Source organism: Maylandia zebra, linkage group LG10 (assembly GCF_041146795.1).
Source record: "Maylandia zebra isolate NMK-2024a linkage group LG10, Mzebra_GT3a, whole genome shotgun sequence".
NCBI classification, from domain to species: Eukaryota; Metazoa; Chordata; class Actinopteri; order Cichliformes; family Cichlidae; genus Maylandia; species Maylandia zebra.
In genome coordinates this window covers 12,624,359-12,695,246 of record NC_135176.1, presented here as the reverse complement: position 1 = coordinate 12,695,246, position 70,888 = coordinate 12,624,359, and the positions used below count along the sequence as shown (strand labels likewise).

Genomic DNA, 70,888 nt, shown 5'->3' with positions numbered 1-70,888 from the left:
AATGCGGAATCTGAATGCACGTACATGTATACGCATACCTTCAAGAAAAAGAGATTTTAAACGACAACACGCTCGCTAGGATGAGGTAAAACAAGTGAGATTCTTTTTAGCAAGATAGTAACATTCCCCAAAGGCCACATATGGTTTGTGTCACTAGTTAGCCATTTAACCCATATAGAATAGAATAGAATAGAATAGAATGATCCTTTAATTGTCCCACAAGGGGAAATTTGGGTGTAACAGCAGCAAGAAAGACACATATACAAACAAACAGTACACAAGACACAGAAACATACACAATTTTTACATATTTACATCAATTATACTGTCTCCTGTCTTTCTAACAAAACAGGAATGTAGCAACTTTTTGTCGCTTTTGTTGTTTACAGGAAGTTAGCCTGGTATCTTTGCATAGGCTCTGTCGCAACAATAAAACTCATGACTTAACTATGCAGTTAGGTCAAAGGTCAAAGTAGACTGACTAGCTGAAATGCGATTAGCATACAGTTAAGGTCAGTTTCTCCTTAACTCTGACCAAAGCACAAGTAACATTATCTCATGTGTTTATAGTGTGGGAAGGACATACCTCAGTATTCCGCTAATAAGTGCAGTGGGAGGTTTGTGACCTCACCTGAGATTCTCACATATAACCGTGTTTTTTTAATATATAACACTTATTTTGCTTTTATACTCCCCAATTATCTCTAAAGAGTTAATATTTCCACGACAAAACGACAAACACAGCGAGAATTAACTAAACGTTAGTTGCCGTCTGGCTAGTATTAGCTGACGTTAGATAACAGCTACGATGTCTTCGTAACAGATACTCATATATCTATTGCGCAGCCCATTCACAACGTTTTATAGAGAACTAACAAAACAAAAACCGATGATACGTCGAATAAAGACAACATACACTTCCACCAAGTTGTGTTACCTTACAGCTGCTAGGTTTGTTTGTTATTGCTTCTTCTTCGGTGTCTTCCTCGCTCGTAGTCTAGGTTCTGTTGGTGGTTGGCAGACCAGCGTTCAGCTGCTGTACCGCCACCTATTGGACTGGAGTGTGAAACAGTAGACAGGAGTTTTGCAAGCTCTATTGAGTGTTTAAAACCTTTGGTTACAGTAAAATGAAAACAAAAATCAATTTCAAGTACAAATATAAGATTTCAACATAGAACGAGTGCATGAAACTAAATTCCTGAGTGTGATAATAAATGAAAAAAGTTGCTGGAAGTCAGAATCAGCTTTATTGGCCAAATATAGTAATCGGGCTAAGTTTTTATCTTTGCTCTCAGTGTAAATAGCATAGAAAAACAGACATTACAGACAATAGCAAAATGTATAGCATATATGTGCGATGTGCAAAGTGTAAAGGTATTGGAATAAATTATTAAATAAATAATGGATTGCTAACTAGCTGGTTAAGATATCAATAGCATACACGGATCTCACAGTAATGATATTCAAAACAAACTGTGTTAAAGCATTTCAGTCTTGCCTAAAGTGAGGCATGTGAGACATCAAAAAACACTTTACATCCTTTACAATTCTTTGGTTTTAAATTGTTATGTTACTGTGTGGAGAAAATACTCATCAAAGGTCATTACAATCACCGTATGTATTGAAAAAACAACAACAAAAACAAAACAAAGATCCATGCGAATTGTTAGTAATGTAAAGTTTTATAAACAAATTGATCCAATTTTTTAACAGTAAAATTCTTTAATTCAAAACAGCATGAATGTAAGGAATAAATTGTTGCCAGAAACCATTCAGAAATTGTTCTGTGATAGAGATGAATGGCTACAACTTAAGGGGTACAACAAATTCTAAGATACAAAGAATTTGGACTACGAAAAGAACTTTTTCTATATCCACATGTGGCATAAAATCATGGAACAGTTTAATGAGGGAACAGTTTAACAGTGGAATTAATGGTCAAGCATTACTCAGTTTACAAACAAATATAAATAGATTATTTTAGAGGGAGGAATGTAGAGGGCTGATAATCACACAGTGATTATTCAATGTACAAAATGCATTTTTTTTGTCTTTGTTGGTGAAGTATATAATGTTTTATGTGTGTATTGTGTGTAGACTATGTACAGTTATGTTGTACGAGGAAATAAGGTTTTAATTTATCCTGCTTAAGGAAGTCTGCTGCATGTGGATAGTACTTCAGTGCTGCCCTCAAGTGGTAGGATCTCTGTAGTATCACATGCAGTGTTTTTGCTGTTGTCAGTCTGATGCCAGGACCTTATCTTCAAGGGAAATCAGCTGTAGTACAAATAATAACTCCAAGCAAAATAAATAAATAAAGCTTGCATATATACTAGGAAAATGGACCCACTCTCTTTTGTGTAAAAATGCAGCTTTTCACCAGTAGTGTCAGGCTAGTCATAGGAGTATCAGAGCACAGCGGTTATAAAAGAATGACAAAGAATCTACATTTGGATGAGCTTTTGGACAAAAATCAGCAGCTGTATTAAACGTGTCCATACACTGTTAAATGTTAAATTTCTTTCCCTATTTTTACCCTGTTGCTTTCTACGATAATGATGCTGATAGCAGGGATTTTCTTGCTTAAAAACATAGAATCCGTGCATGCTAATAGCTTGCTTTTTGACACTAAGGAAACAAATGACACTGGGGATATGAAATTTTGCATCATGATGGCCCCAAGACTTAAATAAAGCTAAATAAAATAAAAAATAAAAATAAATAAAGAGGAAATTATGCTTAGTTTTAGTTTTATTTGTTAGTTTGGTTTAAAAAAAAAACAAATATTACAACTTTCCTGATGAGGCTTTGATGGACGTGTTTATTGAGACTCTGAGTGAGTCAGCTGCTTTCAAAAGGTTGAGTTTTTATTTTAATATCTGGACTGTTTTTCCTGAATGGCTCTCAAATGTACGGCTCCATTAATAATAAAAATGAATAAAACTAACACTGAAACTAAAGATTTTCCCACAAGAAAAACTCAAATGAAAGAAGAAAATTCGCTGTGGAAACTAAGTGAGACTACACTAACTTAAAAACAAATAGTGAAAGGGAGATATAAAATGTTTATGAGTGAAGATGGTTGTCTGTCTCTCTGTGATGGACATCATGGTGGTGTCCATGGTGTACCTCGCCTCTCGCCCTACGACTGCTGTGAAAAACAGCCCCCATTCTTCACCACGACCAATATGCCGTGGTGAAGAATGGGAAGGATTTTTTTTTAAATTGATGAGATAAAATGAAAATCGCAGAAAGTGAACAAACGCATGAAGGTTCATACATAAGGTATCGTAATGCACTTAAAGCTTTTTGCACTCTTTATGAGAAGATTGAAGGAACTGTTTTATGAATGTGTTTCTCTCCCTTTTGTTACAGCAACCTGTCTGTGCAGCTTTGTCAGCATACAGCAAAGTCTAAAAACATGATAAAGAAAGCCACACCTCCTAAACTTCTCTGCAGTAAGCTACTTACCTTTGGAGTTATAAGCCCATCACCTGAGATGCAGTCTGCTGTAACAATCCCAGTGGCTCAGGCTCTTAAAGCTCAGTTATGTGCACAGACCCTGACTCAAAGGGGATTAGACACTGACAGTAACTATCGGGTGAAAGCGTTTCTTGAAATTTTGCCATATTGTTTATTTGTTGCAGCCAGAAAACACTAATAATTTCATTTCATTTCATTTATTTATTTATTTCACACTTGGTACAACAGATCAAACAAACCAACCACACTTTCTATCAATAAAGCACTACAACCATGTGTGAAAAGGAGCAGGAAGAAGAAAATATTCTTATTAAACCCTGCCCCCTATCTACAATCCAACTTATATTACAAGTGGGCACCAAAAATCAGGGAACAAACTAATATTAACATTTCTCTCCGGTCCTAACCCAAACCAAACAACAAATTTTGTAAATCAGAATATACCACTCCACATAGTAACAAGGAGAAAAATAAAATTAAATAAATAAAACAAAAAATTATAAAGGATCCTTTTTCAATGAACTCCAATTTCATTCACATTCTTCATATTGAGTTATCGTTTTAAGCACATAACACTTTTTAAAACAATGTAAACTTATACAATTCTTTAAATTATAATGAAGAGAGTTCCACAGTCGTATACCCCTAACCGTTGTACTCATTAATCTTTGTGTTTTATAAATAATTTATTTGTATGTTCTCTATATTTAACGTTATGAATCATTCGTATCACTTTCTTCTGTAATAAGTTTAGAGGTTTTATAGTATTCTCATATGTATTCCCCCAAACTTCAACACAGTAACTAAAATATGAGAAAAACAATGAAAAATATAAAATACACATTGTTTTATAATCGAATAAATCTCTTACATTTCCCAAAATATAAATGCTTTTAACCATCTTCTTTCTAATATACTCAATATGAGATTTCCACGTCAAATTTTCATCTACTACCCAAAAAACGAAATTCAGTAACTCTTTCAATCAATTCTCCATCAATGGACATAATGACTTCATCCTCCTTTACACGATTGCCAAATATCATGAATTTCGTGTTTGTCAGATTCAAAGATAATTTATTTACATCAAACCATTTTTTAAATCTTAACATCTCAGAAGTCATAATTTCAACCAAATCTTTCAAATTCTCTCCAGAGCAATAAAAATTTGTGTCATCTGCAAATAAAATAGAATTTAACCTTTTTGATACGTCACAGATATCATTGATATATAAATTAAAAAGTTTAGGTCCCAAAATAGAACCTTGAGGAACGCCACATACAATCTCCAATCTTTCAGAAGTATTGCCGAGATAATGTACATATTGCAACCTATTTTCTAAATAACTCCTTAACCAATTCAATGCCACTCCTCTCACACCATAGTTATACAATTTAGAAATCAAAATAGAATGTTGTAACGTATCAAAAGCTTTTTTTAAATCAACAAATACCCCCACTGTATATTTATTATTATGGGTTGCAGATGAAATATCGTCAATGAAAGTCAACAATGCTAATGCCGTTGATCTATTCTTACGAAATCCAAATTGATTTTCATTTATTAGTTGATATTTTTCAATAAAACTATCAAGTCTTTGCGTAAAGAGTTTTTCAAGCACTTTTGAAAACTGTGACAAAAGAGACACTGGCCTATAATTGTTAAAACTATGCTTATCTCCTGATTTATATAAGGGTATCACTTTTGCCACTTTCATTCGATCAGGAAATACTCCTGATTGTAGCGAAAGATTAAAAATATAGCAAAGAGGAATACTTATACAATCTAAAGTCTTTTTAATTATAACCATGTCTATACCATCACAGTCAGTAGATTTTTTATTTTTAAAATTTTCTACAATTGCTACTATTTCTTTTATGGTAATATAATATAGCAGATATCGCTGGATTTTGTGTTATAAACAATCTTCTGCCATAAAAAATATTTCAAACTGCAGGAAATCAAGTAGAAAATGAAATTTATAACCTGAGGTTTGTTACTGTGTCGTTATATATTACGGAGCAGTGTTGTGTGTACTGTAAATTGCACTTGTGGTAATAAACTGTCTGCCATGAGATGTAGCTTTGGCTATTAATGGCCTTGTGCTCCTATTTTACTGAAAGCATGCAACTTATTGAATTAGATCAGCCATATTATCACGGTTAAAAAGGTTCAGGTTGAAAAGGATTCCCATGGAGGTATCTTCAATTATTAAATGTGATATTTATGGGAAAGTAGTTCTTTTTTTTAATCCACATTCTGTGTTTTCAGGGGCCCCAAGTCCCCCTTTTGATTGGACTTAATGGATAATCAGAATCAGAATCAGAATCAGAATACTTTATTGATCCCTGGGGGAAATTATTTTTTGTTACAGTGCTCCATTTTAAACCATAAAAAGCCCATATGAGTTAAAATAAACCAAACCTGAACACGAGGCAGAGTATTAGAAGATTTCTTGTTTCAGACCAAATTTGAATCACATTCTTACTAATAATCCAAAGTTAGATTCAAAAAATACAATCAAGCTAAAATGTTTTTGTAAGAATTCTCCCTTAATTTAGCTGCAAAAAAAAAAGCCCAACAAGTTAACACAAGAAGTTAATTTAATATTACAAAGTCTGCCATGTTACATAGAGTTAGAATGCTAAATTCAACCCTCCACAACAGTGCTTTCTGTTTGCCTCATCCTCTGTCAGGCTTGGTAAGTCATCTGGTATCTCTGACTTCAGAAGTGCAGATACAGTCCAGACATGCTTTCCTCATAGAAAGTGAGACACGCAACACCTAAGAATAACATTGAAAAAGTGTGTATTAGCAACTATACATATACAGTGATGTACTCACATGCTGCACATGAACATTAACACTTACAGGAAGCCTTTCCCACAGCCCAGAGGTCCAAAGAACAACTCTGTTGGGAGGCAAACCTTTCTACATACTCCACTTAGACTGGGGCAAGACCACGGGAAGGATGCAGCCTCATTTAGAGCAACTGTAATTTAGAAAAAAAAGAAAGAAAGAAATTTACTGTAGTTTTAGGTAAAATCCTTTTGCTTTAAGCTTGAAAAACTTCAACCCCTCTTGGTCATAAACTGGGCAGAAAAAAAATCTGCAGAGATCTGCAGAAATACTTACCATTTAGCAGTAAGACAACCAAAAGTGCCAAAACAATCACACGGTAACAAAACATTCTCGCGTCTCTCAGTTTTGCACCAGAAATGACGGTTCGGTGTGGATCTGTCTGTTTCAGTCAGAACGGAGCAGAGGACACAATACGAAGCAGCACACTGGTCACTGGGTTTTATATTATGGAACTACAAGCACTGTTAGGAGTTCATGCTTTCCTCAATCACATTTAAGAAAATTAGATTACTGTGCCCACCTCGTGTCTAAAAGTCATGAGACAAGAATCTGACTTATAAATGTAATTGAAAGCATGCACAAGCCTTCACTGCTTGCTGGCATTAGCACACAGGCCGTCTCTTTCTATGTTAAATGACTGAGAATGCATTCTCCCATAACACATGTATTTCTGTATCTCATTTCAACATTTACTGAAGAGAGTAGCTTGTAAACAACAGTGATTTTTCCTTGCAAAGCACGAATGTTTTCCAGCATATTTGTTTAGGTTTTATTATTTTTGCACACAAGTTCAGTGGAAGTCGGGTGACATGAACATTTGTCAAACCAGTTTTAAAGAGAATGTTTAATCAAATGTAAATTGAATCATAGAAAGTGCAGTTGTCGCCATTAGATCACATTACAGTCTCTTGTGCTGTGTGGTTGTGAATAGATCAGTGCTATGTAAAGCTTAAGGGAGCGTGGACTCTGGTCAGGTTAGGTGACAAGCCTAAAAAAATGAGAAGAACTGTGTGGGCGGTATTCTTTAGTAAAGCAGAAGCTTTCGAATTACGGACAAAGATTTAATTTTCCATTTCTCTTGGTTAGAGAGATGAGTTTGGAAGTTTGATCGTCCAAAGTGGTCTTAAAGAAATCAGTGCCTTGCTATGCTGGGCATTTTCTGACTGCCTATTCTCTAATGTGAGCACCTTAAACACAAGGTTCTGCCAACAGACTTTGAGATAAGCAATATCCCTGAGCTAGAACCAAATAGGTTCACGTGTCTCCATTTTTTCTTTTTCTCTTTTTGTGCTGCAGCATCCAATAGCAATCGATTTCTTTGTCTCATAAGCCAGATTACTTAGATGAAGTTTAGATTTTAGTCAAATTAGTTCACAGGCTCCTTTCACCCTGAATTATCTGCACCCTGTATATTCAGCCTCAAAAGAGCTGTAGTAACCCAAACATCTTCGCTTTAGCCAGCAGTTAAAGAGGGTTCACTTTGTTGACACAAAACTTAAAACAGTCTTATCTTAGGAAAAAGTCTCTTTTGAGAAGCCCAAAGCCCACAGACATACACAGTGGCTGATTGCTATTTAATTGGCAGTATTTATCTTTAAATGTCACTAGTAAAGCTGAAGGGGCATAAACCTGCATAGAAAGCTGATCACAGTTTAATTAAAGTTAATATTTTGAACTTTTTGAGCTTTCCCACCATGCTTAGAGTGGAACTAAAGTTTTTTATATATATATATATATAAAATGAATAGCTAGAAATATAAAAGTTCTGCTGTCAGCGTCTTAAAAGTTATTGTTGTATTGCATTATCTCAAAGGTTATGACCCTTTGGACACAGTTTCATCAACGTTGCATCATTTTTTTTCCCAAAGGGATGTCATTACTACTGTTTTCCTCTCAGCCCTCGTCTCCATCCTCCAGGTGCTGTCCAAAGAGGTCTCACCTGTGGCAAAACAGTGGTATCTAATTGCTTTCTAGAGGAATAGAAATACAAAGTGGACTAATGACCTATGATGTGTTTACCTGTTAATGTGTAACTCTTCAGATTTAACTTTTTTTTAGTGGCATCATTGGCAGATGATACCTTGTGTACCCTTCAAAATACACCAAAAAATTATGTAAAAAAATGTAACTCGAATTTAAAGACATATATTTCTGTTTCAATCTTTAGTTTATGGAAACCGAGTTAATAAATCAGGTTTTAAATGAATGTTTTAAACACAAGCTGCTGATATTTAAGATTCTGCAAAGTAAGAATTTCATTGCTCTGCATAACCGTTTGTGTTTTGCTGGGTACATGACAATAAACTTCTTGAATCTTGAATTATGTTTAATAAATATATTCCAAATCGTCATTTTCAGAAACTCTTCAACAACACAGAGTCAGGCATGAATGTATGGAATTCCTTTTAAACGCTTCACGTGGCCTTAACAAGTTATGATATGGGGGCCAAGTCAGGCTGGTTATTTTTATGGAGGCCTTGCCTAAAAGCTCAGTGGAAAGTGAACACAACATGAGTCCTCCTTTAGCTTCTATAGACTTGATTTTTAAAGGCAATCAGCAAAAGATTTCAGATTTGACTTCTCTTTCACAGAACGGACAGCCTCCTTACTTAAGGTTTGGCTGTTGCAAGACCAGCTTTGACACTGAGGCCTGTTTTGCTATTAGTTTTTGTCTGGTTCTTGGGCACTGGGGACCTTTACTAAACCTTAGAGCACAGAATGCTGGAATTAAAGGCAATGCAAAATTTAAGATGATGAGTGGCTCTGAGCTTCATATGCAGGAGCCAAACTTTTTATTTCTCTGTGTGTAAGGGGGAAATTTGATCTGGATCCTGGCACGACCCGGCGCTGGTGGAAAAATAATAGTGGGGTGATATGTGTTTGAACTAGTAAGTAGTCTAGCAGCAGCATTCTGCCAATTCTACCCAAGGGCTGACTTGGTAAGTAAAGAGAAATGTGAACTCCGATATTATAAGAAGAGCTCAAGGCATGCACGAACATTTCTCAAATTCTTTTGAATCTACACTTACTTTCATTGTGATTCTTTGATAGAAAGTGGTGAAGCTGCTTAATGTGTGCACCAGAGGACATGCACTGATCGAAACTAGAACGGGGATAATAGTGCTGCATGGTCACAGGGGCACCAGTCCAAAACTCCATCTACTAAGTGTTGACTTGTTGGAGATCTTTTTCTCTCTCCCTGTCCAGTCTCTTATAGCATTAAAGCTGTCTAGGAGCCTAGAAAATGTACAGACCCTATCAGCAAACACACAAACACACTCTTACCAAATTTGAGTAACAGAAAAGCTTCAGTTTCCTGCTCTTAGCTGACAGGAGTGACACCTGGTGTGGTCTTCTGCTGCTGTAGCCCAGACATGTGGTGCATTCAGAGATGCTTTTCTGCATACCTTGCTTGTAAAGAGTGTTTATTTGAATTACTGTTGGCTTCCTATCAGCTCTAGGCAGTCTTCCCATTCTTCTCTGACCTTTGACATCAACTAGACATTTTCACCCAGCCCTTCTTTTTTCTGTCAACCCTGGAGATGGTTGTGTGGTAAAAGTAGTTCAGCAGCTTCTGAAATCCTCAGAACAGCTTGTCTACCAGCAACCACGTCACATTCAAAGTTACATAAATCACCTTTCTTCCCCATTCTGATGCTTGGTTTGAACTTTAGCAGTCTTGTCCTTGTGTACATGCATGAGCATAAGTGAGTGTATAATATCAGGCTATAGCAACCATACACACACAAACACACAAACACATGTGCGTTAGGTTGTCCACTGCTTATAGGTCAAATTTGGGAAATTAACAATACTTTTAACTGTCAAACTGCTTCATTTAATCAGGCCGACAAATGATTCATGGCGAATGATTGAGCAACGCAAGTAAGAATTAAGACTTCAGCAAGCTACGTTTATGTGTTTTCAAGAAAATGCAGCATAAATGTAAAATACAGCAGAATGGAAATAAATGTCAAGCACTAAAAGCTTTTAAATGAAATGTGCAGTCTCCACTGGATGTGTTGTTAATGTATCGATTAGTCATTTAATATCTATATCTATTTGCAAGACCTTTATGGTATTTATATTATGTGCATAGGAGGAAAGGACAGTTGAAAGGGGTTTGTGAAGCAGAGGGACGTTTTTTTTTTTCACCATGGTAACAGGAGAGATCAGCACACCACTAACCCACCCTGAGCTGCGATAAAAGGCTGCCCACTTAAGCAGCGCACTCTGCAGTAAGGAGAGGAGGAGAAACAGGTACAGTAGGCTCAAAATAGCTTCTAAATGCTCTGTATATTCCTGCTCACTGAACCTGTAACTGTACAGCTTTATAACTATGAACTTCAGTGGCAAATCTAGGTTAAACTCAGCACCATAAAATCAATAAATCAACAAATCATGATTGAACACTTTAGAAATAACCGATCATGCTGATATCTTTTACTGTGTCCAGTGTGTATTTTATGTGTCATTAATATGTCATATATTTATTTTGAAGTTCATGTTTTTTTTCTTTTCAGAACTGAACTGAAACATGGACAACACAACTGCAGCAACATTCAAAATGACTGCGTATGCTGTCATGGAAAACTACAAACATGGGCTGTTTAGTGTATTTTTCCTGCTCTACCTCATTACCCTTGTTTTGAATGTACTGCTCATTTCTGTTATACACCAAAACAAACAGCTGCATCAGCCTATGAACGTGTTCACCTGCATGCTGTCCCTTAATGAAATCTACGGCAGCAGCGCTTTGTTACCTGCAGTCATGGCTGTGCTCGTATCAAAAACGCACGACGTGACCGTGAAGTGGTGCATGGCTCAGGCTTATTTCCTGCACACATATGCAAGTGGGGAGTTCTGCATTTTAGCTCTTATGGGATATAACAGATATATTGCGATATGTTCCCCACTCCATTACTACAGCATCATGTCTTATTCAAAAACATGCAAGCTCATTGCATTTACAGGTCTATACCCATTTATTGTTTTTACATCTTTTTACTCCCTTACCTTACAGCTTCGCTTCTGTGGAAAAGTCATGCCAAAATTGTACTGTGTGAACATGGAACTGGTCAAAAATTCATGCAGAAATGCACAGTACATAAGCACTGTAGGACTTGCAATTCTTGTGCTTTTTATAGTCCCCCAATTAGTGATGATAGTTTTCTCTTACACACACATTTTAAGAGTATGTAGGACATTTCCAAAAGAATCTCAAGCCAATGCTTTTAGAACGTGTGTCCCACACTTGTTGTCTTTGTTGAACTACACTATTGCTTCCCTTTTTGAAGTAATCCAGACCAGATTTAACATGAGTCATGTGGCTGTCGAAGCACAGATCTTCCTGTCTTTGTACTTTATCATCATTCCACCCATTGCCAACCCAGTGCTATATGGACTCGGCACTCAGACAGTGAGAGGTTGCATAATGAAACTGTTTATTAAAAACAAAGTCATGACAACAGTGCTAGCAAAGACACTGACTGTGGGTTAGGATCTGACATGCATTGCTTTGGCAATAATTGTTAGAGATTAAAAAACTATAATGACAATGTTTCTCTTTTATCTCTCATCTGGCCAAATGGATATTTATCCGTCTGTGACCTTTAGTCCGATGAAAGCTGATTTGTAAATCTTTTCATATTTGCTTGACTTCACATTTCATAACCATGTGTTAGGGGGGGTTAATAATGTAATTGGTAAATGATACAACAATTTCTCGTATGTGTTCATTTTTCTGTTAAATAAACTCTGAAATCACAATGTAATTTTTATCATTTTAACTGAGATGGAAAGTTTAAAAGCTTCACCTTCAAAACTTGAAGTCAAATCAAATCAAATCAAAGGTAGTTTCTTGTTTGCCTATCTCTATGGGTCTTTTTAAATTTGCTGTTAATTCACTTTTAATTTGCTGCAGCGAATTTGATGCACTCTTTTTTCACAAATCTTTCTCCTGTGTGCCTTTTTTCCCCAGATGAAGCATTACTCAGACCATGAAGTAAAAGAAACAAAAGAATTAACAAGGCGAAGCCAATTGTGGGGGGGGTAGTCTGTTCTATTAGCCTGGCCATTGCTAGTCATGCACATTCATTAAATCAAGTTGATAACACCTATGTCACGTTAAGAGGATATTACCAAGTACTTAAAGGCTTAGAGTGGATTCAAGGAGATTAAAGACCTGATTCTACTACGTGGAAGAAGTGCTGCCGAAATGCTTGAAGAAAAAACTCCATATCAAATCTGTCCGCGTTAACAAAAATGCGTTTTAAAAACACATTTTTGCCACTATTTTTAGCTTCTGTAACTTTGTCAAGTTAGACGTGAGTGGGTAGAAGTTCAAACTGACTGCAAATGGTGGTGAATCACTGGCAAAAATGGTTAGGCATTGAACACAGAGCTCACTACAGGCCAATGTGACAACAAAAGCATTCGTAAATGAACTTTCTCGGGCCCAAATATGATTGACAAAGCTTCCTGACGCAGCTCAGAATAGATGCCGCATGAACAGAGAGTACTGAATTAGAAAATATGTGAGTCATTTTGGCTGGTATGTAACGTCTGGCTGAGTCTGCACGTATGAATAGAGTTTTGTTTTCACTGTTTGCATGTTTCTCATTTTGGAAATGGAAAATTTTTGCATGGAATTGTTTGCAGTAACACAGCCCTTCCCTGGATGAATCCTGAGCCTCATCGCAGCTGTCGCAACATTTTTGTTAAGATGCCTGCAATTATGCAGTGTAATTCCTGTGTTATTGGGCTGGAATTTCACTATTTTTCCTCATACACTTTTAGGAGTATCTATCTATTTTATCCAAAATCTGATGATCACAAATTACTAACTTTGTAATTTGTGTGTGGGAATGTATGTGAATTTTTACTGTTACATCTTATTAGTATTTTAAGTATTCTATCTATTTTATTTATTGAATTTTATTTTTTTATTTATATTTTGATATTGCTAGGGATGATGCAATGATCGGGGACCATTCTTCATTTCGTTGTTCTTGTGACAATGACAATAAAGTTTCTGATTCTGATTCTGATTCTGATTGTAACTGCTTAGAAAATACAAAATGGATACATGCAATTAAGGCACAGAGGAAGTTATGTTGTAATACTTTGGCTAATATCCCCAAATATATGAAGTCCAAGACCCTGTGAGTGAATATGTGTGTGTAGACCTTTTTTGTGACTCGGTTTTGGCCTAACCTAATAACAGAAGCATTGGACTTAGAAATTTAGTTCAGCTCATCTTGTCAGAGTTTAGAACAAATAGCTCAATTGTTCACATCACAAACAGTTGCATTGTTTTAACACGTGTCAGCACTATGATTTAAATTTTCTGTTCAGTCTGTTTTATCCTATATCTGTCTTTAGTTTTTTAAATGTAGCAAACAAACAAATAAATAAGAACTCCTGTGAATGGATGATGAGTCTTATTAGCAGCCAGTATTTTCTATTTATCTGGATACGATTATGACCTCCTTTACAATGAGAGTGAGATGAAAGCAAAGCTGACCTGTTAGAAGTACCTGGAGAACAAATGATCCCGCTGTGTAAACACAGGTTATTACCTCTGATGTTCTAAAGGGGGATACACTGGGAAAAAGGCATCTAAATGAGAATTACAAGTTTGATTTTATGACACTGAGACGTTTGTGCTGAAATCTGGTGAAGTAAATATTGTCTGCATGCAATCGTGGTTGTTTTGCATGTGTAATGTAATGTATAAAATACAGATTGTAGACACAGAGGATTATTAATAAGGAAAACACATAATGAGGGTTTCTTGGTATGAACCAAACATTTTAATATGGAACATGATATAAGAAAAATGCATTTAATCATGTGTGTTTTGACACAGTAACAAGAATATTACTAAGTATAATCGTGGGGTAATATTTGTGGGACCGCTCCTTAATTTCCAGTCGGTAGCAGCAAAATTTGTACTTGCAACATTACTCTAAGTCATGCAGAATAAATGCAATATACATCACAGCAACAACAAAAAAGTCATTACTATTTACACCTATGAGGCAGTGTGAAACCTGGCAATTCAATTTGGGGTATTCTCTTCCACTCTCTGTTAGCTTCAACTACAATTCAATCACAAGTCCCATTTGAATATCTCCATATGGCCATAGTGCAATACCTTGGCTACACAAACACAGTGGGATGGAGTACCTGGCATCTGCAGAAGGACGTGGCAGAAAATTAAAGGCTGTCTTTTTTCTGTGCCTTGTGGAGGTTGACTGATTTTTTGTCAACAAAGTTATGTGTAATGACACTGGATTTTCCTACCAACTGTCATGCAGAGATTCACAATGGGCACACGTACAGTGCCGAGCAGTGCTGCTTCTACAAAGGCTTTTTCTCTTCTTTAGACCAGTAGTAGCATACCTAAATAAACAGTTATACCTGCACTAAACAGAGCACTATTCCCACGTGTTCTATTAATTATATATTATGAGAAAACCTGAAGTTTCATGTAAATTGAGCAGCCTCATCATTACTGAGGGAAGTAGAAAAAGAAAGAAAAACACTCAGCAGAGGTTCTCATGTATGTACTTTATTTAAAAAAAAAAAATGCAGCTACAATATGGCACAGGTGTGATATGTGAGTCACATGGCTGGGTACAATGTTTTAGTCTTACAAAGCATGCTTGCACATTAAACACTTAATAAATACGGTTATTCTGCTTTTTACGGCGCACAATCAGAAAGAAAATGATTCAATTTTCTGGGGCCGTTTGTATAAGAATTAAAAATACACTGTGCCGCTTGTGTGCATGAGTGTGTGTGGGTGAGTAAGGGACTGCGGGTGAGCCGAGGGGTGGAGAAAATGTCTTACAAACAATCAGGTAGACAGCATGCATACAAAAATAGACGACTATTCTGATCGTTCATCTGTAATTTACAATACGAGTTCATTATTGCCAAGCCTTTTATTTTTGTGCCTCTGGTTTGAGGGATAGCTTGCGTTCTGTGTCTTCTCTGACCTCTCTTGGAAAAGTACAATGTACATTCACTATCACTGAGGCACAGCACTTGATTTACAATTTGTATAAGTAACCCAAAACACCGTGTAGTCACTTTTGCTGTAATGTAATATCATAATATCTGTATATATATATATATATATATATATATATATATATATATATATATATATATATATATATATATATATAGCATCCTGTACACTCGTACAACAAACATACCCATGAATCAAACACACATGCATAACCAAATGTTGTGCACAATGAGCAGCTGCACACAACTCCAGCATAATGTTCAAACAACTCAACAGAAGCAAAGGGACGTGGCCATGCACTTGAGCAATGATTTAAAAACCTCTCTGACAAATTTCTGACATGGAATCAAAGTGCTTATTTGCCATAAACCCTGGGGGCCTATAACTTATTTCATCAAGCCAGGCATCTTTTTTTGCCTTTTGTTAAAGCCCTCATCCTAAAAAGAAAGCGATGAGGCAAATAGGGATAGCGAGTCTTTGTGCTCCTGCAAGTGGACTGCAGTTGAAGGTGTTGTAAGGGAGAGGAGATGGAGAACCAAGAAGGTAAACAATGGTTTTTGGTGCCTTTCATTTCTGTCACTGGGACACCAGCTGTGTGAAGTGCAGACAGAGGTGTTATAGCTTAGTTGTCACCACCACACCGATTCTCAACAGGCTACCCTAAAAAACCCAACGATCGATTTGTGTCTTGAAGGGGGACGTTCTGCAAGAAAATAAAAGCACGAATCAGAAATCAGCAAATGCAACTCATTTATAAAACAATAATTCATGCTTAAATGTGTTGTTATACATTGAGTGAACTGTGGAGAATTCGTAAGCGGTGAAGTTTGTCATTCAGCAGGGGGTCGTTAACTCGGCGGACAAACGAGCGCTTGTATTCCAGGCGGTTGGCTGGTCTGTGATCAGACAGGTTTGTCTGCTCCAGGGCACGGTACAAATCTACCAGAGAGTCCGTCTGCATCCTGCAGTCACGTCCATGGCCTGGCAAGACACAAAATGCACCAAAAAACATATATTAGTAAACTAAAGTCGAAACTGAGATTTGTTACCTTTTCACACCCTCTAACAATGCTCCCCCTAGAGTGATTAAAAAAAAAACATTTTGCTAATTGGATGAATCAATTCTAGTTTTCATTTTTTACTGATTAGCCTATTGACTAATTATGTAGCCTATGGACGTCTCCTGAGATGAGCAAACATTTCTTTTGTTTTTAAGACATTAGTCAGAGCTACATGTATTATTTGTGCTTTTTTCTTCAGACAGCAATAAAGGAAGAAAAAGGACCTTAAACCTAGGAAACTGGAATCTCATGCATTATTCTAATAAGCTACCCAAACCCCATTTGTCTCCTGTTTTCATGCACTGCCCCCTGTTGCCAACACTCATACACTGCACTCGGGCTCTGATTATGTGAGTTGTCACACACTGTTTTGTATTTTGGAAGCAGGGTGGTACATTCTGAGGCTTTTGGGCTGTGCTTTGAAATGTATCGCGCTTTGTTTGCCGCCTGTTTTGTGTCTGCTTTCTCATCCCTATTGGAAGTGGTGGAGAGACCGAACCCACGGAGCAATAGATAAATGAGGACAAGAAGAGAGGGGCCTTGGGCGAGCTTCTTTATCCCATTCTGAATTCAACATTAACTTGGGCTGAAAGGATTCCTCCTCGCCTCGCCATCCAAACACCGCCGAGAGGCACGACAACATCTCGATCAGGCAAGAGGGAAAAAGGAGAGAGAGAAAGCGAAAGAATGAGCTAGAGAGTGTGCTAGAGAGAAAAAGAGAGTGGGCTGCCAAGATAAATCAGTATCAAATAAGACTAAATTTCATTTCACTTAGACAACTTCCCCGGAGGACTTCAAGGGATGGCGAATGGGCTGGCTTTAAATCCAATCCAATAAAGCAATAATAGCGAGTATTCAACCTCTGACATTTGCTGGCTCTGACTGCCTGTTAGCAGCTTTAATAAAATAAATGATGACAAATAAGCGCATTTGCACAGCCGTGTGCTGATGAAAAGACTGATCTGCATATAACACTGAGCAGGAGAGGCTCTCACAGCAGGACCATTCAGTGATGCTGTTAAGTGTGCAACGTCTTCATCTCTACCTCAACATTTTTGTACCCCCACAAAACTGTCAGATTAGCTCTAGGAACTCTTCATCGCAGCCACCTGTCAGGCTCCAAATGTGTTAATCTGAACTGATTTTCAGTTCAGAGGTATTTAACGCTTTTGATTAAACGTAAGTGGATATTGTTGTTGACCTCTCTTGAATACAGCAGACACGGTGATTATAGCATTGTTTATTGTAAGAGGTGGTGCCTGACTGTCTAAATCGAAGCAATATGCCTCAAATTTGTGAGAAGAATGTCAACTTGTGCTAATAACGAAAAAAATCTTCCCAAGCATATGTGAATACTTCAACCCATCCATAGATTTCATTCATTTTAACCAATTCAGGGTGGAGTTCAGTGGGGTCACAGCCTATCCCAGCTGTCATAGGATGAGAAGTGACGTAGCACCTGAACAGATCGCCAGTCTGGGCTAACGCACAGATTCAGCCAAGTTTTTTCACAGTCATGAATTACCCAACAAATTGGACAGAGAGGCCAAAGCATGCACAGTGAGAACATGCAAACTAAAAGTAGGAGGGCCCCGTCCGGCCAGTGGACTCAAACCCACAACCTTCTTGCTGTGAGGCAGCGCTGCAAACCACTGCAGTTCCACTGCCCTGCCTTTTGAACCATATTACCTGCAGCAGTGAGGCAGGCAATAGTCTGAAGGCAGCTTGCGTTCCACTTTCCAGTTTCACTACCAATCAGTTTCTAGTATTAAGAGATAAATCAATATCTTCCATGCAGACTGTGGGCAGCAGCGGCAATCTACCAATAAGCAAAGCAATCACAAGGACTTTTTTTGTTGCAGTGCCCTCCTAGCAACTAGAAGCAACCACCTGCCAATCATATCATTCTCTAGCAACCACAGGTTGCTAGAGGGTTACCAGCTGTGTGACTGAGGCCTAAGCTTTATTGGTATATAGCCCAAAAATCCATCATTAAACAGTTTTTAGGAAAATAATTATTTTATTAGTTTTTCTGTTAGCTATAGAGTGCAGCAGGATTTTACAGTTTGCACATCTCATTCCCTCATCCATGGTCACTTTGGAATAGGATGTTGGTTTGATGCTGGAAGTAAGGTCTTGGATGAATACGGGGTTTAGACATTTGGTTCTGTAACATGAAATATATAAATAAAAAGCCCACTTAGAGAAGCGTTTTACTTGTCCCAGAAAAGTTTCCAAAACAGTGATTAAATAAGACTTGTTGGGGACACTGTGATTACAATTGTGATTACATTAGCCATAGCAGCATGTTGCTATTGCTTTATAGCCTAATAGTGTTATTAAATCATAAGGGGCTTTGGTGAATTCAAATCCTGTAAAAATGTTATAAAATAAATACAAAAGAGAAGACTGCAACTGTTTGGCTTTTCATGACAGGCAGCATACTGTAGTAAATCTGAAAATTCATATAAGGAATCTGACCTGCATCCCTGGACCGGTCCAGTGGATAGTGCTGCGGTTCCCCCTGATCAGAAGCAGCAGTGGCAGCCAGGATAGCATGGAGGCCGCTGTCCCTGGGAAGTGTGAAGCTGCGAGGTTTTCCTCCTGCCTCTGAATCAATACTGGCCCTGAGGGGCAAGGGCAGGGCTCTGTACTGTTCCTGCAGCAGACTGCGCTGTGCAGGCAGCGTGGCCTGCCTGCGGTACTCCATCGCCAACTGGTCCCTGTCCTGGGATAACAAGGATTCCTCCATGGGAAACGTCTGGAGGTAGTGCATCCGTGTGTTGCTTTCCATCTGGTCGTGCCACGAGTTTCGATGGCTGCTCGTCTTTGGCCCGGGGGAGATGCCATTGTTGCTGCTGCCTTCCTGAGGCTCCGAGCGGAACTCCTCGTGAGAAGAACGAGACTGAAAGGTGTCAGAGGAGGAGAGATGCCCGCGTTTCGGTTCAAGGTAAGGACTCACCTAATTACAAACAGACGTAAGAAAAATAAGGGACGTGTGCCACTGAGGAAAATTCAGTAAATCAACCATAAATTTCTGAACTACAGGCTGACAGACTCACTGAGGATGCTCTGGGATAGGTGTCATAAGGTGGTGGTGGACTGTCCTGTTTGGACATTGAGGGCATTTCCATGTCCTCATGATCACTCTCACTCCAGTAATCTGTCATGTACAAAAGTACTGTTGAGTTAATACTTCTAGGCTCAAGCAAAATCAACTGTTTCTACATGCAGCAGAAAGGGGTAACTTTTCTCACACGCATACAGTTTGCAATCTGAACACCTGCATAAGGTCGGAAAAATCAAACTCTGACTAACAGCTCTGACAAGGGCACTGTGGCAGGAGTGTGGATGGGTAGGTGTGATGTACAAGTCCGGGTCCACTCTGGAGTGTGAAAAAGGATGAATCTAAGATGTGAGAACTTCCTTATAGGTCTTCTGGAGGTGTTATGGTTCTAATTTAGAAACTCTTCTGTAAAGCAAAAGACCCTGTTTTCATGAAGCTTGTGATAAACCTGCTCTCACCCACCCACCCATGCAAGGTTCCTACGTAGGCTCCTCTAAATAGCGCAAGGGTTAGTTACATTATTTCCGGTCCATCTTTAAGAAGCTGAAGAAGTTATTCAGCCCCTTAAAATTACTATTTATACTCAGCACGACGAAGCGATTCTTGAATCTGATGTAAAGCGGAAGTACAACGCCTCTGCTGCTGATCTAAATCTGTATATTGAATCCTCTGCATCTGGTCTTGTTTTTCCAGGCCATAGCATCAAATTTACTCTGAGCCAAGTTATAATTTTCAAATCCCCAATTCATTTCCTTGTAATTCTTCTAAACTTTGACAGTCAAATAAATAATTAATGAGCTCATCTCCCAGTGGAAAGATTCAGACAAAGAAGTCTTTACTTTAAAGCAAGTGAACCAAACTAAAGAAGCAAGAATTTAAATGGAGTCATCTCTACAGTCACTTTTTTTTAAAGAAACGTTAATGTTGGAACAACCAGTTTTGTCCATTTGTGGTGCAAAAGTTGTTGCACCTCCAGTTCTAAACAGTAAAGACAGGAGCTTAATTACTGCTGTGAGCCTCTGACAGCAAATCAAAACCTCTGCCAAATGAAGACTAGGCAAAATAATTATTCACGCATTTGTTTCAACTTTTATGTACGTAATTCCTCAATCGAAAAGCAACAGCGTGACGCCCCACTGCTTAGAAATCATCAGTTTTATATAACTGTTGACCTGTAACAGCTGAAGAAATTCTTGCAGCACCGTGAACACAGACTGTGACTAATCTCACCTTGGTCTTGGCGCATTTTCTCCTGCTGCTCAGAGTAGCCTGCCACTGCCATACTGAGACGACTAAGCCACCTGTGGGGGAGAACAACAGCACTGACGCACAGCAATTCAACATCCAATGAAACATCTCATACCAGTGTGTGTGTGCGTGTGTGTGTTCAACTGGTTGACTAATAAACTTACAAAACTACTTTGTTTCAAACAGAGAGGGCAGTCTATTAGTAGGGGGATTCAGTTTGCAGACAGTATGGGTTTAAATGTTTGGGGAGTGTGCAATACGGCTATAAAAGCCTCATTAACTCACCGGGACATGTCGTCTACATTTTCCGCAGCAAAGTAGAAGGTCTTTATCTTCGGATGGCAAGCCTTGAAAGCACTAAAAGGGACATATTTAATCACACGTAAGCAGAAGGACAGCAACGTATGGCTCGCATTTCCATGTGAATGCTGTCGACTGGAAAAATAAACCGACACATGGCCGTGCATATACTGATTCATGCTGACACCAAAACAGCAAGACTGCGCGTCATGAGATAAAGCGCTTTGATTATTTTGGGGAGTTGCACAAGTTGGAGTCAGCCTCATGAAGTACGATTCCATTTATATACAGTCACAGTCTTCAACCCAAAAGCTGAAGGGCATCATTAAGATAAATAATTAAGATAGAGCCATAATTATTAAACACAACTCCGAACCCTGTAATATTCCTGTTGTTTAACTCAGTACTGAACAGCAACTCATCAAGTCATACATCCTTCTGTTTATCTCATTCGTGGTTGTGGGCGTTAGAGAATATCCCAGCTATCACTCGGTGACAGGCAGGGGGCACCCTGCAGAGGTCGCCTGTCACAGTGCAACTACAGAGAGACAGACAACCGCCTATTCATGCTCAGGTTTACCCCTATGGCCAATTTGGAATTGCCAATTAATCTCACATGTCTAGACTGTGGGAGGAAGCCAGTATACCCAGTGAGAACCCATGCAGGCACCAGGAGAACATGTAGACTCTACACAGAAAGGCACCAGCTATCTAGCAGATTCAAACTCGACCATGAGGCAACCATTGTACCTACTGTACCACTATGACAAAACCCATCTAATCCTTCACTCCTAATGATTTTAACTCTTTAAGCTCACAGTAAACCGCAGCAAAACATCATTTCGACTGTTGTAAACGGTCCGTGAGCCAAATGCAGCCAAATTTGATCTTAAGTGAGCCAAACCACTGAAACATTTAACTACACTTCAATTAGTAAACTTAACTACACATTAATTCCCTGATACATAAATATCCAATTTAATTCAAATGTTGATTTGTCACCAGTTCAAAACAACAGTCACTCCAAGGCCTTTTATATTCAAATATAATATAAAGTAATATAAGAAAAACAAGTGCCAGAAATCTCTCAGGAAGACTGTTTGGGCTTAAATTATAAGAAATAAATATATAAATTTACTATTTGTTTCTGGTAGCACACTGACTAGACAGTCCTCTCATTCAAAAACATTAAAAACAAACATAAAGGATGTATTATTTTTGTTGACTGACTGAAAATGTTTTATTTATTTATTTATTTATTAAGTTAGCTTGTTTTGTTACTGTGGGCCAATTGTAGAAATGTTGGTGTAACATAAATAGTCATGGGCAAGGTATTTATCAGTAGGAAAAGCTGTAAAACTTACGCCCTGCTTAACAGTTTCCAAAACTGTTCAGTGGGCTGTATTGGAGTCATTTGACATCCCTGGTCTAGACCAGCAAAATTTTGGAGAATTTTCTTTTCTTTCAAGTTAAAATTAGAAAGAATAGCTCTTAAAATAACCAAAAGTTAAATTTATTTTTCTAATTATACAGAAAAACCTAAATAAATTTCTTCCCTAAAACATAGTACAAGCTATAGCTCCATTAAGCCCACTGTAGTAAAGGAAGGTAGTTATGCAATGATACCAAACGCAATTTTTGTGAGGCAGCCATGCTCCAATTAAGATAGAAATCACCTTATTTTCTAATCCTGCACACAGTTTGCAGTGTTTCGTATCTGCCTGTCTTTATCTTAAAACTTACAGTTTTGCCCCAATCATCAACTACGTCACAGCCTTCCCCTCTTACTCAATTACTAAATGCATGTGCACATACTCATCACGCTTCCAGCCCTCCATCTGTAACCAGAAAGCACTCCGGGCCCAAAAAGCCCCACAAGAATTTCTTAGAATTATTTCAAGTTTGACTCATAAAATGTGTCACACCCTTCTTCAGTGACATTTTCAGTCAGCAGACTTTTTAAAGATCTTTGTTACTGTAATATTTCATGTTGTAGTAATATACCAAAAACTATTAGTACAGCTGCTGCTTCAGCAATTTCTCTCTTGTCTTCATAATTTCAGATTTAAATTAACATCTTAAACTAAATAACATCTGCTGTGCTGTCAGAATATTGCCTATTTGTGAGTCAGGCACTCGATCCCACCACTCTGAATGGTCAGTCCATTAAATTTTCAGTATAGAGCTGTATGAAAAGCTTAAACTAATTACATATTTTGCTCATTTCTCGGGTGAAAAGATAAAATCTGGCCCAAAACAGACATTAAGAATGAGCCCATTTTCTTGCCAGGAACCAGTTTGCAGAAGATAACCGCTTAACTGATGTTTATAGGGCTGTGTACAAATATGTGACATGCCTAAATGCAAAAGAAATGCACATTTATATTTGGTGTTCAGGTAAAAACAGGCACTCACAACTTCCTTCTGCATTCAGTGGCACGATCTATCTTAAACTCTGGTAGGCTGACGAAGCCCTCCGCCTTCTCATCCTGAGATAAGCAAACAGAGAGTCAATTCAAAGTTCAGCTTGAAGAATGAAGTCTAAAACGTATCAATTGCTCTTTTATGGGAACGATCATATTCACCTCCTCATTCATGTACCAGTACAGACACGTGTCTTTCAGGATGAACCAGTACTTCTTCCACTTCTGCGAAAAATAGGTTTTAGCGTCTTTCTTTTTCCACAGCCAGCCCTGACAGTCGCCCTGACCCAAGTCCCTGCAGGAAATCCGCCGTTTGCTGATTGAAGTGAGAGGACTTCCAGCTGCAGGCACCAGCAGGGGAGCAGAACAGAGGAGGGGGCTCAGAAAACTCTACTTATGAAGCACCTGCTTATATAAGGATTTGAGTACAAGTGAGCATGCACGTAAAATTCAATCCCAGAAAAATGATCCTACCTTTACCCTTTTTCTTTGATCTTGAAAGCAATGAGGATCGTTCAAAAACCTGCGAAATTAAAACAAAACACATGACGCCATGAAATAAATCCCGGTGTGGATTCTGACAAAGAATGATTTCACTTTTCGTGGACAAGACAGACTAACGTGATACAAGGATGCAGAGTCAGAGCTAGACGTGGACCGGGAGACTTCCATCTGGAGGGCAGGGACGAGTGTGTAATGGGTCGGGCTGGCTCCTCGCTCGGTCTTCCTCCTGTTCTGACTCAGGCTGCGACCCAGGAGGAAGTCTTCGTGTGAGGTCTTGTCTTCGCTCTCAAAATGCATCAGAGAATTCTCTGCAGGGACACAACAGAGGCAGACTATTATACACATCACAACAACCCAAAACTGATTTATATTTTTTTTCCTTAAATCCTAACGACACGCTCTTACTAACGTCAATAAACACCGAATCTGCTGCCTATCGGCAAGACTTTGGTTCAAGACTTTCCACTTAAAATATGTGAAAAGTGTTAAAACATCTACCAAGGAAGCCGTTGTCAGGCAGGAAGCCCTCAAAACTTCCAAATACTGCCTCTTGTAGATAAATATAGCTCCATCACTTTTTCTGAAAAGCCCAAAGGAGCAACATATCAGCAGCATCCTCAGAGGAAACAAACACATCACTCAAGTCGTTGTTTGAGGCTGAAATAAAGCAATTCAGTCTCCTCCCACTCCATTTACCACCTAGCTCAACAGTCACCAGCAAAATGTGAAAATCTTAGGAAAATATATTTATACAGTTGCCAAAGCAACAGCGTACTTTTTATATCCAAACTCGGAGGCACGGCGAAGCTGAGAGGGAAAAAGAAACAGAGAGAGGGATGAAGAGGGGGGAGAGCTGTGATAGATAATGAACATATGGAGGAGATACAGGCAGGAGCTGATATCCAGCATGTTATCAGTTTTGACAGGCCAGCTTATCCTTCTACTTTTTGGCTGGGAGATCTGAGAGGGTGAGGATATTATGAGATCTCCTCCCACTCACCTCAGCTTCCTCTGTCCCTTTCTTCCTCCCTTTCTTTTTCTCTCTTTCCCACTGCCTCCCACTCACCTCTCCTGCTCTCTCTCTTCAGCTTGGCCAGGTCTTCGTTGTCTCCCACCCAGTTGTATTCCACTGGCATTGATATGGGCCTTAGCCTCCCTAGAGCAAGGAGGCACAGGGAACGGCAATATTACACAGCCTGCCCCCACACACAGACACACACGCACATACACACACACACAAATCAAAAACACCTAGAAACATTAAGACGTCACATCTGCACGGCTTTAAATTCTTGGCTCCCACGATTACAGCGGTGAATCCTCGGATGAGGCAGAGGTCTTACCGTAGGTGGGCGTGCTCCCCCTGCGGACTGATGCACCCTCTTGGTTCTGGTCGTACTCGTAACAGTACAGTATAGTATCCTCCTCCACCAGAGGAAATCGCCTTCGACACTCCTGATCCAAGTAGGAGTTTGGTGACTCAGATCCCTCTGCCACATGGACATCTGATTGAGGATCATCATCCGGCAGACTTCCCTTGTCATCTCTTCGGTAACAGAAAGCAGGAAGTCATTTTATTGTCAGGGTTTGGAATAAGATCAGAGAGAAGACGTTGTTCTGCTCCGAGCCCATCTGTCCCCATTGGAGATATATATTTTTGTATATACTTAGATTTCTTGGGGCTAAATCATTTCCACTGCCAATGTACTTTAGTTTTGAACAAACATTACTCAAACAGGAGTATATTCAGCTGCAGATTCCTACACATTTTGTGCTCTAGTTTTTATGGTATTAGGTAGTGTTTACGCAATTACACGTGTATTAAGTCAAACAAAGCACAGCACAGAGAAAATAATCAGGGAAATAGCAGCAGGGAAAAATAAGGAGCACATCTCCCCATTCAACACCTTTTTTTTCTCAACAGCAGTGGTCAATTTATTATCAGTTTTGATGGTTTTAATGGTACAAGTCCAGGTATTTTAATGGTATTTATTCATGATTTTAAATTCATAACACATATTGTTGTAGCTATATTCCCTTTCTTTAAACCAGTTGCAAATAGTGATCACTAACATGAGATTTCTAACATGCATCCACTGAGGACAAATACAAACTTCATATATTTAGCTCAATAATGCTCACCAGCCTGATTTGGCATTTGGGGATATCCAAAGTAAGTAAGATTCATCCTCTTGGGACAATACATTCAGTAAAACATTACACAGAAACAAATATCTCTGGGTAAACAATACTAATCGTGTAGCTTTATTAGTTATTATCTGTAGTCGCGTGTTGGAGCTGACCCTGGGAAATCAAAGCTTTCAAGCATCAGTCAAAAATTCACGATTTCTCTATGACTCTCAGAGGAGAGCGTTTCTTTATCCACAGAACACGATGCACTGTGTTTGTTGTTTGCATATGAGAGAAGCTGAAATCTGAGGAGGAACTAATTATTACTCGTGTCACCAGTCGAGCCTTTCAATATGTGGCATGGCTCCGTTCTTGTGGGAACTTTGTGACAAGAGTGTGGGAGAAGCACCTGCAGCCACCGTGAGGTGCAACAAGCTGTCTGCATGTTCAGAAGTTTCACTGTAAAGCTTATCCAAATGTTGCGCATCATATTTGCTACCAAACAAAAAGGAAAACAAAGATTCTCACTGTCTCATTTTCTCTCTTAGTCCCACTCATTCCTGTAGAGTTAATCCAAACAGCAGAGGGTACAGCTAATGAGCTAGGCTAGATATTGTAGTAGAAAACTCAGACTGATATCATTCAATAGAAATGAATGCAGCAAACTAACCTATTTAAAATGGGTAATCCTGTGAATTTCATTGCATGGCATCATTTACTCTTTTTATGTATTTACAAGTTGTCAAAAAAGTGGCAAAGTGGCAAAAAAAAATGGGTGAAATTAGACTGAAAAGTTTTGACAAATCAAACTGATGGGTAAAATTTTAATCACCAAACAATTTTCTTGGGGAAACCTAACATTTTGTCAGCCAACACATGGCTTTGACTTAATGCATTAAGACACGTAGACATAGTCAAGAGAGCGCGCTGAAGTTCCAACCAAGCATTGGAAATTATTTATGTGACTTTAAACGTGGCAGGGCTGTTTGGTGCCACACAGAATGATCTGAGAATTTCAGAAACTGCTGATCTGCTGGGATTTGGTACGGAAAAAAGAAAATGTCAAGGAGCACCACTTCTCTGTGTGAAAATGCCATATTGATGTAATTCTCCTCTGTCAGGGGCCAGAGGAAAATGACCAGTGCCCATCGAGCCAATAGCAACTTTTTAAAAACCAAGGTATGCGGAAGAGGTCAATCAAACCCTGAAGTAGACAGGCAACAGCAGAAGACAAAACATGCTGCCACTGCCAATCAGCTAAGAACAGGAAACTGAAGCTACGATTCACACAGCCTCACCAAAATTGGATAAGACTTGGAGAAACATTGGATGCTCTGATGAGTCTCAGTTTCTGCTGCAACACTCAGTTAGTAGGGTCAGACCTCACATGAAAGCATGGAACCATGCTATATTAATAGTTCAGGCTACTGCTGGTGGTGTAATGGTGTGGGACATATTTTCTTAGCACACTTAGTGCCAATTGAGCCTCATTTAAACACCATAGACTACCTGAGTATTGTTGCTCACCATGATTCTGATGGGTGCTTTAAGCAGGATACCACCCAATCACAATCCCACCCATCACAAAGCTCAAATCATCTCAAACTGGTTTGCTGAACATGACAACGACTTGACTACTCACAGTTAACAGATCTCAGGCCAACAGAGCATGTTTGGGTTGTGGTGAAACGGGAAGATTCAAATTATGGATGTGCAGCTGATTTGCAGTTTGCAACAACTGTGTGATATAATCCAGTTAATATGCACCAAAATCTCTGAGGAACATTTCCAGCACCTTGTTGAATCCATGCTATGAAGAGTTAACGCAGTTCTGAAGGCACAAATGGGTCCAACCTGGCACCAGCAAGGTGTAATTAATGAGTCAGTGGTTGTTTTACATTAAAGATTTCTCAAAATATGAACTGTGCATTCCTTTTTGTTCTTTTTTTCACATATTTTTCATTGTTTTTCACCTCTATCTTTTAAAACAGACTCCCCTCCTCTCACTGCCATTGTTGATACAACGGTACACCTTCACTCAATAAAATAACATGACTGTGTCGTACATAATGTGCACATAAAAACACTGCCCTGTAGTCACACTTAGAGCAGAAAACTCTGGTACACAGCAAATCTCTGGAGTTAAATATTTTGGAGTAAGGCATAAAAGTGCACAAGAGTTACATTCCAGGAGTTTATTTTTCACCTTATACTACAGTTAGTGTTGGGGAGTACTCTCAAGCGGTGTAATATTTAGGTGTTCATTCACTGAGTGCTAAGGAGTCTAATTCAACACATTGCTGGTGTTGTTTGTCTGTCTACCGTTACCCTGTCTATCTGTGCTTGTCTCTTGGACTCCGACATGTAGGAGGTAAAAATACTTTATTTATTTTGGAATTTTCTGTGAGTGTAGTAATGTTATTTATATATATATATATATATATATATATATATATATATATATATATATATATATATATATATATTCAGTTACATGGATGCATAACTAACTTATCTTACTGTATTTGAAGATACACATTTCACGTTGTCAATGAAAACGTTCATTTGTATTTCTTTTTTTTAAACACTAATGTTTCATTTAACGTTAGCTAACTACAGTAATATTATGTTTAGACTCATGGTAATGGCCGTATTTAACCAAAGAGAGGTGCAGCCTGCATTAATGAGATATCGAGGTACCATTAACATAAGTTAGTTAGTCCTGCTTCACAGATATGCACACAACCCTGTCGCCACTCGCCACACCTGAAAAGACAAGGACGCGGCAAACATGCGGTCACATTGTCTGCTAAACCTAGCCTAGCTAAATAGATTTTAAGCAGTAGCTAGTGTGGACAGGCTAGCTCAATGTTAGAAAGTGTTTATGGATTACGTTATACACAGTTCACATAAAGTTATCATAAACAGCCTCTTCTTCTTCCACATGTTATGTTTCATATTAGTAAAGGTTTTTTCCATAGGTGGCCAAGATGTTGATAAAAGTAAAACACAGAGAGACAAAGAAATATGTCAAATTGGAAGAAGTCAGCTTCACAGATTTTATGAGTGCAGGTAAGTTATACATGGTTTGTACCAAGTCATTAAAGAGGAAATGATAATGTTGTTATTAACTAAGTGATGATTTTACTTCAGTGCAGCAGAAGTTTCTCATACCAGAAAATGCAGCACTGAAAGTCACAGATGAGCAGGGTATAGAGGTGGATGAGGATGTCTTTCCTGAACTTGCAGGAGTCAAAGAGGTGTGTTTTGTCATCTATACAGCTGAAGGTAAGTAAATATATGCTCTGATAGATTTTGTGGGATTTGATTTCTACAGTTACTCTTAAATAAACCTTTTTTAATTTGTCTAATATCCTGTGGTAACAATCACAAAATGCTGCTTTCATGGCTCAACAGTAAGTTGGATTTATCACATGCATTTCAGACATCCTGGAAACAGAATCATCCAAGAAGCTGCGTGACTGCTCAGACCTAACACACTATGTGACACTCACACCTTGTGGTATGTAAATTGTATATTACCATAATAAAATACAAAATAACCATCTGTTCTCCTGGGAGAAAGTATAATTTAATCAAAGCATAAAATTTACGTATGTGCCTATGTGCGTAAATGGTAGCTTTGTTGTGGTTGATTTTTGATTGTATATGCCTTATATTGTAATATTTTTGTTTGTCACCCTCAGATTTGACTGTCCTGAAGCAACATGTGGAAGAGCCCTCCTCTCCAAGTCTAACAGATACATTGTCTGTCTCAACCACCAGCAGTCAGAGCAGTGACACAAGCGATGCCGGACTTCAAATGGTTCAGCCTCTATTGGACAGCATACATGCAAGAAATGTAGATACAGTACTTAATAGACTTGTATTTGACTCTTTAGTTGTCATTACTTGAAAAAGCTTAAACACGAAGATAAAACAGATTAGAGAAAAATAATTTGATATAGTATTTCATGTAGTTCATATGTATAATCCACAGATTGAAATTGTTGTTTGGGTTAAAATAGTCTCATTTTTTGTCAATTTTTTTGTTCTTTGTATCAAATGTGTTTAGACAGTGGAGCAGATTCTGACTTCCAAACCAGCAGGGGTGACTGTCATCCATGAGTATGAAAAAACTGGGAGTTTGAAAGATTCCACCAGGCGATTAATGGTGAACATCATTGTAGCTCACATGCGTGAAAAGGAAGGGTAAGAGGAATGATGTTTATTCTATTCATTTTTAAAACTGGCAAGGATCTTATCAAAAAACACTTCTGCTTTTGCAGGAGAACTGTAAGTAAAGCAACGAAGGAGTTTCATGCACTTGGAATCGTGTCACTCTTCCCATCTTTGAAGGATCCGTACTCCAAAAAGGGATATGTGAGTTTGCTCTGCAACTGTAGTGTGTAATAAGACTTGCTCTCTTTCTCTCTCTCTCTCTCTCTCTCTGTCTCTCTCCCTACACATATATATAAATATATATACACACTCTACAATGTATGCAATTTCTTTCTTTCTGTAGGAGCATTTCTATGACATTCAGAGCAACAAAGGTTTTCTTGAGTGGCATATCAAGACTGTGCAACGTCAATCCAAACCCCCCACTGCATCACAGAACAGGGTGGAACTGAAAGGAGGGCCCACATCACGAAGGAAGTTTGGTTTCACTAATGACCAGCAAACAAGAGATCAATGTATGGAAGCCATGTCTCTTCTTCATCACACCACTGACCAAGATATAGTCTTCCAGAAGATGAGAGAGACATTCTACTATCGTCAGCAGATACTCCATGACCCACAAGAATCAGCAAACATTCTTCAGATGTTTCCTCGGTTTTTGGACACTAAAGGACTGGTAGGTAAACAAATGGGGATCTGAAAAATACTTGACTTAAAAAAATTGATTTTAATGGACATACTTCTCCTTTGTTAGATTTTGCAGGACTTTGCAATGATGTTTGGAGTAGAGACTGCTTCCAGGTTCCTGGAAAAATGGAACACCAGTTTTAAAGACAAGGTTGCCAGGGAAGCCAGAGACCTTAAAGAGACTTGTCTTCTGAAAAGATTGCTGAAATCTGCTTTGAACGAAGAAATGGATGATGCTGATGAGCCAGGTAGTGTCCTAAAGTAACACTTTATTAGTGTAGTAATTTTAGTTTTCATTTTTAAAAGTTATCAAAAAAGCAGCAGTGTGGATAATGTGTGTATGGATCACTTATTTTCTGCTCATACCCTCAACCAGTTTTTATATGTTAGTGAAGTTCAGTTCTGTCTCCCCTTTCCAGCATTAGTATTTAACTCCTTAACACTGTCTGCAGAGTGGGACAGCGACATGGCTTCTCTTCTTGTTCTGCTGCACCTTCTCACGCCACAACCAGCTGGAAGGAAACGGCCAAAGAAGATGAGTGTTGGAGAGGCAATAGATCATCTGGTTAAATTTCACAAGGTTTGTCAAGATAATGTGATCCAGTTCCAGATACTGTGGTTCATGGAACACTTTTTCTTAACCTAAGGGTTTATAAAGTGATGCTTTTTATTGTGTTTCAGTCTTGCCAGAGCCTTGAGGATCACCTCATGAACAATGAAGGAAACCCTCAGCCATATCTCCTGGCCACAGGGACTTCAAAAGCACAGGTTTTCAGCTTCTACATAGTCTTGGATCGAAAGCTTCTTCCATGTCAGTCAGGCACATCACTGGGTGCATTTGATGAGCTGTTCAAGTGCCACTTTGTTTTCAGTGTGAAATATGAAGACGCTCTGTCCAGCCTGTACACATTTTTGCAGACCACTGTGTACAATATTGATGTAGGCACAACAGTGGAAAGTCCAAGAGTCAAAGAGTTGTGAGCAAAGCTGTTGAATAAGTAGTAACCAGGTTATGCATTCAAAATGTTGACCTGCTTTCTCTGTGCTTTATCCTTTGCTACAGCTTTACTTTTGTTCAGACATTTAAAACTAGTTCATGGAATGTATCCTGGCAAAAATTTGAAACTAAAATGTGGTCAGATAGGATGTTGTTTACAATTCTCAAGTTATTCTGGATTTAGAAGACATCTGAATAAGATACATGCTACTGTTAGCACATGTGTTCCTCATGAGACCCCTTCTGACCATGATACCCAACAGTTTAGTAGTTCTCAGTGCTTAAATGATGAAACACCATCCACATCATCTCAGTGCCAAAATTCTGAAGCAGGCCCTTCATTCTCAAATCAGAGCAAGGACATGTCTGCCTCCATTATTGCCAGACTTTTAGGAAGTGGTGTACCAAATACTGTAGTTCTTTCTACAGTTCAGAACTTAGAGGAATTTGTGGGAGATTGGCAATCTAATATTCAGGAACAATTATTGACCCTATTACCAAATGACAGTCCCTCCAGATCAGCCATTGCAGATTTATTTAAAAATTTGGACAATCCGTTTAGTCACTTGAATTCTGAAAGCAAATGTAAAAAATATTTTAGAGATAAGTGGGAAATGGTACAGCCAGTTGAATTGCACCTAGGAGTAAGATACGATACTAGACGATGTACCAAAACTAGAACCTATGAGCAAGTCCCAGTAAATGACAAATTCATATATATTCCCATATTGAAAACACTCCAGTTCATTTTTAAGAATGAAAGTATTTGTGAGATGATGCAAATATGCACCCAGTCTGACACATATCAGGACTTCTGTGATGGAAGCTACTTCAAAAGTCATCCTTTGTTTTCAGGTAGCAAGTTTGCTATCCAAGTCCAATTGTACTATGACGAATTTGAGTGTGCAAATCCTTTAGGTTCAAAAAAGGGTATACACAAAGTTGGCTGCCTTTACTTCATCCTTAGAAATCTTCTTCCCAGTCTGAATTCGGCTTTAATGAACATTCATCTGGTATCATTATTTTATGCACAAGACGCAAAAAAATATGGAATTGATGAAATCCTGAAGCCCCTAGTAAAGGACCTGAAAATATTAGAGACGAGTGGGATTGCTGTTCCATTTGCTAAATTTCCTGTATTTGGTACTCTGGCACAAATTACAGGTGATAACTTGGGGATGCATAGCATTCTTGGATTTTTGGAATCGTTTAGAGCTAATTATTTTTGTAGATTTTGCTTAATTGATCAGTCTTCAGCTCAATTAGTTTTCTCAGAGGACGACCCATGTTTAACTCTTAGATCACCAATTCTGAATAACCAACATTATAATAATTTGGTAGATGATCCAACATTAACATCTTCATTCGGCATAAAAAGAAAGAGCATACTTAATTCATTAAAATATTTCAATATTGCGGAAAATTATGCCGTTGACATCATGCATGATATTTTGGAAGGGGTTGGTCAATATGAAGTCAAGTTGCTATTTCAATATTTAATCGAATACTTCATCTCTAAAGATAGCTTGTTAAATAGGATATATGCTTTTAATTACGGCTATATGGAAAAGAAAAATAAACCAACGAATATTAACCTGGATCGTGCAGGGCATGGAATAGGTTTAAATGCATCACAAACACTTTGCTTGATCACAAACATACCTTTGATATTTGGTGACCTGGTACCAGAGGATGATTTGCACTGGCATTTGTTGCTTTTGTTGTTGCACATTCTAAACATAGTTTTCTCATACTCTATCACTGAAGGAATGACTGTGTATTTAAAGCACCTGATTATTGAACACCATAGACTCTTTAAGGAACTATACCCATCAAACAACTTAATTCCAAAACATCATTTCATGGTCCACTATCCAAGGTGCATTCGAAAGATTGGTCCTCTCATTCATATCTGGACCATGAGATTTGAAGCCAAACACAAATTTTTCAAAGACTGTGTTAAGAACTTTAAGAATTTGACTGTATCACTTGCAAGGAAACATCAGTTTGCATTAGCTTATCATTGGGAATGTATGAGTTTAAAAGAAGTTGAGTCTGGTCCAGTTAAAATGCGTTCACTTGAAACACAAGAATACTCAGAAATTATATCTCCATATCTTCATGTTGATTTACAGAACACTGTCAAACTCACAAACTGGGTAAAGGGTAGTGGAGTTGAATATCGTGTTGGGCTTTTTGTTTGCACAGGCACTTATGAAAACATGCCGGTTTTCAGCAAGATAACTTCAATCATTTTACATGATGGTAAAGCTGTTTTTGTTATGGTTGAGCATGAAACGTGTTTCCATGATCATTTTCATGCTTATCAGGTAAATGAAACCATTCCTAAGAAGATACTGGTCCTAGAAAGGGAGAAGTTAAGACATTTCAAAAGTTTTGATGGCCAAATGTCATATGGGTGTGATTCACAATTGTATGTCGTGTCAGACAGTTGCATTATTTAATTTGTTGGCTTAATGGAGACCTTATAGAGTCTTTTTCATGTTAACACTGCATTACAATAAGTGCTTATTCTGTAGTCTTTTTTTTTTCTTTAATTCGTTTTTTTCCCCCAATATTAGGCCTATCTGACCACACAATGTCTCAACTGTTTAGCTGCCATAATTGTTGCTGTTTTAATGTCGAATGTTACACTATTATAGTGCTGTTACACAGAATGTATGTTAGTCCATTGAATTTTGAATATGATACTTTTGATAAATAAAATTCATACATTCATAATAATCAGTATTGTGTTTTTGTAGTAATTGTCACCCAAAACCTTTTTTCATTTGATGAGTAACACTATAAAAGAGTTAATATCAAAATGAACTCTAGTTATGAGTTACATTTTACTCTTTATGGTAGTAGAAATTTTACTCCATGAGAGTTTAGTTTTAACTCCTATAAAGAGTTGAAAAATCAACTCCCAGAAAAGAGTTACTCTAACTCTGCACTAGAGTTTATTCGATGGTCACGCATGTACACTCAAATGTAGTTAATCTGAACTCCCAGAGAGTTTATTCCAAAGACCAGAATTTGCTGTGTAGGAAAGCTTTTGCAAAGCAAGCAAAGTTTTCTGTGTTTTACATCTGCGTTCACCTGGGGGTGTAGGGCTCTGCTGGAGGAGGGGGAATGTAGAGGTCCTGCAGGGCGCAGCTACTCCTCCTGGACGGAGTGCTTAAAGTGCTGGTCGGCGTAGCGACACTGCTGCTGGGGCTCTGAGGGAAGATTGGCTGTGTGTAAGTGAGTGTATGTGTATGTGTGAGCATGTGTGAAAGACAGAGAAAAAGGCAGACAGAGAGAAAGAGCGAGAGAAACAGTTACAGGGACCGACACAATGAAAATTTGGAGCTCACAGCAGTTCAGTCAGTCAGTTCGGGAGTGTTCACTCTGTTCAGACTGTGCAGCTGAGCATCTCAACCATGAAATGAGCTGTGTACTGTACGTTTCTGATGCTTTAGTTCTAACTGGTGCACAGAGGAAGAGAGTCATCCCTCTTAGTCAGGTCAAGGAGGATCTGGCCGTAGCCTACTTTGCTTGTTATGTACAGTAGACTGTTTTCTAAAGAAAACATGTCTTTGTGTTTAAGCACCACAATGTAAAACAAATTTGCCGAATGTATTGTAAGAATAAGAATATGCAACATCGTCAGCTTAACTTGAATAGTCGGAGAAATGTAATCCAATCGCAAGAAATCATCGACTTCCAAAAAAAAAAGGTTTTTCAACAATAGAATACTAATAAGACATTACTCAAACTATGCTGCATAAACTCAGCGCTGACCAATAGCTGAGATGTAACACTGAGTGGTCTGTGTGCTCCATCATAAGACCATTATATGAGTCACCGCGCAATGTTCTTTTCAATAACTTAGCAGAATACCTTGACATTTTAAATTTTAGTCACAGCTCAGATCAGAAAACACCACAGTCTCTGGTTGGCTTTTTTCTTTTTTTTTGCCCCAGAAAAATGCCAGCGACATAGCAGATTCGATTTAGGTGGAGAAGAAGAATGTGAGGACGTGAAGGGGGAGGAGGCTGAGCAGCACTGCGCTTCAGGGCCTCAGGGGGAGAAAACATTTTCTCTGGAATGGGACTCAAAGAAAGGCTGGACTACTTTAATACACGTCCCTCTCATTTCCACCCATTCTGGCGCAGGCACACGGTCATAATATTGTAATTGGTTTGGCTGAAGTAGGACAACAGATGCCACTTAGGGCTGAAATGTCAAAATCTGTATGGATCATGCTGGGCATCAGTTAGTCAAAAGAAGAGTGTTTGAGATTTGTAAGGTGCATTACAAACATGTAATAATTGATAAAAAAAAAAGTGTTAAAGTCGAAAGTTATGATCACAAAGTGGGTGGAGTCAAGTGGATTAGTTTGGACGCTACTCTACAAGCAGATTCATGTTACACTCTCATTTTATATTCTACCTATTTTAGGGTGATCGCATTTTTTGGTGTTTAGCTTTGTACGTTTATATTCACCACAGGCACAGAGATGAACACAAGCGAACAACATCAACAGCCACACAGAGACATGAATGAAAGCTATATCTGTGGAGCATGAAGGCAGTCATCATACCTGCAGAGCTAATGGTTTCCATCTCATGTTTTTCAGCAGAGCAGGGGTTGACGTGAGCGTGCTCTGGGGGCGTTTCTTCAGCGTCAGGGTGACACCTGCAGGATCTCCACGCAACAAGTTCACCAGATTTTTCAGCTGCCAGCCCACCTAGTGTACAAGAATAGCTCAATAAGGGTTTCCTCAACCCACACGGGCATTTTAATGCCTTAGACTGCAGAAATAACTGGAAATATTGCCTAGACTAAATAAACAGGGAGTGTTTTGTTTTTGTTGTTTTTTTGCCATATGTATTAGTGAAGTTTACCTTTGCATATTTGAGAATATGACCGTCATCATGTAATCAGTTTTTTACTATTACACAGAAATTTTCATATAACTAGCTGATGGACTGTTAAGCTATTGCATTTCTAAAAATTCACCTTCATCTGCCAGATGCTCATGCTGCAGTATCTGTCTCTGTAGACTCACATATGTAGCGATCATTATAGAATTTAATAGGTGGGCTCTAAAGTTTGTTATCTGAACAATATTGAAATATGGTTGTAATGTATCCTTAAGTTCCAGAGTTATGCTCCTGAATAATAACCAGAAGAGTTCTTACAGAAAAACTTGACTAAATTTGACATTTGTCCATTACTTTATTACTTTATCATTCAATACTATTAGACATTTATGTGAAAAATGTAACAATTTTTGAGTTTTGGATCCAACCAGAACATCAATGATACTAGTAGCTCACCCAGTTCAAGATTCATGACAATTAACAGGTTAAAATGCCTGTAAAAAGGACAAAGGTGACATTAATCTTGAGAAGAGTGTGGGCAAAGACCCGTTAGGTGATCATTGTGTGTAAGTTTGTTTAAATTCTGACCAATACTTTAGCAGGAGGCGTGAGTCTTATGAGCTGTGGTTGGACAAATGGATGGGTTATCAATGGACCCCTTACCATGGCATAAGCTCATTGGTTCTTGAGCCAGATGAGCTTAAAAAGCATGTTTGTTTTTTTAAAAAATGGTATAAATGAACAGCTGGACCAAACCTGAACAAATTTCTTCAAAAAATTCCTGAGACAGTCTGATCATGAAAAGGGGAAGGATGCGGGTTTAAAACATAATGTCTTCAGTGATGCTATCATCAGAGAGGAGGCATAAGAAGCTGATATTTCAGTGTAACAATGCCACATTTAGTCTTCTTATTAACTGTCTGTATTTCAGGTAGTTTCCATTCACGATTTGAAGTCATTTCTTTATGTCTAATCTTTTTTTGAAGTTCAGTTCACCAGAAAATGCGAGCTGTTTTATTTGAGGTGCTGTTACTTTGTTATTTTGGTAATGCACATGGATCCTGATGGTTGACAACTGTAGCACAGCCTGCAGCCCTCTGAGGTTCATGTTGATGATGATGTTTAATGCAAAGCTGGATGCCTCAGGGCATCTTGCACGCCTCCTGCCATGTTGTGGTACAGCCTGATGTTGTGTGTTGCGAACAGCTGCATGCCATGTAAATACTCTTTAACCCAGTTTTAATGATATTTGGCACGAATAGCATCCCGCCCAGAGAAACACTCTCTGCTGCTGAACCAAATATGCCAGGTCCAGTTTGGGGAGGAAAATAAAAAATTCCCCCGCTCGGTCAACCGCACTGAATTTTCAGTATGTCTCGTGTATTTCAAGCACCCTGAAGTACCAGACATTTTTCAGCCTCTGACCTGGCAATCACTTTGTTCCTTGCCAAGTAATTTTTCACCCTTACAGCCACTACACAGAAATTCTTCACAGAAAGTGCATTAAAGACATAGACTGACTGAACAGGCAGACAGACAGACACTTTGCTTTTATTCTTTATTCTATGGTAGAGAAAAAAATGTTCTTCTGTGCGAAGACAAAAAAGTGTTTATTTAAAACAGTAAATCCCTGATTTTCAGCTTTTTAAGCTGTTTACTTGGTAAAGAAATGCTCTGCTTTAAAGTGTTTCTTATACAACATCAAGTCATTGGTTTCTTCCTTTTGTTTCATCTCACTGGAAATTCAGATAAAACTCGTGAGCGTTAAAATGTACCATAGTGTATGTGATATTTTATGTGTTTGAAGCTTTTCATTTAATGGCCATTCCTGCACCAGACTCTATCACTGTTGTCACGAGTTATTTACTTCTGTGTGCACAACACCACCAAAATAACCTACAAATTAGCAAACCCTTAGGTCTTTCTACATGTTTTCAAGTTAATCACAAGGCAGAGCATTTTTTTTTCTTCATTCGTTTCCTTTGATGTAACTCGTTTGCTTTAGCTGCCATTTCTACATCCACTTCTTATGAAAAAAGATGCTCAGATCCAGTGAACTCTGCTCTGTGTCTTTTTGCTGGAGTACTCCCTACTGCCTTAATTATAAATCCCTCAACTATTTATAACATGCCTTGTTTTTTTTCACTTGGTGGTGTTTTCGTCCTTGAGTATTAAGATATTTAACAACTTTTCTTTATGACTTGTTATCTCATTTTCCTGTAAGAAGAGATGGTGGCAGTAATCTGGGCCATCACAGACAAATCTAGTTCAATGCAGTTTCTCTAAACCCTCAAAGGAACGTTTGTGAACAATCAGCCGTAATTAAGTTGCTCTACACTGTGCCATAATAAATTAAATGCATTAACAATGTTTAAGCTGGTTTAAGCGATGTTTATGAGTAACAGTGGAGTTTTAGCTCAGCATGTAACTCTACTGCAGTAATGTATTGCCTACTTAGGCTGCTGCAAGAGTCCATCCTCTGTTTGAGAACACCTATTACTCAGTCCTACCCCACATACTAATTTCGGGCAACCAATACATCATAATCGTGTTGTTTAGAAAGAGCTGAGAATGTCTTGCAAATCAGTCTGCAAAATCACTCAAATCATTTATACTATACTTCAAGGCCCTATTTCAATTAGCTGTTTCTGTGTTGGGCTTATGTAATGCTAATATTTACATTACTATGACAGGCTAAAATAGCTTCCGTAGAAGTTTTGTTTGAATACATTGCATTTTCCTTTGGTGCCCCATGAGGAGCATGACTCTGACTGACGCATGCTTCGGTAAAATGAAATTCAACTCTGCATTTCCACTTTTTCTCCAAAACATGGCTGCATTCAGTGGGTGACTTGACTGACTGAAATGAATCTGACTTGAGCTGTGTAATTATCATAAATCTCGCTGTTGCACACACAAGTAGCAATTATTTTAAACAATGGGTGCTATATTTAAATTCCACTCTACGGAAAAGTGAAAGTTGAAAGTTTTTTCCCTTTCATTTCTGCTCATCATGCTGTGTACGCTGCAGAAACAGACATTTTGTGCAGTTATGCCTCTCACTGACAGAAACAATGGCAATTACTTTGGCTGATAAGTGCTCATGCTGAATCTGGGGACAGCTAAGAACAATTTGAGGTCAAAAAGCCATGTATTGAAATAAAAAGAATGAACAGCAACATCCCCACTTTGAGCCTGGATTATACACTTTATTATTTCCATTTCCCATCTGCTTTTCAGTTCTTTTCTGCTATCTATTAAAAAAAAAGAAGAAGAAGGCTAAAATTTGGTAGTTGCATTCAGGTGCATCGCAACTAGCAAGAATCGTCTAATTATCAAGAAAAACAATGTGTGTGTACCACTAGTTTCTAGGAACGAAAACAGAACTCTCGCTAGCACAAGTTACCTTTTTGAAGCAGGTACCTCTTGATCTGCTTTTAACAGAAAATCCAACTGACCCCATGATAGCCCTCAAAAACTACTACGAGAGACACTACAGCCAGTATCCTAGACAATAACAGTTGAGCTGCAGTGGCTCATAAAAGCACTGAACTGCAGGAGCGTATAAAACAACAGCATGCATTCATAATTTCTTTATGTATGTAAAAAATATGTCAAAATTAAACAAACATTTGCATAAATAATCTGCAAATGCAATGCAAATAACGTGCAAATTCAAATAACACAAATTTTCTTTTAAAAACAACAATAATAAGGCAGAGAAAGAACACGACCATACCACTGTCTGATGATTGACCTGAATGACTTCATCTCCAGCATGGATTTTCTTGCAGCGGTCAGCCAGTGACTGATGGAAAAACAGAGAGACCGAGTCATTAAAAGCAGCTCTGATTCAAGTAAAGTATAAATAGTGAACGAACAGTGAGGTGAAACTCTGCAAAGGTGAGCAGAAAGACATTTGCACTTACTCCCTCTGTGGTGCCGGTGATCACATGCAAACCATCATATGTTGATTTGATATACATGCCCTGTGGGAATATAGCAGATATGTAAATGACTGCCTTGTAAAGCACAGCATTAGGAGTCAGCATCATCTGCACCTCAGCTCAGCCCCGCAGTCATTTACAGTACAGACTACTCCATATTTGCAAATCTCCATTTGTTTTAATCTGCTTGTGGTGCAAAACTGGTAGAAAATCTGGGTTTTTACTCAGTGAAAGCCTGAGAGGGAAAGTGCTTTTATACACATCTCAATTTGTTTCAGTAGTCTTAAACAACTAGAGGAAAGTCATAAAATATCACACGGGTGCACTTTCTTTAAATGCACAGAACACTCTGCAAACTTGTGTCATGTAACGAGTCCCTCGCAAGCAGATTAAATCAAAGATAAATGATTGTTTATCTGCAAATACTTTTAGTCTGGTGCTGCAAAAAGAAAAAAAAAACCTTCAAGGCTTTCACTAAAAGGGGTCAAAAGTACAAGACAAACAAACACACAACTATTTACACACAGATATGCATGAAAATACATGCATAACTATGTGACACACACACACACACACCGAGTCACACGCAGAAACGTAGAAGCAGCATGCCAGTCTTCAAGATGAGTGGAAGAGGTTTATTTTTAGGCTACTTGACCCACTGTTGTGTTCAGGTTTCACTGAACGGATGAAAGAACTTCCATGCCCAATGCTAGCGTTTATGTGTGGGGGGTGGGGCTTTCACTGTGGCCCCAAGCAAGGAGCTTGTGCCCGAGTGTAGGTCAGTGCAAAGATGGAGTCCAACAAAGGGGAGCGTTTATATACAGTGCAAGAAAAGTATTCTCTGCTTCTAAACAGTTATATACAATCCTAAAAGTAAGTGCTAACAGAATTGCCGGTTGCTGTATTCTATTTGCTTGCATTTCACTCATCTGAATATGGCCAATATGTTGTTTTTATGTCACATTTTATCCACTGACTCACATGCCCACCAGCTCAGCAAAACCTAGTTTGGGGTCAGCTAATGTGAGTTACATTAGATATCGTGCTGAAAAGCAGCACGCAAGGTTTAAAATCCACAATCCATATTTCAGATGTTCTGTTTGCTTTGAAATGCAATTTTGGTCATTCCCAGAAAACTTGACATGACATTATTATCCCCAAGTTGAAATTCCAGAGATAGATATGACAAAAAAAAGTAATCAAAAGAAAAATTGTATGCCTACTTCTTGATGCCTCTACAGGTATGTACAGATAACCAAATATATATACAGCTGTAGTCAGGCTTGACCAAGCCTTTAATGAAAATAGCCTCTGTATGCTTCAAAAAGTAAGTGTGTGCTGTTCCATTAGAAAACTGTATTTATAAAAACTTTAACTGGAAAATCAGGCAAAGTTAGTACTGGGCTTGAGCAGAAATATGTTCGCAGTGAGTAAGAGAAACGCTTAAGAGAATTTGCACATGCCATATTTGTATAAAACAAAATACTCTGTCATGCTGTTTAATCGTCATTAGTACGATTCACATTAGTAAGTTTTGTACTTTACTGTTTTGGCTTTTCCCTGTGTTCATCAAACCTGAAAAACAATTTAACATCTTGATATTTTAAGTATATTTCAAGTTTGTGAAAAGTATATTGAAATACTTGTTATGTGTATTTGTTATGTACGCCTTGTTACGTATAGTGAAGTACAAGGTGTGTATGCCTGTGATTACTGTGTGATAGATGAACCACTCCTAAGAAATACCTACAAATTTCTGCCTTTCCTGTAATTATTAGTTAATCAGCTATGTGGCTATGTAGTCTACATAAAATGTGTCATTTATTTGTTGACTTATTATAGTATCTTTTCAAACTAATAAGAATTTATTACGTACTTATTATTATTTTACAATAAAGCAGCATGAATGTTTCTGCTGGGTTTCTGAAGCTACACCAAAAAAATCCTTTAAAAAAGTTCTTTCAAATCTAGATTTCATAAGTCTTGAAAAAGTGAGATACAAAATCTGAGCTGGATAATTAAAACCGAACCCCTTTCCCCAAAACGGGTGTGATTCTGAGAGTCTGAGGGAGGGTCACTCTTACCAAGCCTTCAGTGGATTTTATGTTGGGGAGCTGCACAACCTCCAAATGTGCAGACTGGGACACCATGGGATCCGAGGAGAGCGAGATAATTTGGTCGCACACTTCAGACAGTGTTTTACACTGCGGAGGACACATTAGGGATAAATACAATCTTCAGGCTTGCACATATTAGTTTAATTATTTCTTCGATAGAACAACATTTCAAACTCACCACATTCAGGATCTTGTTTTCTGTTTCATACACAGAGCAGTCCTGAGGAATATTCAGAAAGCACTGTTACCTCAAGAGAATTTGTCAAAATGAAGTTATTATTGGCATTTCTGCTGTAGGTGGATATAAGCAAAAACCGAGCAGCTTGGCACCTATAACCCCCAACACTCCCACACAGGCAGGCACAAACACAAAACAAATGAATCACCAATGCGGAGGCACATCTTTCCCTCTCTCTTTCACTCTGCCAGTCTTCCTCTCTCTCAGCCTTCAATTATTTTCCCTTTTGCCCTCTTTCACTCTCACTTTTAATGTTTTCCCACTTTAATTTTTCTCTTAACTCTATATAAACATTATATTCCACAGAGCCCAACCTAAAACCTGTATAGTTCTCTTAGTTTTAACTGGTCTTTAGAGGCTCTATATGACTGACAGACCCAGATACAATAAAATGAAACTGCAGTTTATGATAAGCATCTATCATTTCTATCACTTTAGAATATATTTTTAGGTCACTCTTTGAGGTGGCTCTAATTAGGATGCTGCTTTACATGAAAGCATATCTGACAGATGAGAAACAAGTTGTGAAGTAGTCAAGTCCAATTTCAGCTTCTCATTATCACTGACAGCTGCAAAATCTAAAACTAATAAAAAAGCAGGATGTACTGAAAGGGGAAAAAATTGTGTAAATGTATATCTGCTTTAGGGTTTAGAAAGATTTTAAATTTATGCAGGGAATGAAGAAACATTTTTGAGATTTCATTTTAAAAATCATAAGCACATTTACCAAAGAACCAGGTATTTTTCCAATTCTGCCGTTATACTTTAATATGGATCAGCTTCCTTTTTTCTGACAGAGGCTTTGTGATGATCCCAAGTTTGCTCTGTACAGTATGAAGTAATACAGTACAACAGGATATGATACAATAAATCATTTCATATTTGTTACCTGTTGTACAATTGTAGTGAGCTCAAGACATAGCTGGATAACATTGTTTCTGGTCACAGAGTAATCTGCCACTGCTGCAAATGGAGATCTGAAAAAGAAAGAGCACCTGGAATGAACCATTAGATCATTCTTCCTTTGAGACTCAGTCACTGGTAAATTTTACATATTTTTTTTACCAGCATTTCTCCCTTTACATTTTAGGATTCCTCACATTTCTGCCTATGTTAGTCTGTTTTGGGGTTTTTATTTTGGAATGTGACGTCTGTAATGCTTTTAACACATTTAATAATATTCACATTTCTCCTAAGGCCGAGAGCAGCTGACGTAGAGCAGAGATTATTAGTTGCTGTTCTGCTTTTTCCAAATAACCTCACAAGTGCGTCCTATCCACTGTCAACAAACGCAGCGTCGACTCCCACGTTTCTATTTGTACAATTTGGTCAACAATTAAGCATTTTCAAACATGAAATGAAACACGGATTAGTGAATTTTAATTGGGATGAATGCTGTAAATCATGTCAGCTATAATGGGGGAAAGGCAAAGCAAATCACTTTGTTATTTTTGCTGAACGTTGTCAGCTTTGAACTTCCAAATTCATCAAACACAAACAGACACAAACACACAGACTGGCACAATCCCACAGGGAAGCAAGGATAAAGAGACATATAAATAGACTTTCTCGGTGTCTTTTTGGCCACCCTGTCAAAATCTACTTATATAAGACTTTTACTCATCTTTTCTTGTCAAATGATTGGTCATGGACATTACACAGAAAAACAAAACCAGTCTGTATCTGTTAAAAAAACAAATCCCAAATCAGACTACATGTACCAATGCATGTAAACAGGACTGTCTCATTCCTGTTTGATGTCAGTTATATATTTATAATTAATTCAAATTATTATTATATCTTTTTGCTTGCAATTAGCACGGTTGTAAGTTTGTATCTAAGACGAATCTAAGGAAATGTATGCAAGAATATACCCAGTATGCATATAAATATGTGTCCATGTGAACCTGTATTTATGTGTTTGTGTATGTAGTTGTAAATGGGACCAGTACCTGAATCTACACAGCTCTGTGGGGCCCTTTTTCACAGTGTGCGTCCACATGTTTACACATGACTTACCAAATGTTTAAATTCATCTTTTTGCAAATCTCACCTGTCAAGCCACGCCAAAAGGCTTTTGGCAGCAGCAATGAGGTCCACCACTGAAGTTAGAAAGTCGTTGGGCAGCTTGCGGGTGGCTCGGCCGTCATAATGGCCACTGCGCCGCCTGCCTGTGATGAAATTCTGCAGGTTCTTGGCAGATGCGTTAAGCTTATGAGAAAGCGTTTTGAGATTCTCAGTCTCCAGCCCATAATTCTAGAGGGGAGAGGAAAGTAAATTCACTGTGTTTGACCAGTTTGTCAGTGTTTGCTTTCACTGTGACACATTCCAAGAATATCCCCAGCCTGGAGATAGAAACCAATTGTTCTCTGATAGCACTTTATGAATAGGAATACTACAGCCGACCAGCCCACCACGCTCCACAACAGAAAGGCTCCACATATGATGAAAATGTGTGAAATCAGCTGTCACTTTGCACGCCTGAGCATCGTTGAGCGCTCATTACACTTTGCGGCTAACTGCACGTGTAGGCCTATGGGCAGCTATCATGTCATGGGTTTCTTGGGAGGGGAGAGCGCAGCAGGAGGGCCACTAATCATATTTAATACAGCAGTGCCTGAGAGACTTAAAACTAAATCCCAGTTACATAAGAAGCTTTAGGGCTGAAGCAGGGCCCCCTGTGCAGCGATGCAGGATGAGTGGACTTTAGATTCAGATTGCATCTGTGACCTTAGGCTGGTAATCTCCACCCAGTTTTTCTATAGATCTCAAGAGTTAACACAAACCCAGGTCCAACTTTATTGCACCTTGTCTCTGTTATTTCTGCTTCTCATTTATCATTTACCATCTTTTACTTTTATATTACTGCAGTCTAACTTTCTTTGGTTCAAAAACAGAAAATTTGAATTAAATACTGGAATTATATGTGCAAGTGAATATAAAAAAAACCCTCAAAATAAAGGAAATTATTAGGAGAGAAAATTATTTAGCTGGATGCTAAAGACACCTTACAAAAAGACTTTACATTTTCATTTCCTCTTGTGGTAAACTGGACAGCATGGCCAGAGTAAGTATTCTCAATTAGATGCAAAGCATTTATATGATTCACCCTTACACCCCCTACAGTGGGGCAGGGATAGCTCAGTAGGTAGAGTGGTGGCCCCATGATTGGAAGGTCGGGGTTCGATTCCCCTGAACAGCTACCCTGAGGTACCCCTGAGTAAGGTACCGTCCCTACACACTGCTCCCCGGGCGCCCAATGGCTGCCCACTGCTTCACTGAGTGAATGGGTTAAATGCAGAGAGGGATTTTCCCCACGGGGACCAATAAAGTACACTTACTGAGCATCCAATCCAACACCAAATAGTTCTTTCGTGTAGTTCCTGTTATATAAAGTGAAAAGTTTCCAAACCCCAACATAATCAGTACAAACTGCTTAACGGTATTTGTCCCTTATTTCAAACAGTTATTTTATAAATAATCTAAGAGTGAGTAAAAGAGTAAAAAACAATAATAAATTACTTCATCAATCAAATCGTGTTTTCCAGAGTAAATAAATTGTAACATTTTCACTGCAAATTTTAAGCACCAATATGGACACTTTTAGTAAGTAGGGTCTAAAAATATGTTCACATTGACGGACAAAAGAGAACATTTGGGAACAGCTATCCTGGGAAAACCTCCATTTAAGAAAAAATGTTCCTTAAATGAAGCAAAGCCTCCAAGCTAGTTCAGAAACACAGCTCAAGCTGCTCTGCGTCACTCTCCTTGCATCATATACCAAATATACCTTCCTGATCTGGTGGTCTATTTAAGCTACATAACTTTCCATCTCTCCGTCTGACATGCTAGTGCCGCTGCCGAATCGCCCCTTTACGCTCCAGGGATATATTTGCTCATGAGTCCCCAGTTTTATATGTAACATATTTGCACACAGAGACCAGAATCTGCTTCCAGTGCATTTTTTAATCTGTACCATGCTTCTGATGATTGCAGTATATATTCGTTCATTTTAATGCCGTTCATTTGGCCATTACATGACTGACCCCTAAATCTTACATTCTCGTGTTAGAAACAAGTCGAGGTCTCTACTCTGTATGCAGTAACATCCAGAATGAATATTATAAGGAGAATAAATATTATGCTCCAGCTACTCCAGCTGCACATTAGCCAAATCAGCAGAACAGCAATCTATCATGCTGACACTAACAAAACTTGTGTTTTGGGACACTAAGAGCAGAAATCCCTTCGAGATGAAGCAGTAATCCATGTCAACACTAACGACAGTTGTAAGATTTGCCTGTGGAAGATCTTTTGGCCAGATTAGTAACTCTGGTAGATTTGCTGTGATGTTTAAAAATTGGGGCCTAAAGCAATCCTATCTACATCCACTTATTCCTGGAATGACTGATTTCGTTAACTGACAGTCTTTGCAGTGATAATAACAATATAGAAATTGCATCATTACTAAATATATCAACTGCTTACTGGAAAATATCTTTATTCTGTAACTTGTTATCTTCACTGACTTGTTAAATGATTTCACAGAGCTGCAGAGGTGCCAAATGTTCGACAGAAACTTCATCCGACAGCACTGACTTTCCAAAGTGACAGTAGAAAGTAGTGGGAAGATGGTGTGGGAAACTTGGACTCACCAGAGCACAGAGTAAGTCCACAGCCTCCAGTATCAGCTCCTGGTGGCCAATTCTGGATACTCCCAAATCTTCCAGCTCCTGGTGGGTGATACGCAGCAGCTGCTCCCCCCCTACTTTCTCCTTCTCAAAGGTCTTGATGTACTGCTGCAGGCAGTCGTCCAGCCCTTGGGGGAACACAAAGGACAAGAAAACTTTCAGCACAGCTCAAAAGCATGAATTTTTATTTGCAGACTGCATCAGATTTTCAGATTTCTTGTGAAACCACTGTTTGCATTATGCATTCTAACAGGACTTGATATCACTTGCTTTGCCAGAATATGTGCTGTAAATCTGTAAAGTGTGAGCACAGGTTGTATTTTGCTGTGTGCGAGTGTGAAGCAGTCTGTGTCAAGACAAGAAATCTGACACACTCCCCCTCGTCAACAGTTCTGAGCTGCATTTTCAGCTTCAAACCAGAAAACGCTTTCAGCTAGAAAGAAGCTATGTAGGTGTGCTCGAGTTGTTTTACATATTCAGCTACTGCAGCAGGTGTGAAATCTTTTGGAGAAAGAGTTGATGAAGTGCAGCAGACGAAAACAAACTAAGTGATTCTGTAACTTCTGTCTGCGTCAACAGACACCCTGAAATGTATGACTAGAAACTGTTTTCTAAAAAGTATATACACAGGGTAAATCAAAAACTTACAAAAAAAAAGAAAGTCTGTTACCAAAGCATACCAAGAAAAGCCTTCAAAAAATACCTCAAGCCGTGATGAGGGGGCCGAGCAGTTCAGTAGGTGATAAGGGGACCTAACAGTCCCCATGGCAACTTATTTTGATCATGTTAAAAGCATGGCTGTGAGCTCTGATTGGAAAAATGTGTTTTTGCTTATTGCACATCCCCAGTGGTGATTTTTCTTCACGAACAACCAAAGGAAGGACTGCAAAGTCCATACACCTGTTCTGAAGAAAATACATGTTGCCACTGCCTTACGATCTTACAGTTAGGTTGAAAGGTCTCATAATTAGTTTTAAGGCTAATAATTCAAGAGGTATCTGCTTATTGGAGTCCCAAATAATGGTAAAAGCCACAAATTTGCAAACATGCTCTGGAGTCCACGTACCACGCTTGGTTTTGGTTTTGATTGATCAAAGCATTGAGGAGGTAAGACCTCACTTCCAGTTTATCAGTTTAGCTAATACTTAGGCCAGTACTTTTGAAAAGTTAAACTAAAAAACTAGGCTTGATCTGAAGATCATCTTTGCCAGTTTTTGTATAGACTGTTTTAAGTCTGTCACATTTTTTGTGATAATCTAATATGGCAGCGTGTCCCCGGAGTGCGATTTGAACTTGAAAGGTTGATCTGAGGACTTGATCATATGGTTGAATGGTTAGGAGAGGAGTGCATAAAAGCAACTCTAACTTTAACTCGGTACCTCAGCAGAGCTGGCAATATCATCAAGGACCACTCTCACCCCAGCAACCAACTGTTTGAACTATTACCGTCAGGCCGACGGTACAGGTCACATAAAACCAGGACAAACAGATTCAGGGATAGCTTCTTTCCCAGAGCTATCACCGTAGTAAATAAGCACAAAAACAACTGAACCTATTCCATACCGTCACTGTCATTATATTATGCTGCTATTCATACTGTCATCATATTAATGCTGCTATCCTGTATATATTGTACATACTATTGTTTGAGTACTTACGATTGTTTTTTTTGTACTTTTTATATTTTACATTTATATTTATTATTGAAACTTGCACCAAGGGAGTGGCACTCCAATTTCGTTGTACTCTGTACAATGACAATAAAGGCTATTCTATTCTAACCCACTGGTCCTCGAGGTGTTAGCATTAAACATTGAAAAGAATCAGGAGACTGCCGCAGTTATTGATGGCGTGTCTCTGTAATGCATGAAAGTATTTACTTCAGAAGCTGCACTGTGTCCCGATGATGTAAATTATGTTGCAAATCGAGCATGCAGAATCATGTTGCATAAACTAAACCACAATTTGATTTATTTTCTATATGAAATTTGATTTGATAATTGATGTTTCTGCCTCAGGCTTCCTAGAAACTCATTTACTTATTTATGTTTTATTCACTTTCAGATCAAGCAAACACATTAATAAATGAGCTACAAGGGAGCAGCTTTTGTATTGCTTTTCCTATACATTTAATCTTCTCAGGCCCTATTTCTCCCTTTTCACTCTCTTTCTCTTTAACACACACAGGGTTAGTTCTTTCCTCATCCTGTCTTTTTATTGCAGTGGACCAATCATATACATGTGTCTCAGTGCTAAGCTTCAACCCCATCAAGCATTCAGATCAGGTTTAGCTGGCAGCTAAACGGTCGAGAGGAAACATAGGGAGTTTCATGGTTTTGCATAACATTTAAAGGCTTAACTAATGAGCCTCTTTACCAAGTTAATTGAGACTCATCATGTCAATGAAGTATTCCCCATGTTGCCATAGAAACCACAAAGCAGGTTTTTCGGCAGGGGTTCTCGCTGACCGTGGGGTAATATAAAGAAATAAGAAAAGGGAGAACATGATAGTTTGCAAAAAGTGACTACATGCTAGCATGAGATATTGAGCTGGTGAAGTTATCAGCTACTTTAGCATTTTATAACTCCCAGAGCGTTTCACATTTCTAAATGACATTATAAAGCATCTTGTGGATATGTGCTGTATAAATGATTTTTACTATAAATAAAAGGGGAACATGGCACAAAATGGCACTAATAGTCTCTATTCTCTATTTTTCCATTGAAATCTGCCATGTTTTGTTTCATATTTTGCTGAAAGCCTTATGCAAAAGAACAATGTGCAATAGAAATCCCTTTTTGGTGGAATGGAAAGACATCTCAGCCACATCAATTTTCCTGTCTCTTGCATGTCAGTCAGATTATCAGGCACGCTGAGGAGAAATTAAAAGCACAGCGTTGACACATTATGATCTCCATTCTAGATAATCCACTGGCATTGTAAGGAGAGAGAGCTCTTTAGGGCGGTTAAGCATTGTTATTATGGATCTGTGTTGATCTGACTTGTCATTGATCGCTGTCGTCGTCTGTGTTAGACAAGAAGACAGTGAGGGTTTGCACTGAAAGATAAAAACTGATATGCCTTGCAAGACAACAAATATGTTTAAAAACACCCAGACGGTACAAAGTGCAACACTGCATTGAAATGCACATATTTTATGTGTTTGCACTGATACCCTTCACCTAGTAAGAACCAATTTCCAGTCAAGCTGGAATTCTTTTCGCTTTTGTGATGAGGATCTATTCTTTAAAGCAGCTTGGGAATAAAGCGTCTAGCTCACACAAAACACTAACAGGGGGTGGAGAGTGGGACTGTGGGAAGGTCACGGGGTGCCCCTATTTGGCCTCCTGTGACATCACGGAGCGGGTATGGTAATAATGGAACCTGTGAATGCTAACGACAAAACGCTGCCAGTCCTCCGGGTTCGATAATGGATGCGAGACAAGAATGAAACCCCCTCCACCCCATCGTTTCCTCTGTTTCAGTGTCTCTCCGTGCCACTCACTCCCTCACTTTAAATTACCATTACTGGGCTCTAGGCACAAGAACTGTCTCTGCTCCACTTGTCAGATGTGGGACACTGAAGAGTCCTCTCTCGTTTCCAATCTCCACTCCTTGCTCTTTACATACCTCACTTGTGCCACCAGCGTATTTACAGATCATCTTGGATCTCATTTAAAACTATTGCGGACATTCAATTTCAGCCCATCTCAGCGTCTAATCATCCCTGTGTGTCTCTATAAATAAAGCTGCACATGGATCTTGTTTTCTTTCTGAGCAAGCATCCAGTCCTAAACAGCCTGTTTATAAGGCCACATCAGATTGAGGTACAATCTGTAATACACAACTCATACTAAGAACCGTCTGATCCTTGCAATCATGACATATCTGAGCCAGCAGAAAAGGCCTACAGGCTTAGAATAATAATGCTCGCTTGTGTGTATGTGCATATGTGCGTGTGTGTGTGTTGAGGCGGTAAAGATGCAGGCCTATGGATGTGTATGTTTCATCTGAAACAGGCCATTGCCTGACACGTGAGCACGTGGCTTTGAAAAACAACACACATCGCAGGAGCGCTTATGTGAGTTAAAAGACAAATACACAGGCAGATCACGTCCTCCCACTGAGTTTAAGGTCTCCTCTTACATTTCTATCACATTTCCCCTCAAAGTACCAACTTTGTAATGCAAAGAGACAATAAAGCAGCATGGCTAATGAGAAATCTGTGCCCTGAAAGTATTCCTGACAGTCTGTGGAAGTAAATCCTCCACAGCTGTTTGGGACATTTATAGATCTTTGGAGCCTGAATAAGCGGACAAATTTCCTCAAAGGAGCCGCTCATCCGACAGCTGTACTGAGACTAGCGGATGATGAATTAATTGCAACAACAACTGTATGTCTATCTAACCCCTTTCCAGTCCTCAATTCAGTCTAAATGTCACAGTCTCTCTCTCTCAAGAAGAAAATCTTAAAAGTGCTTCATCACCAAACTGAACCTCATTATTCTGCTGGAGGATCCCTGAAAAATGAAAAAAAAAAAAAGAGGAATGTTTTGATTCGCATTTAAGTGATTTTTGTGGGGATTTTATGTTTGTTTTGTTTTTTTTGAGTGAATAATCTTTATGATAGGCCTCAGGATTTAGGTACCCTTGGGAGGTTTTGAAACTACTAGAAGCTCATCTAAGTCAGCTGTGACTTCTTAATGACTTGAGCATCTGTGGATAAACATATCACAGATGGCTGTACAAGCTCTGATAGTGTACTGCTCTCCCAGCTCTGTTTTTATTCTGTGCACATGCAAAGCCTGGTCAATAACTCGAACCTCTTTTTCTTTCCTCCTCCACACAGATTCTGCACCCAGATCCAGCGAGAGGGGGAATCATTCGTGTGTAATTACTAGATCTCCGCTACAACCATCTGCGAGGCAGCCTTATGTTAACAATGACCACCGCAGGACACAATAGACGGGTTTTCCGTGTAGAGCTGTTTGAATCTGAGAACATCTTTTTTAAAAGGAGTGGGGGGGGCAAGACGTCTGCAAGCTAGAAGTGCTTGAAAAAAAAAGATCGATTAACTGATTTAAGGCTGTGATTAAAAGCTTCCCGAAGCTGCAAGGCGACGAGGCGAAACCCCGAGGCTCAGCAGGTGTTTTGGCATCTCGAGTCAGTCTGTGTTGAAATGCATTTCAGCGCAACACCACACATGCGATTCACTGCAGCGCAGCAGTTTAATGGTCATCGCGTCTGATGCCTTACCTTTCATCCAGTCAACCACCTGACTAGAGCTCCACTTGCTCACGGGCTCCATAACCAGTGCCATGGTAGAAGTTTGTCTTCGCGCTTGACAAAAGAAAAAAAAATCCCACGCACACACACTCCCCACAAACCAAACTCCCCACCCAAAACGTTAAAAAAAAAAAAACAAATAGAAAGAAAATTAGAAAAGATATTAAAATAGGCTTGATTCAGTGACCATCTAAAGTCTTCTGTGATTGGTTTGAGTATTTACAAACAAATCGAGGTAGGTCCAAAAGGTCCAAAATGTCGCTGTGAGAAGCCCGAGTGCAGCTCGGCGGACTTGTGCACATTCATGTGCTCTTCACTTGCTTGAAAGAGCTCTTTTACTTGTGATTCATGTCAGGCTCGGATGCTGGTGGGTCGCTGCTGCCCGACCCCTCTTCCAAAATGCATCCCAGTACCATCCAGAGCGGAGAACAACGCGCAGACTGTTACTTCACACTGGCGTCTGGGAAGGATGGGTTCGCTCTGAGCATCCTCCCTCATACACAGACATGGAGTCATAGCTTTCACCGCGCGGAGTGTACCCTCTGTATGTGGTGTGATTAATGCCACAAGAAGCCAGGAGGAGTGCGAGCGGGGTGGGGTGGGGGCTGTTAACGGGAATGAAGGGATCCAGATTATAAGGGATTTTGATAAGAAGAAGTGCTGGATCCATGTAAAGCTTTTGGAGTGGCAGAACTTATTTGCCATGTTTTTAGCAAAGCACTCAACCATCAACCACAGCCCACAGGAAAGCAGTGGTAATAAAAATGTAAATAAAAAAATTAAAAGCGATTTGTATATTAGCTTGTATTCTTTAATTAGAAAAACCCTACAAAATCGTATCTAGAAAATTGTGACTCTAGTCAAGTATATAAGTTTTGATAAACATCTAGAAAGATAAAGATACATAATAGAGCTTGGGACTTAATTCCAAAATCTTTCTGGATCATTTGAAAATTGAATTGTACTTTTTATTTCTTTTGGTTAAATATCAATAAATACTAATTTTACCGTTTATCTTCAGGGGGCTACAGTTCAAGAAGACACCCAGACCCACGAGTCACCAGTGTTTAGGCTAGAAACTAAACCCCGCTGATTAATCAGTTGGCTAATTTTACTGACCAGTGGTAGATATTTGTCAATTATCTATTGACATGGTATTTATAACAGCTGATAAATTAAAAATTGAAAAGTAAAGAAGAGATGGAAGAAGCATTCCATGAGTGTTGAGATTGCATAGTTTGTCCACCAGAGGGTGTGCTGCATCGCCTGTTGGCCATATTTCTTTGTAACACAACAGAATCAGGCAGTGTGTAAACAAGTAAATTAATAACTACAGACAACAAATATTACAGAAATCAGCTCCGTCTTCACCACAACAGATTTGCATTGAGGCGGTCCAACTGTAAATCTACTTCTCCACTTTCTCATCACTCCTGAACAAAATCTTGAGACTCCTCCACTTGGGGCAACGACTCATTCCCAGCTTAGGATGCTGTTTCCACTCATTCCCAGCTGAGAATCAAAGCCTCTTTAAATCTCATCCCAGCCACTTCACACTCAGCTGCAAACCAATCCAGTACGAGCTGAAGGTCTTCGCCCCATGAAGCCAGTAGCGTGTCATCTGTAAACAGTAAATGTGTATCCCGAGGCATCTGCGTTAGACATCGAGCAGTTTTGGCCAATGACAACTAGAAATGAGCCTTAGCATATGTATCATTTTTTATAAAAATATTTTATAAATACTTTAGTTTGTATTATTTTTAGTTTCAATAAAATGCTAGGTCCAAAAAACACATTAGAAAATCTAGTACTCACAGAAAGAGCCCAATGAGACACTGTCAAATGCTACTGAACTGAGGAGTCAATGCCACACTTGACCCTATTCGCTATTATGCAATAAGAACCTGAAACCATGTTTTCAAATGCAGATGTGGTTGTCTGTGTTACTGTGTTCGTGTCCATGTTTCCATAACAGTTTGCCAACCACACCACTGTGGTCACATTTTAAAAAAAAAAAAAAAGTGTTCACTAAATTAGTTACACATATAATGTTTAGGAAATGCTGCACTTAAAGGGACCTTTGTCGTTAATATCCTATGCTTTCCCCCACAGGGAATAAGCTTTAGCAGCACTGATAACAGGCATGCTGCTTGGGAAAAGAGAACAGCCTGCTTTTTGTCTTCTGAACACTGCCGCAATCTGACGACGACGCGTCATTACACATGCCACTAACTCCACTAGGCAGAGTGGGTATTCTGGGAACCACTTCTCCTCTTTTCCTTTCAGGCCCTGGGGCACTAATCACCCCTCATACAGCCCACTGTTTCCTCCTACTGTCTTTGTCGCTGCTCACGCCTCCATCACACAAAGCGCAGTGTAGTGGAAACAACGATCACCACCGAGACAAGGATGCTGACATGTGCCTGTGTTTTTTTTTTCATGTATGGTAAACAGCTTCGGGGGGAAAGCTTAGTGCCTGGAAATGGTAATTCTGCATTTTAACTAAGTGCAGTAACATATAAATACACATTTTTTTAAATTAAAATATAAATTAACTGATGAGCGCATATTTCATTCGGTTGCTGTTGTTTTTTACTTTCTATTACATTAATTCACATTCATTAAAGATTATATATATATATATATATATATATATATATATATATATATATATATATATATATATATATATATATATATAATGAAAAATGGCACAAAAAAATTACAGGAATTAAAAAAAATACTCCTCTTAAGGTTAATGAACAACATAATGTTGCTTTTTTTTTTTTTTTTGATGTCAGAATAAGCACCCAGATAGGCGGAAGTAGATTAAGCTGGGATCCAAGATCATTGCAAATAATAGTGGTACTCCCAGAAGAACTCAGTGCTATCAGGAAACAGTCCTTATCATTACACAATTGCAATAAAGCATTTGCATTCCACTCATGATATAATGTATGAATTATATCAAAGCAAATTATGAATTTACTTTGTTGAGGTGTTTGTCCTCTTTTTGTTGATATCTTTTTAAAAGGAATCATGAACTAGGGAAGACCTTAAATTGGTGTGGGTGGGTGGGTAAGGATGGGGGTGTAACCTGTTAGGTTGCCTGTTTATTTTAAATTTTTTAAAAAAATGGCAGCAGTGCCTCCATAAAGTAATGCAATAGGAAGCAACATATTATGCTGCCATGCCAATATCTTGCCCCATCGCTCAGCATACAGAAAGTGTGAAACTTAATCATTTCACTGGCTACAGCTCCTTTAAGCAATGTTGGATTTTCTTTTTTTCACCTTTATGACTCATATTGTGCAGCAGGGACACAGCCGAGGGAAATGTGTGTATTACTGTGCAATGAGCACGAGCTCTCACAGGTTTGACATTCAGTATTAGACTTATATAACAGCAGGGTCATCATATAGTTCAAGATGACACTGATTTGCAAGAAGTGCAGTGATGGAGGAAGTACTCATTAAATTCATTTGCACACCACTCTGTGCAAATTTCAATACCATATTTATCTAAAGGTATAAGAATAAATCAACAATTTTGTAACAGTGGTAGCCAAAGTTAACGTGTCTATAGCATTTTAAAATGTTAATTATCATTATTGTTAAGGAATTCATCTGAATCCGAATACTTTATTAATCCCTGAGGAAATTATATCACCTACTCCAATAGATCAGATTCTGTGACATTGCTTTATATAATAGTAGTAGTGCTGTCCTGTGAGAACCACATGTAGTTTTTCATGAGCTCAGAGAAACAGGAAATTAAAAGTTTGGTCGGGAAAGGTGTTCAAAATGAAAGCAACGAAGTGGTACTCTACAAACATTTCGCATCTGATTACATGGGATGCACCCAGTTACTGTTACTGGTTTCAGGTTTGTCACTTGTCTCAAGTGATGTTGTTTAAGTCTGCCTGAGTTTAAAGTCCACAAGTTTGAAAATGAAAACAAAAGTAATCATATGGAGCTAAAAGCTTTGCACGTCTTTGCAGTCCAGTCATCATATCAGCTTGGAGTTGGCTGTTTAAAGTTACATTAGCTGCTGGCATAAAAGCCAAAATAGTTAACAGTCGGCATTTAATATAAAGACTGTGGAAAAAATAAAAGACTGTGCTGCAGCAATTTTCTATTTGTCATTCAAATAACTGTGCGTGGAGAGTCCAGCAGTGAAAGGACTGCAGTTGTAAATTGCTGGGTGGCGAGCACATCTCTGCGGTAAGTTTTCCAGTCCTTTGGTCACTTATAATATAACTCTAACAGCCAGGATCAGAACACCTAAGCAGCTAAATTTAAGCCAGTGTTTTTCCACCAGCCCTGTACATTTTCAGGTTTTCCTGTGTAATATTTTCTGTGGTGAAAGCAAAGGTGAAGAGTCAATTTTACAGGCAGCTTAGGTGGAATTTATTACACTACCACATTTATTTAGACATTGATAAGATTTACATACAAAACCGATTGTCAATTGTGTATAGATAGATAGATAGATAGATAGATAGATAGATAGATAGATAGATAGATAGATAGATAGATAGATAGATAGATAGATAGATAGATAGATAGATAGATAGATAGATAGATAGATAGATAGATTTTTGTGGGAGAAATGTTTCGTCACTCATCCAAGTGACTTCTTTACTGAAGAAGTCACGAAATGTTTCTATCTATCTATCTATCTATCTATCTATCTATCTATCTATCTATCTATCTATCTATCTATCTATCTATCTATCTATCTATCTATCTATGTCCAGATGAACAGAATCAACTTTTTGGAGATTTACTTTCCTGGATGATTGAGAATGCATCAAGACCTCTGTGTACTGTACCACACCTCCACTACTCGTCTTTTTTCTCTTGATTTTCACATTTTATCCTGTAGGTGGTAGTGTAGGCCTAGTGAGGTGTAGTATAGCCATAATAAGAAGAAGAAACTTAAGACGAAGAAGAAGAAGAAACTTCCAGTCACGGAGAAGGGTAAGCTATTCACTGTTCATTGCATGCTTTTAATGTAGTAATAATGTATTTATTTTATAAACAGTGAAATTGCGTGAGATGATTGAGTGTCGTGAAAGCATTTGTCATCGTTTTGTGTAAACGTCGTGTTCCTCGCTGCTTGTTGGAGTCTTCTTATTGCGCTTCATCGAGTTAGCTTATGTAAATCTCTAAGTTCAAAATCAACACGGCTAGCATTAAATCATTCAGAAAGACATTATGAAAAGTCGCGGGCATAATCTTATCATGGTATGTAGAGGCTGCTGTAGGTCAGACAGGTGCCACGAGCTCCCATTCATAACATGAAGAAAAGGAAAACGCAAAGCGGAAGTGTTCCCAAAAATGTCAAATTAAACCAGTTTCTACTCTGCTTTATGAATGTAGACCTCAAACAGTTAGAGTAAGAAAGGCCAACAAATTCCTGTTAGCCAGCACATGGATACAGTAGCGAAACAAGCTTTGCTTTAAGCAGGAAGAAACCTGCGGCATGACCAGGCTCGGCGTGGGCGGTGATCAGCTTGACAGATAGTAGGAATACATGTATAACAATAAACCAGAGTTGCCTGCAGGAGTGCACAGAAGAAGAGAGAGGGAGGGGACAAAGAGCAAAGACACAGCATATTAATAGACACTGGTAACAAAACTGTGCTGATAGCTCCAGGCTCCACCTCCCAGTCTACTTTTCAAAACTCAAGGAAGTGTAATTAAGGCAAAGTGCTAATGTGATATGAGACTTACAAATGCTAGCAATTGGTAATGCTGTGGGAAACGTGATCACTTTGATACTAATAGCACCCTTGCTGCACCTCGAATTGCAGTAATCTAAAAAGTAACAAGTGCACCGTTATTTGTTTCTACATTCCTACTTAGGACTTATGTTACTTATTTTTCATGGGAATGAGGGTGGGTGGCGTCTAGTGAGAGAGTTTAGGTTTACACATAAAAGAAGCCATAATTACAAAATAATTGGGAGCTGTCCATCCATTTTCTTCTCATTATTCGGGGGCCACAGTGTGCCTGGAGTCAGTGTATCTGATATCCCTGTGTTGGTGTTGTTTCTGCATCACCATAATAATGTCGGTCCAGGATCAACATTGCAATTGACCAGCCATGCTGTTGTTGTCATACCTTTGCAATGTGAGGGAGAAGGAAAGAAATGCTAAATGAATGCTCAGACAATGTGATTGGTCAGTTGCAATTCTGATCCTGGACCACAAGTGTTATGACGGTTCGGGAACAACACCAACACAACAATATCAGATCGTGTCCAGGAGCCTATTCCAGCAATCATAGGCACAAAATGGGATGCACTCTAGACAGGTCATCAGTCATCCTAACATGCATGTCTTTAGACTGTGGGAGGGAGCAGTAGCAGGTGTAGGGAGAACATGCACACTCCACCAGCTGGCTAACCAACAACCTTCTTGCTGTGCTAACCCCTGCACCGCTATTCAAACCAATGTAGGAGCCAATGTCAGAATATTTGAAACCACAGTCTTTTATGCTTATTAGTTACTTTCTCAAGACCTCTAAAGGAAAGTTGTATGATTTTCTTTTGGCAAGGCAATGTCAAAAGATTACTAAAGACATCTTTAACAGCAGAAACGTGTTGAATAAGCACGAGTAGAAAGCTTAATATCCGTCTCCTTTATTTCCCCAGGATTTTTCTTCTTCTTATCAGTGCTGCTCACTGACCCTCTCCATGACATCATGAGCGACGTAGACGAAGCGATGGGCACGCAATCAGAAGGCTCTTCCATTGGGGAAGCAGCTTCTGGAAGACCGGAAAGTGGGCTTGAGGAGGAGGTAGAAGATGAAGATGAGGACCTCTACTACATTCCTCCGAGAAGACCTTCGCTTGACCTGGGACCCAGTCCAATGGACACAACCCACTGGTATGGAGAAATGTTTGACTTGCAACCCCTTCCTGTGCTTCTCTCACTCTAACACTGTGTTTTTGTAGTGAAAATGCTTTTTAAGTATTGTTAAGTGAGTAAAATTTATGCCGACCTACGCTGTGACTGTCTGTAATTTCTTAGGTTACATTACATAAAAATAAGCATCACTCAGTTTGCAGTGGGATTTCCGGTCTTGATGTCTTCAGCTTGGTTTTTTTTTTGGGTTGTTACATGTACAACGTTACATGTTACACATGTACATACGTAATTTATGCATCCATCTTTGTTTTCTTTTCTACGCATATTTAAGTTGAAGATGTCAAACTATGTCTTTGAACTTTTGGTTTACTACCAGTGCATAAATACTCAATTACATTCAGAAATGATTAAAAACCAGACTAGTTACATGAAACTGTTAATCAATTAGTTATCAGCACAGGCTAAAGACAGGAAAATTGAACGCATCATTAATAGTGAGAATTTCACTGGGTTATTGACCGGTCACACTACTAAGTGGTTGTGATTCTGCTGACAGGGGATTTTCCCCTCATAGTTGAAGTCTGCTGAACTAGAATTTCGGGGACAAATAGAGCACAGTTTATTTCTACTTTATGCATCAGCACCTGCTCAATAAACTACAGTTTTCTGACATATGTTGAAAAATATTTGCAGACAGTGAAGTTAAACTGGAAATATTGGAAACTCCAGTTGTTCTTGATTGCGTCATTGCTTGGCTGTTTTTGTGCGCAGGTGGGATTTTCAGTCTGCAACTTTGGCTGTCTTTTTGCTACATCACATATGCTGAGTCTTAGTAGAGTCACTCCAGTGAAGGAATGCCCTTCCATCATGCATCATAATTGCTCAATATCCTCAGTTTGAATAACTTAGACTTTTCTAGATACGTGAGAAAAATCACAGACTGGGCTATTTTGCATGATGTCTGGAAATTTACTTGCCGTGTGGTCACTAAGTAACTAAAAGAACTGTCATTCTACCATTCCTTCTTTTTTAGGTATTACGTGGACCAGGCCTTGTCTCCAGCTCAGAGCTACAGCACAATGACAAGCGAAGAGTCAGACAAAATGGGAGAAGACGACACATCTTCCACAAGGTGCAAACAAGTCATGTCAGTTTTAATCAGAAAGCAATTTTTTTAAGGGGGAAAAAAACAAAAACACTAAGTTGAACCAAAGTACTTTCCAGTTAAAGAAGATGGATTAATAGTCCAAGCAACCTATCCAAAAAATACACAAGCTTTTCATTAAGAATATTCAGAGGGGACCAAATCTGTCTCTGTTAAATTAATTCCTGGAAAGAGAGTGAAACACTTCATTTAAACACAGCTTTGTCTCCCTGTTTTTAGTGTCCGCCGACAGAGAGCAGATTCGTACTCCAGCTGTTACTCCGTTGACAGTGACGACTGTGAAAAGAAGATTCGCAAGTAAGAAACTTGCACATGTTACTGTGTGTGGCTTTTTCCAGTATTGTCACTAAAATATTTTGCCACATTTTCACTGTGACGTCACTAGGGCCAGGAGCAAAGAGGATGTCCCTGAATCTTCTGACACAAACAAGTTAATCGAAAACATAAGTGAGAAAAGGCATCCATCTCTAACAATTCCTTTCACTTTTAAGGTCAGTCACTGTTTTTTTTTTGCCTTTGTCCATTTTTTGTTAAAGATAAAAACAAGCACTATATAGACATAGTTATATTTGACTGCTGTTTTGGGTTTAGGCTATCTCAAAAACCCTTGGAAAGCTGTCAGAGTTTGAACTTATGGGATTCCAAAGGAAGCTTTGGAAGTATTACCCGCAGTCGTTCAACACTCCTCCACAAAACACGGACCTAGTGGACCTGGTCGACCGCTTACTCGAGTGTTACAGCCTTGAAAATTCATTCCAGATCACCAAAACCGTACTGGCTGAGATGGGGAAAAAGAAGCTGGTTGAATATGTCGATACTTTGTGCCTTAGAAGTAAGTGCCCTTGAGTATGCCTTAATGTCTTGTTTTGGCTGCTAATTTAACCTTAATGAAAGCAATGATGACACATCTGCACAAACTTCTTCATGTATGCACATTTTATTTTCTTTATTTTTTTCAGATGAAGTACGCTACGAATTAGCCGAGTGTCTGAAGCAGAAATACGGTGAATGTGAGGATTATGGTGGTGAGAAGAGGCCCTTTGACGATGTTCATACTACTCTCAAAATTGTTTCCACGTGTGATAATGGCCCCAATATCGAACACGAGGTCATGAAAATAGGAAAGCTGGACAGCAACCAGGAAGCACCCAAGGAGATTTCTACTGCAGATATTTTAACTCCTAACTATCTGGAGACCTCAAGTTCAAGGTTTATATTGCTCACTGGAGTGGCAGGATCAGGGAAGTCTATGGCAGTCAGAAGGTTAGTCCTCGATTGGATTGAAGAACGAGCACACGAGCACGTGACTTTCTTGTTTCCTTTGCCATTCAGAGAACTCAAACAGTTTGAGGGCGAAAAACTTTCCTTGGTAGGCTTAGTTAAAAAACTCTACCCGGCAACAGAAAAACTGAGAGATGGGGATTACAGGTGCGACGAATGCCAAATGATGTTTGTCTTAGACGGACTGGATGAGTACCACTGGAAGATTGACTTTGAAAACACAGAGCTTATGACTGACCCCACAGATACCAGAAATCTGAAGGTCATCGTGGTCAACCTCATGAGAGCGAGGCTGCTTTACCGCGGCCTGTTCTTGGTTACTACTCGGCCATATGTACACGCCTGCGTCCCATGGGATATGCACTACAATGAGATAGAAGTACTTGGTTTCCGTGACACTCAACGGGACGAGTACTTTCAGAAGAGGTTTAAGGACTCAAACCAAGCAGCTCGAGTTATTGATTATATCAATTCTACCAAAACCCTCCGTATCATGTGCCACCTGCCCTTGTTCTGCTCTATAGTGGCCGATGAGTGCCAGCACGTATTTAAAGAAAAGGGCACACACGCAGAGCTGCCAAACAGCATCACCTACATGTACACAAAGCTGCTGTTTGCACTCCTGCGTCAGAATCGCAAATGGAGAGCTCCAGAAAACAGCGTCGATAAAGAGAGAGACTTTCTTATTAAACTTGGAAAGCTGGCCTTCTCGATGCTGGAACGCGGCCAGTACAAGATAACACAGACTAACTGGAAAGAAAATGGCATCAACGATCCGGAGGCAGTGCCCTACACAGGCCTGTGCACGCAGTATGTCACAAAGCCATACGTGCTGGTCAACGAGAATGTCTTGAGCTTTATCCACCCCACCATGCAGGAGTACCTGGCTGCTCTTTATGCAATGCTCACCTTCGCAAATCTCGGGAAGAACGTTTTCGAGGAGAAACCGAAAAATAAAGTTAAGGGGATGTTCAGGGGGCCCACACCCTCGGAGATGTACAAGAACGCTGTGGACAGGAGTCTGCAGTGCGAGGACGGCAGATTGGACATTTTTCTGCGTTTCCTGTTTGGAATGACACTTAAAACCAACCAGGAACTTCTGCAGCCCTTCTTCACCTCTCCCTTAAAGTGGCCAACTGCCACTGGAGATGCTGCTGCTCTCATCAGGAAGAGAATGAAAGACAGTCAGAATCCTGAGAGGAATAGAAACTTGCACTGCTGCCTGAAGGAGCTCGGGTCACAATCACTGGGCTCAGTGTCCAGTTTAACTGACTGTTAAATGCTGATGACTGCGTAGAATTATTCATGTCCAAGTCTTCAATGAATTCAAAAAGCTGGCTGCACAGTGAGCTGCAGTCTCTCTACATTATGACAACGTGATCAGTGTTCAGCCAACGTAAACACTATCGAGTTTAAGGGAGCTAAACTAAGGGTACAAATGCTTATTTTTAGACTTTTAAAATCGTCAGACATAACAAGGATGTGTAAAGCGAAGATTTTAAAGTGATGTTTGTTTTAGAAAAGGTGTGAGATTAAGGTGCCTTATATTGGAAGTTTGGGGTTTTTGTGTTTTTGTTTTATTTTACATAGTGCATCTAGGATCAAAGATTCTTGATAATGTGTAAATTCTTTTGTCAAGTGTGGGGTTGTGTTGCTGCTGTTGCTGTGCCTGAAATGTGTTAGTCTATAAAAATAATCTACCTTCTAAAATCTGCTTAAAAAATAAGGATCAATATTATAATAAAAGTGTCTGACTAATGCTTTTACTCTGAGTTCATTCTAACTGCTTGTTGACCTCTTGCATTATTTAGTTATTCATGCAGTCGTTACGCTTTTATTGTGATTACATTTTTTTTTGTTTTTAGACAAACGTGAACATATAACCGTAATGTGAAGTATGATCAAGGAGAAAAAAAAGAAAAGTGTTCTGAAAGAAGGAAAGAGGCAAAAAGCAGACAAGAAGGGGAGATGAACAGCCAAAGAGCAAAAGATACACTGCCTGGCTAGAAAAACAAAGATCACAGACTCTAATATTTCACTGGACCGCCTTTAGCTTTGATTACAGCACGCATTCACTGTGGCATTGTGTCAATAAGCTTCTGCGGTGGATTTATTTCCATCCAGTGTTGCATTAATTTTTCACCGTGCGTTAACGATGTTAGAGTCTGACCATTCTCCAGCACATCCCAAAGATTCTCAATGGGGTTATGGTCTGGACTCTGGTGGCCAATCCGTGTGTGAAAATGTGTCATCCTCCCAGAACCACTCTTTCACCATTTAAGCCCGATGAATCCTGGCATTGTCATCTTGGAATATGCCCGGGCCATCAGGGAAGGAAAAATCCATTGATGGAATAACCTGGTCATTCAGTATAGTCAGCTCACCTCATTCTTGGAGCACATACTGTTGCTGAACCTAGATCTGACCAACTGCAGCAACCGCAGATCATAGTACTGCCCTCACAGGCTTGTACAGTAGACACTAGGTATTATGGGTGCATCACTTCATCTGCTTTTCTTCTTACCCTGATGCGCTCATCACTCTGGAACAGGCTAAATCTGGACTCGGACCACATGACCTTCTTCCATTGTTCCAGAGTCCAATCTTTATGCTCCCTTGAAAATTGAAGCCTTTTTTTCCGGTTTGCCTTACTGATTAGTGGTTTTCTTATGGCTACAGAGCTGTTCAGACTCAATCTCTTAAGTTCCCTTCGCATTGTGCGTGTGTAAATGCTCTTACTTTCACTATTAAACATAGCCCTGAGTTCTACTGTAGTTTTTCTTTGATGTGATTTCACCAAATGTCTAAGTGAGCGCTGATCACGATCATTCAGGGGGTTTTCTGGCCACATTTCTTCCTCGAAGACGATGGGCCCCCAATATACTTCCACTTTTTAATAACACATTGGACAGTTCTTAACCCAGTTTTAGCAATTTCTGCAATCTCCTTAGATGTTTGCCAATGACTTGACCCTTCTCAAACACACTAACATCTTTTCCACAACCACGACGTGTGTCTTTCGACATGTCATTAAGGAGTTCTTCTATAGCTTAAACTACATAACTAAAAAGAATATGGACTCCTGTAGCTTTAATCACATTTCTCATGAATCTGCTTCAGATATCAATATAAAGACCCGGTGATATTTGATAACTAGTTTTAACTCAAGAACAAAATCAATGTTAAGTAAAACTCTTTTTTTATTGTTTTTTTTTTTTCCTTCAAATCAAATTAAATGAGCTGCTATTTATCAATAGAAATTACATCTGCTTTCAAGCATAAATCTAAAAAAGATTAAACACAACTTAGACATTGGCATGTTGACTGCGTCTACAAAACTAAATCTAGTCCCCAACAAAACAAGGTTGAGGAAGAAAGCTGCTTTGCTGACCTCTGCTGCACAGATGGTGGAAATGCTTACTCAGATATTAGGAATAGTGAGCAGTTGGCTTATTTCAAACATCTAAGTGTGAATAACAGTAACTCTCAAGGAAAACATGGTTATTAATTTAAAAGTATCTAAATTTAATTTTCACTATATATTTTTTCAGCAAGTACAGGAACCGTACACAGGCATAGAAAACAGTTTGCTGACACAACATTCAACACATTCACTGTGTGGTACAGTCGTCTAAATGACTGTAAGGTGGGTAAGTGTAGTTACAACTGGACCACAACACTGCTACATCAGATGGCGCCTCTGTATGTTTGTCAGATTGATATAAAGGAGAGCAAAGGAGAGCATTCAGCAGCTACTTGCTTTACCTTTGAGCGTAACTGGAGTTTAGGTTTTGAACCATCCAGCTCTTCAGCAGAGTTCATCCACAAGTTGCCAAACAAAAGTATTACATGAAAATGCTGACATGCAATGTTGACTCTTGACAGACATGACTTATATCACAAGGCAGAGGACAGAAAATCAAGATCTTTTACACAGTTGTCATTTACTATCTTCAGTCATTCACGTGTTGATATTAATTTAATGTGTTTTTGGGCCACTCCCACAGCATTTGTCACAACGCACGTGAAGGTGGATTTGAGGTCCTCGGATGTGATGTTCTTCAACAGCAAACTCCTCTGAAGGATTGCACCCTCCTCTAGAGTGGATCTAATGAAAACACAGCCATTACAGCCCAGCTACAGACTGTTTTAATTGTTTTAATTTAATGTACACTTCCACTGTAATTGTAACAAAGATACTCACTCATTAGATTCTCTTATCCTGTCGCTGCTGGGGGCGTCTTCGGGGAAGGTGTCATTGACAAGCCAGTAGATTAGAGTCATATCGTCCTCACAGTTTACAAACGCATCACAGTGAAGCACCAGCGGTGCACCTAGGAGGCAGAACACATCCATACATCGAAGAAAGGTTTCACAACTACACAGCCTGTCCCATCAAAAGAGGCTTGATGCGTTACCTGGATGAGTTTTTATTTGGACAAACCCTGGTCCAATTATCTCTGGAGATTCATCTTCAGAAACTGCAAAACATTCTAAGGTTAAAAATCTTACTACACAAAAAAAAAAAAAAAAACTTTTTTCTATTACATAACTATTTTGTACCTGGAAATCCATCTACGAGCAGCAGACACAGAGATCCCAGAACTGTTAGAGAGACAAAGCGTTCACCAGCGAATATAATGCAAAGAAAAACAAACTGTTTGGTATCATAATAAGTCCTTACCTTTCACAGCAGATGAGAGCTTCATATCGATTCCTCGAGTCTTTTGCTGCTGACCAGTGTTTCAGATTACTGTATATATATGTATGCGGGCACACACACGCACTTAACTCAACTTCCCTTTTCACCCACACAGTACAAATGAGATGTGCTGACTAATTCTTTGTGACATTATGGAGGGTTGTGAATGCTACCTCGCAGACATATGGACAAAACACACATGATCGAAGTGACATTTATTAATCGGTCTGGATCAAAACAAAATGATCATATTTTGGTCTGGTTACACCCAGTCCTTTTATCATTTAAGCTGGTGGTGAGGTGCACAAATGGGCCCTAAAACAACTGCTTTATGCATTTAGTCTGACAGGTACCCACAAAAAGATTACCAACCATTCTCTTCCAGAGATTTCAGGATGGAAGTTAATGCACATACCACGTGAAAATAAGACCGTCCCCATCTGCATGCTCACCGGTTAAAGGATCATTCTGGGATATTTTTCATCTTAAATTTAATTTGAATACTTTTGATGGATTTTAGTTCAGTTACATTATAACTTTGAATTGTTTATTTCTCTCCACACACAGTTTTGACTTAAATTTGCCTCCCTTATCATCATCTCTGCTACACCAAGACAATGCAAGGGAATTTAACTTAGCACTCACATATGCTGAGACACTGGATAAAGGTCAAACCAAAATGACTCTGTTACTACTTGGCTAAAGATTGGTGTTTCCCTAAAAGAGGACATCATGGATTCCAGTAACACTAGAATTTCCATCGTAAATGTAGGAGGTACCGTTCTTACCAATATGAGTAGTACTTTCTGACATATGATTACAACTTGGCTCCACGAGGCATATGACAGGCCCTTATGAAACTGGTGCCACTTGTGGTCAAAATACGTGACCGATGTGAAGCAGGAATTGCAACTAAAGCAGATGCGAAACTAATGTCTGTGGATATAGTGTTCATATATTTAGGAGTCCAGAGGAAATACTTATTACTCATGTTTGATAACCATCAGACACAAGGATGACACATTCCAGTATGATCCTTTAACCTTTTAACACTTAAGACATAAATTAGTAAAAAAAAAAAAAAACCCTCTAATGATTTCAAAAACCGCTTTACTAGGCCATGAGATACAGACCAATCAAATCCTGGGAAAATGAGACACACATCCAATTTTAGGTTACTAAGAAAATTCAAATAAACTGCAAATACAGATATGTGCCTATAAATATGTACAAAAAGTATAGACACTTTTTTTTTTTTTTTAAATTGGTGTTTTAGTTCAATGTTAGGCCCTCAGTCTTTTTGAGCCAGTGCATAATCTTCTCCACATGGTATGCGTGTCCGTTTCTGCCGGTTTTTGCCGGCTACTCCAGACCCAGGACGTAGTTGATACCTTGCACAAATCCAATAATAACAGGTTGCCAGGCCACCAAGTACCGAAGCCAGTCTAAAAGTTGTCCGTACATGACGTGCGGTCTTTCCCAGCTAGAATAGAAATGGTTAAGGAAATAACCCTTGACAACAATCAGAAATGATAAATAAATGGAGAACAAGAGGTCAACATGTAACCACAGTGATAACGCAAGGAAGCAGAAATCTTCATTAGCTCCTGAGAAATCATTAATTATATATAACATGTATTTGTCAGTTATATAAAGTGTTTTTCCAACCCACAAAAAGGAACAGGAACCTCGTATACAATTTATGCTTTGCTTTTGTTTGTTTGAAATAGCCTGTACTTAGCAGTCTGGAAAACACACACACACGCACACGCACGCACACGCACGCACGCACACGCACGCGCGCGCGCGCGCTGTGACTTGGCGTAATTAGGTTTCAGTGCTTTGTCAGATCTCATCTGTCATACTTAGTTTTGGACTTAAAAGTAAATTCAAAATCTTCACAGGGTCTGTTTTTGTCAGCATTTTTATGCAGAAAGTTATTATTTCATTAGAATCTTTGAAATTACAACTAATTCAGGAATCATTCAATATTTAGTTTTAAAAAAAAAAAAATGTAACTAATGCAGACAAAATCCCAGAATAAAAAGGATACGGGTTACTGAACATCCTCTTCAGATCCACCTTCTCTTTGCAGTACGGACACATCTGCTTCTTCCCGACGATACACCATCCTCTTATGCAGAATTCATGGAACCTGGATTTGGAGTTAAGGCTCAAATACTTAATACTCGGAGATCTTTGAACATTCATCCAACATTAATGCTCTAATACCAGTCAAAAGGACAACATTCATCTGATACTAAATTATTTATACAAAACAATAGTACAATTTAAGGACAAAGGATAATTTCCTGCGCTAGTTTAACTACAGATAGCACTGCACTGTAGGGCGAGACACTTGTACTGCACTATTAATTAATAATTACATTTCACTTTGCAAATATGTGTTGTTTTTTGTTTTTTTATCTAAACCTGGTGTTGCTTTTATGTGTAATAAAAGAATAATCTTCAGGTGTGGATAATGCATTTTTGATCACATCTTTTTGTAAGGAAATAAGATAGAGGTAAATTTTAAACAGCATTTTAAATAGAAAGTTGATTTCCTATAAAGAATACATCAAGGAACGTGTCAAACTTGATCCAAAACAAACAAACAAAACAAAAATCGTGAAATGGCACTGTGTATCATTTACAACACACAACAGATCCTTGGGGAAGTAACAGAGACATCAACAGTCTGGCATAAAGGTCAGGTAAACCCTGGCAATTCCTCTTTAAGCTGTTAATTTGAGTACACAGTGTAGTTCCATGCCAACCCACGACATACCTTTTATACCAACAGAATTCTCCATCACGCACCTGAACTTCTCTTTCAGCGGTAACCATTAAAAGGCACGAAAATGTGTCAGTAAATGTCACAGGAAGGATACACATGGTTGCAAGATAATCGATATGTGTTCTCAATGATCCCTTCCTCACTGACATCGACAAGGATGGGCTGACCGCACACAGCACAGATGTTGTCTGAGAGGTGTTTGGTTGGCATGCCAGATGCACTGTAATACTGCGGGAGGGAAAAGCTACATTAAATTTTAGGTTACAGCCAGGAGAAAATATACAGTTTTAAATTTGCGCATTTACCCCAATGGTTGAAGCCATGAAGTCCGCACACATCTCTGCAAAGTCCCTTCCCAGGACCCCGTAGTACAGTCCATAGAAGAGAAGTGAAACACCAAAGTCCATGGCATCCTCTGGACTTATCCTGGACAGAGAACACAGTACTGAAATCATCTGACTGATAATGTTGTTATTCAACCTGAAGTTCAGTTTGCTCCATAAGACGGGCAAATGCTTTACATTTTGCATGAAAGACTAGACTATAAAATTTCAATTTTCTGTTTTACTGTGGCTTTTTTCCCCTCTGTTTAAAAATAAATAAATAAATCACTATATTTCACCAAGCTAAAATTAAAAATTGTTAGAAATCTATCCTTTTATGATGATCCCAGAACATCAAACCATAAACAGTGATAACAGTGAAACAGAGCATATGACATTTTCAAACTGAAAATTACATTTTATGAAAGCACTGTACTATAAAACGAATCAACTGACAGTTGTAATTCACCTTTTTATACATAAAGTGTCGGGAATAATTATTTGATCCCCGGTTTAAGTTGCTCACAAAGAAATGAACAGTCACTAATTCTTATGGTAGTATTTTTATTTTAATGGAGAGGACAGAGTATAAACCAAAAACAAAAATG

General features: G+C 38.8%; 6 protein-coding genes across 12 annotated transcripts in view; 2 read left to right on the top strand and 4 right to left on the bottom strand.

Annotated features, from left to right (window-relative positions):
- The window catches only part of rnf167 (ring finger protein 167), a 7,973-nt gene extending 6,958 nt beyond the window's left edge, over positions 1 to 1,015 (bottom strand). Inside the window, exon 1 of one of the 5 annotated variants that reach the window (XM_004563876.2) lies at positions 938 to 1,015. The gene's annotated coding sequence lies outside the window, so the exon portion shown is untranslated. The other 4 variants (XM_004563878.2, XM_004563877.2, XM_004563875.5 and 1 more) reach the window with 4 other exon arrangements.
- Positions 1,016 to 15,544: 14,529 nt separating this feature from the next.
- On the bottom strand, positions 15,545 to 53,651 carry LOC101482853 (connector enhancer of kinase suppressor of ras 2). Of its 3 annotated transcripts, none has more exons than XM_012922642.3 (22): positions 53,106 to 53,651; positions 47,814 to 47,977; positions 45,212 to 45,414; positions 44,048 to 44,153; positions 43,099 to 43,140; positions 42,888 to 43,007; positions 40,786 to 40,845; positions 40,596 to 40,664; positions 36,574 to 36,720; positions 35,088 to 35,221; positions 25,333 to 25,535; positions 25,056 to 25,145; positions 24,107 to 24,297; positions 23,960 to 24,008; positions 23,648 to 23,826; positions 23,478 to 23,551; positions 21,048 to 21,119; positions 20,745 to 20,815; positions 19,510 to 19,610; positions 18,929 to 19,409; positions 16,177 to 16,367; positions 15,545 to 16,089 (listed from the first exon to the last, which is right to left on the bottom strand). In XM_012922642.3, exons 1-22 carry the CDS (start codon positions 53,167 to 53,169, stop codon positions 16,042 to 16,044), a joined length of 2,859 nt encoding a protein of 952 aa, XP_012778096.1. In that variant the 5' UTR covers positions 53,170 to 53,651; the 3' UTR covers positions 15,545 to 16,041. The 3 variants fall into 3 exon arrangements, with proteins under 3 accessions (XP_012778096.1, XP_012778097.1, XP_004563930.1); XM_012922643.3 differs by having other exon boundaries at positions 35,088 to 35,206; XM_004563873.5 differs by having other exon boundaries at positions 44,048 to 44,135; positions 53,106 to 53,650.
- On the top strand, positions 30,439 to 33,327 carry LOC143420791 (uncharacterized). Its single transcript, XM_076889065.1, has 4 exons — positions 30,439 to 30,977; positions 31,056 to 31,236; positions 31,441 to 31,568; positions 31,670 to 33,327. Exons 1-4 carry the CDS (start codon positions 30,819 to 30,821, stop codon positions 31,967 to 31,969), a joined length of 768 nt encoding a protein of 255 aa, XP_076745180.1. The 5' UTR covers positions 30,439 to 30,818; the 3' UTR covers positions 31,970 to 33,327.
- Positions 53,652 to 58,033: 4,382 nt separating the features above from the next.
- On the top strand, positions 58,034 to 64,224 carry nlrc3l1 (NLR family, CARD domain containing 3-like 1). The gene is made up of 7 exons (XM_004563872.5): positions 58,034 to 58,117; positions 59,796 to 60,030; positions 61,046 to 61,144; positions 61,397 to 61,474; positions 61,563 to 61,668; positions 61,769 to 62,009; positions 62,137 to 64,224. The coding sequence occupies exons 2-7, from the start codon at positions 59,846 to 59,848 to the stop codon at positions 63,735 to 63,737; spliced, it is 2,310 nt and encodes a 769-aa protein (XP_004563929.2). The 5' UTR covers positions 58,034 to 58,117; positions 59,796 to 59,845; the 3' UTR covers positions 63,738 to 64,224.
- Positions 64,225 to 65,640: 1,416 nt separating this feature from the next.
- LOC101482265 (interleukin-1 receptor accessory protein) lies at positions 65,641 to 67,262 on the bottom strand. The gene is made up of 5 exons (XM_004563871.5): positions 67,143 to 67,262; positions 67,022 to 67,063; positions 66,877 to 66,939; positions 66,663 to 66,792; positions 65,641 to 66,566 (listed from the first exon to the last, which is right to left on the bottom strand). The coding sequence occupies exons 1-5, from the start codon at positions 67,165 to 67,167 to the stop codon at positions 66,416 to 66,418; spliced, it is 411 nt and encodes a 136-aa protein (XP_004563928.1). The 5' UTR covers positions 67,168 to 67,262; the 3' UTR covers positions 65,641 to 66,415.
- A 96-nt stretch (positions 67,263 to 67,358) lies between these two features.
- rnf121 (ring finger protein 121) overlaps positions 67,359 to 70,888 on the bottom strand; it is a 7,475-nt gene continuing 3,945 nt past the window's right edge. Inside the window, exons 6-9 of the mRNA XM_004563870.5 lie at positions 70,263 to 70,383; positions 70,052 to 70,185; positions 69,214 to 69,315; positions 67,359 to 68,643 (exon numbers count right to left, since the gene is read on the bottom strand). Coding sequence (XP_004563927.1) covers positions 68,523 to 68,643; positions 69,214 to 69,315; positions 70,052 to 70,185; positions 70,263 to 70,383 — 478 coding nt within the window. The 3' untranslated portion in view covers positions 67,359 to 68,522. The remainder of the gene's footprint in view (positions 68,644 to 69,213; positions 69,316 to 70,051; positions 70,186 to 70,262; positions 70,384 to 70,888) is intronic.

Bases quoted from the DNA above. Each gene is read 5' to 3' on its own strand.
- nlrc3l1 (XM_004563872.5), top strand. From the start codon at position 59,846: ATGAGCGACGTAGACGAAGCGATGGGCACGCAATCAGAAGGCTCTTCC. The intron at 61,475-61,562 runs GTAAGAAACTTG...TGACGTCACTAG, and splicing joins TGTGAAAAGAAGATTCGCAA to GGCCAGGAGCAAAGAGGATG. The intron at 61,669-61,768 runs GTCAGTCACTGT...TTTTGGGTTTAG, and splicing joins CAATTCCTTTCACTTTTAAG to GCTATCTCAAAAACCCTTGG.
- LOC143420791 (XM_076889065.1), top strand. From the start codon at position 30,819: ATGGAAGCCATGTCTCTTCTTCATCACACCACTGACCAAGATATAGTC. The intron at 30,978-31,055 runs GTAGGTAAACAA...CTCCTTTGTTAG, and splicing joins TTTTGGACACTAAAGGACTG to ATTTTGCAGGACTTTGCAAT. The intron at 31,569-31,669 runs GTTTGTCAAGAT...ATTGTGTTTCAG, and splicing joins ATCTGGTTAAATTTCACAAG to TCTTGCCAGAGCCTTGAGGA.
- LOC101482853 (XM_012922642.3), bottom strand. From the start codon at position 53,169: ATGGCACTGGTTATGGAGCCCGTGAGCAAGTGGAGCTCTAGTCAGGTG. The intron at 43,008-43,098 runs GTGAGTTTGAAA...TGTCCTCCGCAG, and splicing joins AAAACAAGATCCTGAATGTG to TGTAAAACACTGTCTGAAGT. The intron at 19,410-19,509 runs GTGAGTCTGTCA...GTTTGTAATTAG, and splicing joins CCTATCCCAGAGCATCCTCA to GTGAGTCCTTACCTTGAACC.
- LOC101482265 (XM_004563871.5), bottom strand. From the start codon at position 67,167: ATGAAGCTCTCATCTGCTGTGAAAG. The intron at 67,064-67,142 runs GTAAGGACTTAT...TCTCTCTAACAG, and splicing joins GCTCTCATCTGCTGTGAAAG to TTCTGGGATCTCTGTGTCTG. The intron at 66,793-66,876 runs GTAACGCATCAA...TCTGCCTCCTAG, and splicing joins CCAAATAAAAACTCATCCAG to GTGCACCGCTGGTGCTTCAC.